At 40.5% G+C, this 71453-nt stretch overlaps 2 protein-coding genes across 25 annotated transcripts in view; both read left to right on the top strand.

The window, feature by feature from the left end:
- EIF4G3 (eukaryotic translation initiation factor 4 gamma 3) overlaps positions 1-15479 on the top strand; it is a 343178-nt gene extending 327699 nt beyond the window's left edge. For all 21 annotated transcript variants that reach the window (XM_066375310.1, XM_066375307.1, XM_066375323.1 and 18 more), the window contains 5 exons: positions 1197-1295; positions 5003-5149; positions 9497-9581; positions 11397-11543; positions 14941-15479. In XM_066375310.1, coding sequence (XP_066231407.1) covers positions 1197-1295; positions 5003-5149; positions 9497-9581; positions 11397-11543; positions 14941-15122 — 660 coding nt within the window. In that variant the 3' untranslated portion in view covers positions 15123-15479. The remainder of the gene's footprint in view (positions 1-1196; positions 1296-5002; positions 5150-9496; positions 9582-11396; positions 11544-14940) is intronic.
- Positions 15480-32962: 17483 nt separating this feature from the next.
- Positions 32963-69483, top strand: HP1BP3 (heterochromatin protein 1 binding protein 3). 4 transcript variants are annotated; one of them, XM_066375298.1, is made up of 14 exons: positions 32980-33111; positions 35791-35874; positions 37732-37922; positions 38524-38620; positions 41848-42001; positions 44772-44931; positions 47689-47832; positions 49986-50066; positions 51182-51336; positions 57055-57145; positions 62118-62277; positions 65558-65669; positions 67455-67571; positions 68147-69483. In XM_066375298.1, exons 4-14 carry the CDS (start codon positions 38539-38541, stop codon positions 68439-68441), a joined length of 1551 nt encoding a protein of 516 aa, XP_066231395.1. In that variant the 5' UTR covers positions 32980-33111; positions 35791-35874; positions 37732-37922; positions 38524-38538; the 3' UTR covers positions 68442-69483. The 4 variants fall into 4 exon arrangements, with proteins under 4 accessions (XP_066231392.1, XP_066231395.1, XP_066231394.1 ...); XM_066375297.1 differs by having other exon boundaries at positions 38521-38620; XM_066375295.1 differs by lacking the exon at positions 35791-35874 and having other exon boundaries at positions 32963-33111; positions 37732-37927; positions 38521-38620.
- The last annotated feature ends 1970 nt before the right edge of the window (positions 69484-71453 follow it).

Raw genomic sequence — 71453 nt, 5'->3', positions numbered from 1 at the left:
ACTCTAGTTCTATTTGATTTTTTGTTTTTTTCTTATCAAGTGAAGAGTGAGGGCAGAGAGACAGACTCCCGCATTTGTCCCTACCAGGATCCACCCGGCAAGCCCACTAGGTGGTGGTGCCCTGCCCATCTGGGTTATTGCTGCATTGCTCAGCAACCAAACTCTTATCTGAGCCATCCTCAGTGCCCGGGGCCAACTTGCTCATTTGAGCCATGGCTGTAGGAGGAGAAGAAAGAGAGAAGGAGGAGAGGGTGGGGTGGAGAAATAGATGGTCACTTCTCCTGTGTGCCCTGATCAGGAATCAAACCTGGGACTTCCACATGCCAGCCCGATGCTCTACTGCTGAGCCAGCCAGCCAGGCATCTACTTGATTTTCTATCTGTGAATAATACTCTCTGCTTGCTTTCACTAAAGTTTTTATTGAACCCTAATTTGCAGATCTACCTTAACTTTAGTCCTTACTTAACTCAAATTTTTGTTAACTTTTATTTGTAAAAACTAAAATGAAATTCTGATAGAGCATAAACTCTGCCATTGGACAGCCTGAGTTTAAATCCTGGCTCTGCCAAGTTACCAGCCATGCCTTGGGCCTGTTACTCTGTGAAATATTACTACCTGTTCTGCAGATTGCAGCTGCAGCTTCAAAGCCTGGATAGTTTTCCATTATTCAGGCAGTGGACTTGCATCTCCTCATCAGTTTTCCAGCTGACAGCAGCTCTTCTCTATTTCTTGGGTTCAACCCATGGTTTTACCCCTGAAATACTTCTCATACCTGATTCGGTAGCAACAGCTTTCTTAGCCATTCTCATATTGGGCAGCATAATTGTGATGACCTGCTATGAAGAGGAATACCAATGGGGCTTGTTGTATGGCTTTAATAGCAGGTGCATATACCACTGTCTAGGAAAAGGTACAGTGTTGAACTTATAAATTCTATGCACTGGTCTCTTTTTATGTGATTATACTCATAAATTCCAAGAACCAGCTTGCAGAGCCTCAGATTAGTAAATGAAATTATTAACCTTTAAGGTACTTCAGTCATTCACTATTATATTTACGTACATTCAGATATCTCAGTTTCAATGCTAAGAGTCCTAAGGAAAAGTTTTGAATTTTCAGTCTTAGCAGCTGTGCACTCTTATTTTTTTCTCCTGCCAATGTAAAACTACTTGGATTTCAACTTATCTCTGTTTCAGAGCCATAAGAAAGTGGGAGCTTTGTGGAGGGAGGCTGACCTCAGCTGGACGGACTTCTTACCAGAAGGGGAAGATGTACATAATTTTCTCTTGGAGCAGGTAAACAAGGATGAGACTCATGCCTCCCTGTACATGTTTTCAGTCCACAGTTGGGAGTATGTGTATGTGGAAGACCAATTTAATTCATACACAAATTTTTTTATTGCACACATGATTGGCACCCTTAACCCCATGTTGTTCAGGGCCAACCATAGTAGGTCTACTTTACAGAGGATAATTTCATTAATATTCTAGTCATTAAAATTAGACCAAAATAGGAGTCATGGTCAAGATGTCACTTTAAATCTATTTCAACTATGCATTTATGAACTATAGATAAAAAAATAAAATAAAATTTAAAAGATTTAGTCACACTTAGAAAACAAGCTATGTATCTCCATGAACCAGAAATGAAACTGATAAATAAAGCAGGGTATCAGAGCTAAAGCTGCAGGTTATCTGGGTTTGAAAGCAGATAGAGACAACTAGAAGTTATTTCTTCAGGTGACAGTTGCTAAAATGCCCTTTTACAGGGTAGAGGATGGAAGATAGACTTACAGCACAAAACCATAAATACCATAGGTAAATAAGTGCAAGCAAGTAGACAGTCTTATAGCCAGAACTACTGTTGTGGTAACTGAATCTGGAAATCCACAATAAGGCAAAAGACCCAATGGTCAATATAGTCCAGTGCTAAACAAAGAATTGTGGAGCCTGACCAGGCAGTGGCGCAGTGGGATAGAGCATCGGACTGGGACACGGAGGACCCAGGTTCAAGAGCCCAAGGTAGCAGCTTGAGCGTGGGCTCATCTGGTTTGAGCAAGGCTCACCAGCTTGAGCCCATGGTCGCCGGCTCAAGCAAGGGGTTACTTGGTCTGCTGTAGCCTCCCGGTCAAGGCACATATGAGAAAGCAATCAATGAACATCTAAGGAGCCGCAATGAAGAATTGATGTTTCTCATCTCTCTCCCTTCCTGTCTGTCTGCCCCTATCTGTCCCTCTCTCTGTCTCTCTGTCTCTGTCACAAAAAAATTTTAAAAAAATAAAATAAAAAAGAATCTACACATCCAGGAATTCAGTGAGCACCAACAAGGGTAAACTCTAAAGAGATTCACTTCAAGATACATAGTATAATGAAACAAAGTAAAAAATAAAAAATTCTTTGAAGCAGCAAGAAAGGAGACTGGTCATATTGAAAGAATCTTCAATAAGATTAACAGTTTCTCATCAGAACCTGTGGAGGTCAGAAGACACTGGGATGATATATTTAAATGCTATAATTTGAAAATTGTCAACCAAAAAAAATGCTGTATCCAGCAAATTTTCTTTAAAACAGAAAGAAATTCTCAAATTTAAATACTGAGTTTTTCACCAGTAGACCTGTCCTGCAAGAAATGCTATAGTTCTTCAGGCTTAAAAAGAGGACATTAGAGAGTAACTCAAAGCCATATAAAAAAATCAAGATCACTGGTAAAAGTAACTACAGAATAAATAGAAAAGTATTGTTATATTTTTGGTTTGTTGCTCTTTTTTTTCTTTCCTATATTATTTAAAGGGCAAAATCATAAAATAATTATAAATTTGTGTTAAAGGGCAGTCAGTATAAAGATACAATTTATGAAAATAACATGAAGTGGTTTCTCATATAATTTTTATGTGACCACTTGTAGGTATATATCCAAGAGAAATGAAAACATGGGACCCTGATTTGAAGTCAGATAAACCTCGATTCAGATTCTAGTTTTTTACCACTCAATGTCACTTTTAGAAAATTACTTGATTTCTCTAAGCTTCAGATTCCTTGCCTATAAAATGCTAATAATTCCTACATTGTAGAATTTTTATGAGGAATAATGAGATAATGTTTTGAAACACTGAGCACAGAGAAATACTCAGTAAATTAGGGATGTTGTTATTAATTAAAATGTTTAAAAGGCAGAAAAAATGAGACTCCAGAAAACTTGGCCTTCCATATCCTGACTTTTAACTTTCTTCTAGAATACTTTAATGCCCTTTTTCCTAGGAACACTAGTACATTCTGCGAAAGGTAATGGTGAACTAATTCACAAATTTGAAGCCCAGCCTTCTAGAATCAGGAAATCAGTTAACTTACACAAGAAATACAAGAAACAAATGTTTCTCTTCAGTTCAAAGAAAGAAATGTTTCTCTTCAGTGACCAATAAGAATTTTATAATTCACCACTGATTCCTTTTAAGAGTTTCAAGGCTTTCATTTGCAAGTTTTATGTCATATTTTATTAATGAGCACTATATTTCATGTTTGGTTTTATTGTTGTGAATTGCTCTCAGACCTTAAATTATTTCTTGAGGTTTGGGGTTGGTTAAGTAGGTGTTCTTTATAAGTGTTCTAATACTTCAGAGTGTTAGAATAAATTTGGAGAGTGTTTCAAGGTTATGAACAGTCTTGATCACCTCTTCTTAAAAGAACTTATATTCATCATCTTGTTCTTTTGTGTGTATATTGAAGTATCGGGGTGGGGTATTTAGTTTATCAAAATAGAATATGAGAAATTGCAGTACTTAATCATGTTTCTGAATCTTTGTAGGAAAATATTATTTAGAAATTTAAAAGTGCTACGTATTTGGCAAAGACAATTAAAATGATAGGATGAAAATAATTTTTTTCACAGATTTCAAGGTGTTTTTGTTTTTTGTGGATCCAAGGAGGGTATAGGAATATGTCAGTCTTTGAAAGTATTAGAGAAAACTTATGTTAATAATCGGTATTTTTGCCTGACCAGGCTGTGATGCAGTGGATAGAGTGTCGGACTGGGATGCAGAAGACCCAGGTTCGAAACCCCGAGGTTGCTGGCTTGAGTGTGGGTTCCCCAGCTTGAGAGCGGGGTCGCTGATGTGAGCGTGGGATCATAGACATAACCCCATGGTCGCTGACTTGAGCCCGAAGGTCGCTGGCTTGAAGCCCAAGGTTGCTGGCTTGAGCAAGGGGTCACTCACTCTGCTGTAGCCACCCGCCCCCCCATCAAGGCACATATGAGAAAGCAGTCAATGAACAACTAAGGAGACTAAGGAGCCACAACGAAGAATTGATGCTTCTCATCTCTCTCCCTTCCTGTCTGTCCCTTTCTGTCCTTCTCTCTGTCTCTGTCATACACACACAAAAATAATAATATCTGTATTTTAATCTTTATCCTTTTTGCATAGTAAAACTTCATAAAGCAAAACATGCCTATATACCTTAATGTCTTATGCCCTTGGAAATAGCCAATAATTTTGATTATTGATTTTTTTTAACTACCTATATAAGAGTTAAACAATTACATCATCAGTTCTCACTTGGATTCAGAATGGTCAGGAGGTATTTGAAGGACTTAACAGAACCAAAACCCAAGAGTTTTGACAGCTGCTGTACGTTGATACTGATATTAAGTCATATGCTGCAGTTGAGGAGTCAAATTGTGCCCTAGCTAGTAGTACCCCTGCCCTGCTTTAGAGCTGTGTCACAGCTGAGAGCAGGACTGAAGCCCAGATGATCTGGAGGTAAGCATACCCTGGAGGTAATTCTAGGGGGTTTGTTTGTTTGCGAGTAGAATCAGAAATACAGTATAAAAAGTTGGAGGAGTATTCAGGACTGTGATGTGAGATCATCTTTCAGATCTATAAATAGAAAATGGTTTCTGCTAATCATATTGATCCCCCATGTAAAGTGGAAGCTATAGCACATGACTACTCTCCTCTCAGAGTGGCAATGGTGAATTATATTACTGTGTTTAACATTTTATGTTTCAGAAGTTGGACTTTATAGAGTCTGACAGTTCCTGTTCCTCTGAAGCACTTTCAAAGAAAGAACTCTCTGCTGAAGAGCTATATAACCGACTCGAAAAACTCATTATTGAGGACAAAGCAAATGATGAACAGATCTTTGACTGGGTAGAGGTATAACGACTACGTCACTTTCCCTTATAGCTTTACAAGACAAGTTCCTTAGGAATGTCCTTAATTCACGTAGTTACTCTGTCACTTCATGGGAGTTTTTAACTTGAATGAAGTTTGTTTTCATTCTTACATGTATGTGTATTTGAAATTCTAACATTTATCTATTTTTATAAGATTCATAGGTCAAGTAAAAAATACTTGGAACATAAGCCATTTTTCTGGGTCTCTCCTTAGGATAGGATATACCCTACATTTTACCATTCAAAAATTTACATTTCTGGGTGTTCTTACATTTTAAATATATCCTCGATAAAATTAACCAGCAATATGTAGTTATTATGAAAAGTGTGGACTTAATACAGTCCCTTCTGAAACTTTTAGACCTTATTTATTTTATGTTGTGGAGTCTTTTGATCATGTGTGTTTTTAACCTGTTACTGTATTCTTTTATATAATAATTCTTGTTTATGTAGGTGTGTTTTATTGGTGCACATTTCCCATGGTTTCTTATAATAATCAAAGTCAAAGGAAAGCCATAGAGTCCTCTCCCTCTTTATAAATCTCCTTTCATAGTCCTTCTAATAGGTTTTATTACTTTAACCACTTCCAGGCATTGAGAAATAATGAAGCTTCTGATAATTTGGGGTTTTAGCTATTTTCTCCCATGTCTGTACAAGATAGATCTAGCATCTCACCTAGTTGTCTTCTGCTAGTTGTGAAGGTCTATTATTGTGGTTCTGCCTCCCTCTCTAGGTTTTTTCATTCTTTCTTGCAGTCTGTACATCCCAGCCCTCGTCTGGTTACTGCTCTCCAGACATCGCCACACTGAGCTCAGATTGCTCTTTCAGTCATGCACTCCCCGTTCTTTCATGTTCTCAGCTTAGCCACCCTCGCCCATCCTGAACTGAAGCATTTTGGTCCTGAACCCAAATGGGGTTTGTTTGTGTGTTCATTTACTTAAAGTAGACACATTTTTAACTGTCAGAACATTATATATTCTGACTTGTTCATAAAATTTGCTTGCCATCTTTTTCACTTTGTATTCTCCTTTCATTTCACTAATATGCCAACCATATCCTCACCCAGTTATGGGTAAAATATGAAGATGTAGGGCCAAGGACAAAGCAGCATACTTTCAGGGACCAGGCTGCATCCCGTGGACACTTTCAGCTCTTAACCTGTTTGCTATGTCACATCCATTCTACTGTCTAGTTCTTTTCATCTGGTCTACAAGGGGATCTCTATCATTAGATCATTGGTCAGATGCCTTGCTGAAGTCCAGAGAAGTAATACCTGTATCCATCTGAGCCACCATATAACTGATCACGTTAGAAAAGAAGAGGTTAGTTTAGCATGGCTTGTTTCTCTTGTTCTTTTGTGGTCCTCTTAGCATAACCATCTCTTTCCTCTCTAAGACTTTTAACTCACTCATGTGATAGTTTGTTGTAATATTTAGCATTGAATTACATCAAGCTTGCTGGTATGTGATATTGACATCATACACCTTCTTTCCTGTTTTAGAAATCTGGTCATTGTTTACACATTTAACATCATTCTCTTCATGTTATTTCTTAGACATCCATCATGAGCAATTTGGCCTTTTATTTTCACATGTATTGCAAAATGATGTTACTTTTACCTCTTAATCCATGTTGGACTTGATTTTTTAATATAAATATATGTATCATTATTCTGCTTGTTATTATTCTTAAAGAGAAGACAAAGGGTAAATTTTACTGAATGTAAATTATACCTACTAGAGATGCTTTAAAAAAGAGAGCAAGAAAACAAGAACAGGCCCTGGCCGGTTGGCTCAGCGGTAGAGCGTCGCCTGGCGTGCAGGAGTCCCAGGTTCGATTCCCGGCCAGGGCACACAGGAGAAGCGCCCATCTGCTTCTCCACCCCTCCCCCACTCCTTCTTCTCTCTCTCTTCCCCTCCTGCAGCCGAGGCTCCATTGGAGCAAAGATGGCCCGGGCGCTGGGGATGGCTCTGTGGCCTCTGCCTCAGGTGCTAGAGTGGCTCTGGATGCAACAGAGCGACGCCCCAGAGGGGCAGAACATCGCCCCCTGGTGGGCATGCCGGGTGGATCCCGGTCGGGTGCATGCGGGAGTCTGTCTGACTGCCTCCCCGTTTCCAGCTTCGGAAAAATGAAAAAAAAAAAAGAAAACAAGAACAATAGTAGCTGAGTTCACAGAAAATAGAGATATCCATTGCTGTCTGAGCCAGTGTGTGTAAGTCTGATTTTGCTCCCATCTCAATTAGCAGGCCCATCTTCCTTCTTGTTCTTGCCCATTTTTGTTAATACCTTTGCTTAGTCTGTAATGTTCTTGACATTTTTCTTCAGGTCTTTTCTGCTCTTGAATATTAGAATTACAATATTCAGCTTTATTTGGTAGAAGAATTCTGTAGTTCGTTTCTTTAAACTAGAAGAAATAGTCAAATGATTTGGAACTGGGATTTATTATCTAATTACATTTAGCTAATTTGTTTCTTTTTCTCAGACTCTGCTTGAAATCTAACCCTAACGGGGATTTCAAATGATAATTCAGTGCTTGAAATAGCTCTAGCCTCCTATTTGTAAAGTATTTTAAGCCAGAAAGGAATGATGTGTTTTTATTCTCTCATTTATTCTTCAAAAATAATTGTTCAGACTTTAAAGAAGTAATTTCTGAGACTAGACCAGCTTTGCTTCAGCCTAAATAAAATATTTCTTAAAGAGATATAGGCCCTGACTGGTTTGCTCAGCAGTAGAGTGTCAGCCTGGTGTATGGATGTCCTGGGTTCAATTCCCGGTCAGGGCACACAGAAGAAGCGACCATCTGCTTCTGCACCCCTCCCCCTTCTTTCTCTCTTTCTCTCTCTCTTTCTCTCTCTCCCCCTCCTCCTCCTGCAGCCATGGCTCAATTGGAGCGAGTTGGCCCCGGGTGCTGAGGATGGCTCCATGGCCTCAGTCACTAAGAAGAGCTCAGTTACTGAGCAATTGAGCAACACCCTAGATGGGCAGCACATTGCCTGATAGTGGGCTTGCCAGGTGGATCCCAGTCCAGGTGCATGTGAGAGTCAGTCTCTCTGCCTCCCCTCCTCTCACTGAATAAAAAAATAAAGAGATATAAACCAGCAAATGATTGTAACCCAGAAATCATCTTGAAATCTTTTATGTGTGGCTCTTGCCCCCTCTATCCTCAACCTTAGCTGTCAGCAGTGGCACCACATGTTTCTGTTCTGTGGGGACAGAGCAGCAATGAAACCAGAACTGTAGCACGGCCCTCCGTGGTCAGCTCTGTCAGTGACTCGCATAACTGGCCATCTCACTTGTTCACACTCTTCATTCTGCTCTCAGGAAACTGCCAGTTCCTCCTAAGTGATGTTTGAGGTTAGCTAGTCAACAAAGAGAAAGCTGCTAGTTAATCTATGTCAGTTCTAAAATTCATAAACATTACATTGATCATCTCTAAAAATCTTTGACATTCTTAACTTTCTAACACAAAAGTTTATAATGACATCTTTTTTTTTTCCTGGCCAATCATTTTAAGACCCTCTTGGGAAAATACTGTGCTGTGCTATTTCTTAAAAGAGCTGAAATAAGCATTACTTCTGTTCACAAGCATAAGAAACAAATTTTTGGAAAGGATTTGACATGCCTGCCTCGAGAATGTTTTCTTTTGTTCGTCATTTCCTTTTGCTACTCATGTGGTTTAGGACAGTGTTTTAGAGTAAGAAGATAATAAGAGAATATCTTAAGAGAAATAAACTAAAGTATAAATTCAGGGCTCATTTACTTAATATATTTATATATATATATATATATATATATATTGCCATATTTGAAAAGAGTAACACTTTTGTCACCACCTAAAGGTTTTGTTTGAGGCAATGCTTGAGATGTCTTTAATTCAACATTAATATTAAGATGAAGAGCAGTGTTAGCACACCTAAAAAGAGTTGCATAAGACTGAGAAAAGTTGTCTTTACAATACAATGTTGTTGTGGTATAGTTCTTTCAATGGTATAGATTTGGGTAAATATCTTAATATGGGTTATTTATTGAGGGAAAAATGTTTTTAAGTCATTGCACTTCCAAATGCATATGGTACACAGCACTGTAATAGAATGAGCAAGGACAGGCAGTGACACCACCCCTGAAAACTAAATACTGCTACTTAGAACGTTTTCATACAGAACTGGCAATAGCCTAAATGTTTTCCAGTGAATCAGAAGATAAATTTTTGCAAGAAGGTCGAATATGTCCCCATCTGCCCTTAGTGCCAGATGAGACCTAGTTAAGAGAAATAATTTCTCCAGTGTACTAGGGTACCTTTAACTGTTCCATTTACTTTTGATATCAGGCTAATCTAGATGAAAGCCAGATGAGTTCACCTACATTCCTTAGAGCTTTAATGACAGCCGTTTGTAAAGCAGCTATTATAATAGGTAAGTAACATTTCCAAAGGCAAAGCTTAACCTCTGAAATCCCCACTGTGTCAAATACTGATGTTGGGGCTGAGTTTATATTGTCTGTAAAACTTGCCCTGCATAGCTCAGTTTCTGTGCAAATGGTTGCCATTTCTGTCTGCAATGCCTTCGTGTCTCGGGGACGACTAGCTGCTCTGCCTGAATGGAGCCCAGATCTGAGCAGCTCCAGCATGCCTTTGGTTGTTTCATACTGCGGTGCATGTAACTTTTCTACTTCACATTAAAATTTATGAATTTACTTTTCACCTCCAACATTCAAAACCTCCTTCTTCCACTCAAGAGTTATAATGAACGGGTTGATTATTTTTAACCTAATAATATCAGTCAAAGACTAACCTCAACAGGAAAGCCATTTTATATAAATCCATAAATGAGGAAAAATAGTAATTGCTTCTTCTGCTTTATGCTGACTTTTATGTAAGACAGTTTCATTGAATGTTGATAAATTTCATAGATGGATAGGATTAGGGTTGGTAGAAACCCTAGGATTAGGGTTGGTAGAAACCCTAATTAATCTAAGCTGCCTATAATATTTAACAATGTTTATCAAGATCATCTAGTTAGCCTCAGATAAAAATCTACATTTCTGCCCTGGCAGGTTGGCTCAATGGTAGAGCGTCTGCCTGGTGTGCAGGAGTCCTGGGTTTGATTCCCAGCCAGGGCACACAGGAGAAGCGCCCATCTGCTTCTCCCTCTCCTTCCTCTCTGTCTCTCTCTTCCCCTCCCGCAGCCAGGTCTCCATTGGAGCAAGGTTGGCCCAGGCGCTGAGGATGGCTCCATGGCCTCTGCCTCAGGCGCTAGAATGGCTCTGGTTGCAACAGAGCAACGCCCCAGATGGGCAGAGCATTGCCCCCTGATGGGCATGCCGGGTGGATCCCGGTTGGGCACATGCGGGAGTCTGTCTGACTGCCTCCTTGTTTCCAACTTCAGAAAAATACAAAAAAAAAAAGAAAATCTACATTTCTGTCACTGAAAGAGATAAATAAAATTCATCAGCTTAAAAGTGCTTCAGAATTGGCAGCCTTTCTTTATCATTTTAGAAGATAGCAAGATTTTCTGTCAGGTGAATGTTTTTTCAATGTTAATTCTTTATGAAATGAATAAGTGAAGGAGAAAGTCTTTATTGAAAATTTTAAAATCATTTCCACTATCTGTGGAAACATAAGACTTTGGTACTGTAAAATCACAGTTGGAAAATATAAAAGCTGCTTTTAAAAACAAGATGGTGTCCTCGTGCTAAGTTGCAGAGAAAATAAAACCTCATGCTTCTTGGCAGAGGATGCTTTTCCCCAGCCCCATCCCACCGTGGAGGCCTTCTCCCCAGAAGGCCTTGAGCAGATACACTGTCACTACTGTCACATTAGTGCTCATCTCCCTGTAATAAATAATAAAATAGTTCTAATTCTTAATCCTTTCGAAAAGATTTGCATGAGCTATCATTGTAATTTCCTTTTTAATGTTTCATTCCTAGTTTGGGATGTCATAAAACCACTCACTGTAGCTATTTCATTATGATTAAAGTTAAAGAATTGGGTACTTGACTCCCGAGGGAACCGGCATTCAGAATACATCCCCCTCCATGTTTTTTTATTATTTCAGGAAGACTGTCCCATTAAGACTTTCAGAACATTTTAAATTTCAAAATCTTTGCATTGGACCCTCTTGCTTCTTCTGTTCTTATAGAATCATATGTGTCTTAATGAATCAGAAACTAAAAACAGCTCTGTGTGTTAATTCCTTAAATGTAATGCTTGGTTCTTCTATCATGCCTAGCTGACTGTTCCACCTTCCGCGTGGACACTGCTGTTATCAAGCAGAGAGTGCCGATCTTACTCAAGTACCTAGACTCGGATACAGAGAAGGAACTGCAAGCACTTTATGCACTACAAGCATCAATAGTAAAACTTGATCAACCTGCCAGTAAGTTTACATTTTGGTACAGTTAACCCAAATAATGGTGAGATTTATCCAGCCAGGACTTAAGTGATGGTTTGATGGCTTTGAACAGTGGATAATAGAAGAATTGGCCCTGGCCAGTTGGCTCAGTGGATAGAACATCAGTCTGGTGCATGGACATCCTGGGTTTGATTCCCGGTCAGGGCACACATGAGAAGCAGTCTTCTGCTTCTCTCCCCCTTTCTTCCTCCTCCCCTTCCACAGTCAGTGGCTTGATTGGTTCAAGCGTCAGCCACACGGGCTGAGGATAGCTTGCTTAATTCGAGCATGGGCCCCAAACCGGGATTGTTGCTGGGTGGATCCCGGTCCAGGCGCAAGCAGTGGTCTATCTCACTATCTCCCCTCCTCTCACTTAAAAAAGATGATGATGAAGAAGAATTACTGGTAACAAAATTCAAATAACCAACAACTTTAATAAACCTAAATTTTTTATGTACGTGACCTTTTTTAGAAAATGATAAGAAAACTAGTTTAAATTAGATATTTAATCCTTGCTCTAAGGAAGGCTGGCTAATAAAACTTTCTGCAATGATGGAAATATATCTGTACCATGCATTGTGGCAGCCATGAGCCACATGTATGTATTCTTTGAGCACTTGAATGTGGCTGTTGTAACTAAAAGAACTAAATTTTAAATTTTATTTAAATGTAAATAGCCAATGTGTAACTAACTGGTGGTGGCGCAGTGGATCGTCAACCTAGGATGCTGAGAGGTCCCAGGTTCAAAACCCCGATGTCACCAGCTTGAGTATGGGCTCATCCGGCTTGAGCCACCCCCCAACCCCCATTAAGTCGCATATGAGAAACAATGAGTAAACAACTAAAGTGATATAACTACGAATTGATGCTTATCTCTCTCTTTCTCACACTAAAAAAATTTAAATTAAAAAAATGTAAATAGCCATTGTGGTTAGTGGCTATCCTATTGGACAATGCAGGTCTAGGGCATCATGGTAGTATATAATTTTTCACTTTTTTTTTGACACAGGTCTTAATAATGAAAGAGAATGATACTCTTCAGAACCCTCAGGCACCCAACAAAGAAATTAAGGCATTTTTAGGCTAGTTTTCAGTTAAGGGTTATGATTAATTCTAACTAATCAGACAAATAAGGTAACTTGACACCTAAGTCTTGGTGATACTGGTAAATTAACCTAATTGTATTAAATCTTGAAAATTCAGTTGAAACTTATGAAATAGATACTACATGGCTATTTTAGAGACAGCACTGAAATATTCTTTGGTACTTCCTTAGGTTTTAACTTTTGAAAATTTTCCTTCTCTGCTAGTACTAATGAATCCCTGTATGACAGCAATTTTCAGCTGGTACACCGCAAGAATTTTTAAAACATGCAATATCTATCTAGTCAGGGACAATGATTTCTTTTTCCTTAGATTGTCAAATAAAAAAAATATAACAAGAGCCATTTAGTGTGAATCAAAGTTATACTTTTTTCTTTTATCAGATTGCAAAAAATACAGTTTTTTTGTTTGTTTGTTTGTTTTTTTGGTGTGCCACAGAATTTTAGAAATCAGTTTATGTGTGCCATGAAGTTGAAAGTTTGAAAGTCACTGCTTTAGGAGATAAATATTGAAGACTTATTCTAAGTCTGAATAAAAATTAATCTGTTTTCTCTCTCTCCAGGCCTTTGAAAGGTTGTTTAACATTATGGCTTCCTTTTTCTGTTCTTACAGGATACGAGCACTAACTTTCAAGAGATGGTTAAGTAGTTGGATGAAATTGATGCCGTGTGTTCAATCAGTCAAATCTTACATAATTAACAACTTCAGTAATCCCTGGAGAGTTGTTTAATTTTAGACTTACCACCAAAATTCACGGCCACTTGCTTCCATTTTCCCATAGATGAACTGGGGTTTAGAGAGTGAAGTGACTTCAGTATTAGGTTGAAAACTAAAGAAATTTTTTTTTAGAGAGAGGGATAGATCGAGTCAGACAGACAGAAAAGGAGATGAGACGCATCAGTTCTTCACTGAGGCACCTTAGTTTGTTCATTGATTGCTTTCTCATATGTGCCTTGACCGGGAAGCTCCAGCCAAGCCAGTTACTGGTTGCTCAAGCCAGCGACCTTGGGCTTCAAGCCAGTGACCATGGGGTCATGTCTGTGATCTCATACTCAAGCCATATGAGCCCGCGCTCAAGCCGACAGCCTCGGGGTTTCGAACCTGGGTCCTCTGCATCTCAGGCTGACTCTCTATCCACTGTGCCACTGCCTGGTGAGGCTAAAGAAAAATTTTAATAAAACTCATTCTAAACCTAATATTTATTAGCAATTATTGTTTATTCCACTACCTCCCTCCATTAATATGACCAACAAGCTGACTTTACATGAATTTTAAGAACCCATAATGAAGGAATTCTTTTTTAAGAGAGAGACAGGAAGGTGGGGATGGGAAGGGAGAAACACAAGAAGCATTGACTCATAGTTGCTTCACTTCATTTGTTCATTGATTGCTTCTCATATGTGCCTTGATTGGGGAGCTGAAGCCAAACCACTGACCCCTTGCTTAATCCAGTGACCTTGGGCTCAAGCCAACAACCTTTGGGCTTGAGCTGGCAGCATTGGGACATGTAGATGATCCTGTGCTTACGCTGATAAGCCTCTGCTCAAGCCGGCGACCTTGGGGTTTCAAACCAGAGCCCTCAGTGTCCCAGGTCTATATCCACTGTGCCACCACTGGTCAGGCCATAATGAAGGATTTTTTTTTTAAAGAATATATAAAATCCTCCATGGGGTTTTATATCCTAACCAACTTTTTTCTTTTTAGCAATAATATAAACTAAGTGTTCATTGTGAGAGCAGAAGAATTAAAATTGCCCAGATCATCTGAGCATTGAAACAACAATTGACTCATTTCACTAGATAAAATCCAGATAAGGTATTTTTTTTACCCGTTTTCCATATAAATTACTGCTTTTTATTGTGAAAATATTATTAGAAAAGGAGAAAGTACACCCTGCCTTTTCCTCCCAAAATTTGTAAAAATAATAATTTCATTGTAAAATTTCAAACAATAGAGAAATGTATAAAATAAAAAATATATGTTATATATTTTTGAAGTGTTTAGGTTGACAACTAAAATATTAAACTTGGCAATATCAGAAAATATTTCAATTTGATAATAACAAGAATAAGAAATCATTTCAGCTGCTTAAATCTTCTTTTCCTGTTCTTTAGACAAGTTGTTTGGCTATTATACTATCAAGAGGGAGTATAATGAATTGTCATGGATGCTCTTCTCCGGTGAATTAATTTGCATTCATTCACTGCTTAGAAATACCACCTTTCCTTCACAACCACAGTGCCCCCAAAACTGAACGTTTATTTGCACTTTCTTCCAGATTTGCTACGGATGTTTTTTGACTGCCTGTATGACGAAGAGGTCATCTCCGAGGATGCCTTCTACAAATGGGAAAGCAGCAAGGACCCAGCTGAGCAGAACGGGAAGGGCGTGGCCCTGAAATCTGTCACGGCATTTTTCACGTGGCTTCGGGAAGCAGAAGAGGAGTCTGAGGATAACTGAAACTTCAAATACACAAAAAAGAAACAAAGGAAACAATTTAAGTATTTTTTTAAAAAGTTTCACGTCTTCGCCAATCACAGTGCAGCAAGGCCAATTCTCGCAGAAACCCCCACGTGTGCACGAGTGGGAGAGGGGAAAGAGAAAAAAGGTGATCATGGAGGAAAAAGGTACTGGAAAAAAGTAAACTTCAACTTGAGGGCGGGAGCACTAAAACCAAAATACATGTATTATTTATAGAAAATATTTTCTGTTATAATCTTTTCTTTTTAAACGAGGACTCATACTTTAAAAAACACATCTGTTTAGCAAAAAAAAAAGTTGAGAACTTTTAATTTATTTTAAGGACTGCAAAAGCCAGTGTAATTTTTTAATTTGCAGTTTCTGTAAACAACTTGTATAATAGAAAAGCAGAGAAATAAATTTCCCTCCCCTTCAGATGCACCTCACGTTTGTTTTAACATAGTAGTTAGTCCAGATTTAAGAAGGTTTGGGGTGAATAAGGTAAGAAAGATTTTTTTTTTTTTGGCATCAAATCTTTCTGCCTGCCTCTCAGCTTGCTTCAGAAAATTAAAAAAAATCACACTAGTAATCAAAACATACATAACCTTGGAACAGAAGGAAATGCTGTGGACCAGAGAACTCCAAGAATTGTTGAAAAAAAAAAAAGTGCTACCCTTGGAAAAGTACTCTTAATACTTTTGAAATCTTTAGAGCAACTATAAGGCTTGTAAATACATAGAACAAATATTTAAAAAACAAAAAGAAATTGACTCAATACTATTTCTTTTCACTTTCAAAATATAAAGAACAAAATAAAGACAAACATTGCAAGTTTAAAAGAAAGTGACTCTCCTTTTGACAGCTGCTGCATTGTGTGCCCATTTCTGAGAGGTTCTGTTTATCGTCTAATCCAAATCACTCCTGGGAGCAGGGAGGGTGTGGAGAGAGAGTGAGAGAGAGTGTGTGTGTGTGTCTACAGTTGGGAAATGCAAGCTACCTTTGGGTAAGGACAGCACTTGACCTTGGGTGAGAGAGCCCCTCTGCAAGTCTAGGGAAGCTTCTTTCCAATGCCAACTAGAAATACCTTCAGTGTGGGAGAAAACCGAAGGGCAATTTTTTAAATAACTAATTGTTCCACTGTATGTATTATGACTAGGGACACTAACTCACTTTGAGACTACCACTGCTGATTTTTAAGTCATCAGTTGCCTCCAAAGATGTCTTCTAAAGAATGAAAGAAACCAAAGCTAAATTACACTTTTTAAAAAGTGGGCGTGGGGATTAAAACCAAACCAATACCATGTGTGAAAAGCACATTGTTCCCCAACTTCATCTTCACTCAAACCATTCTGGTGAGTATAAAACCAACTCTGGTTTGGGCCTTTCCTTCTCCTGCAGATACTAGAGTGCTGTGCTTTCTGTTTATTTTCTTCTTTTATGAAGCTATAGTCTCTAAAGATGGTTTTCCATTTCAGTTGGTGGGTCATCGCTCTATAAAATGTATCTATTAAGAAAGGCTACTCCCAAATACACAGTCTTTGTATTTTGTATCTGGATAACCAGAGTTGTTCTGGCTTCCATCGCTGAAGAAATATTTACATTAAGAGACTTGGCAAGATTTGTGAAGCAAAGGAACAGAATTTTCCATAGCAATAACAAGTTTTCTTCAGAATGTAGTTGAACGCAACACAGGGTTCCCACTACCTGAGCCCACAGAGCCCATTCCACAGTCACAGGAAGCTGTTCTCAAAGAACCAAGCTCTGAGTGTCCTATGACAGGCCTGTGACAGCATCTGTCATAAAAAATGGGACCTGAAACATTCGTTGTCTGGGAGTCTGGCTGTGGACTCTTCCTGGGATTCCTCAGCTGGAATAAGCAACCTGACTCTCTGACAGACTGAGTTTCAACAGTTGCCAGATTCCAAGTGCAAAGGGTTCTAATCCAGGAATCCCGCCGAGTGATGTAGGTTTCTAAGCGGCAGCATTACCCACAGGAGGTGTAATGGAGGGAGTTTAGGAAAGCAGGTTGTAACTGCCTTTTGGAAATCAGTGGCTGTGTTTTAAGCGGTCTGGCCAGGAAGGAGTATCAGGCAGTAGTGATTGCCTATTCATCAGTATTTTATTTTATTTTTATTTTTTAATATTTGTTGATTTTTGAGAGAGGGAGAAAAGAGGGGAAGCAGGAAGCAGCAAACAGCAGTTGCTTCACACATGTGCATTGACCAGGCAAGCCCAGCGTTTTTTCCACTGTGCCACCACAGGTAAGGTATCTGTCAGTATTTTAGATGTAGACAAGTGTAAGGAATGGAGGAAAGAAAATAGTATTTTTGGACAAAAGTCCAGGGCTGAGAAAAGCTTCAGATATAAATAGCTACAGTATAAAAACAAATAATGTTTAAAATCTTAGCTATAACATAAAGTATGATGAGACTACAAAGTTACTTTTGGCCATCTTGTTGCTTTATACACAGAATGTTGGAATTAGAAGGGTTACCTAATGATAAAATACTATATGAGCAAAGTGGGATAATTAATCCCTAATACTGTTAACTTAGTAACAACTGAACTGCAAGACACTGTCATGATTCTTACCCTCTTCACAGTCTTCTTATTGGAAAACAGGGTTTGGGTGGTTTTGGTTTAAAATAATTGGTGACATGGCCAGCATTGACATGCCTCCACTCCTTCAAGTTGTCATAAAAGCTCTTAATGGACAGGTTCATTAATGAAAATGTCTAGTTGTTTAATTAAGATGCTTTGCTATATGCCTGTATTCAAACCAGTTAACTTACAGCTATTCAGTAAATAAAATGAATTTTTCATTTTCCAGCAAAAGAACATGAAGCCAGTTTGCAGCTGCATCATGAACTCGGTTTATTCACCAGATATTTACTGAGCACCTACTCCATGCTAAGTGCCGGGAATATAACAGTGAACGAACAATCTCTGCTTTCAGGGGCTCACATTCCTGAAGACAGCAAGCTAGAGATTCCCACTAAGCAGCATGTGCCGCTCATAACCCCGACAGACCTTTTATTCATTTTCTGTCTTATTTTTATGTATCAAGATGCATTCTAGATTATTGGCTGCAATTAAATCCAAAGACAGGTTTATCTATTCTAGAACCACTCTCCAGAAAAATTTTGATTCTGGGGCTTTTGACATACCTTTTTGTTTCAAATGGCTCCACTCAAATCCAAAGGATTCTAAGCTAGGAAAAAAAAAATAGTCCAGCTTTTGGATCTCATTCTGTGTTTTTATTACTCAAGTTTTGCTCTTTAAAAAAAAAAAAAAAAGGTGTAGATACCAGCTCTTCAATTTTAACTATGCCATTGGTGCTTATACCCTCCTGCAGTCTCCCTTTTGTAGAGAGACATTTGACACTACTTTCTTTTTGTTTGCGTTGCTTTTTTCTTATTGAGATATAATTCACATCACAGATTTCATCCTTTTAGTGTGTACAAGTCAGTGATTTTTAGTGTAGTCACAGTTGTGCAACTATTACCACAATCCAATTTCAGAACATTTTTATCATACCAAAAAGAAAACCCCATACCCTTTTGGTTTCTCCTTATTCTCCATTCCCTTAGTCCCTGGGAACCATTAACCTACTTTTTGTTTCCACAGATTTGTCTATTCTGGACACTCACATAAATAAAATCAAATGTTGCATTGCGGCCCTGGCCGGTTGGCTCAGTGGTAGAGCGTCGGCCTGGCGTGCAGAAGTCCCGGGTTCGATTCCCGGCCGGGGCACACAGGAGAAGCACCCATCTGCCTCTCCACCCCTCCCCCTCTCCTTCCTCTCTGTCTCTCTCTTCCCCTCCTGCAGCCGAGGCTCCATTGGAGCAAAGATGGCCCGGGCGCTGAGGATGGCTCCATGGCCTCTGCCTCAGGCGCTAGAGTGGCTCTGGCCGCAACTGAGCAATGCCCCGGGTGGGCAGAGCATCGCCCCCTGGTGGGCATGCCGGGTGGATCCCAGTTGGGCACATGCAGGAGTCTGTCTGACTGCCTCCCCGTTTCCAGCTTCAGAAAAGAAAAAAAAAATGTTGCATTGCTTTTTGTTTTGACCTCCAATCCAGCACTTAGCAAATGATCAAACCTCACTTGTTTGCAGGTCAGGGACCTAGCGCTGGGATGGACCCTGATTTTCTCTGTCTTTAATTTTTGTTCTTTAAGCATAATTTCTTTTGATAGAATGACAATTCTGTCAAAAGCTAATTCTCAACAAATCCTGAGAATTCTTTTTTGTGTCACCTCATGGACTTGATGTATCTGACCTGGGATCCCTGACATCCTGGCACTGGTAACTAGGGCCTGGTCATTTTGACTTCTCATTCTTCTTATTTATTGCTAGTTGAGTAGTTTTCCTTGGCATCAAAATTCCCATGTAGCCCTGGCCGGTTGGCTCAGCGGTAGAGTGTCGGCCTGGCGTGCGGGGGACCTGGGTTTGATTCCAGGGCACATAGGAGAAGCGCCCATTTGCTTCTCCACTCCCCCCCTTCCTCTCTGTCTCTCTCTTCCTCTCCTGCAGCCAAGGCTCCATTGGAGCAAAGATGGCCGGGGCGCTGGGGATGGCTCCTTAGCCTCTGCCCCAGGCGCTAGAGTGGCTCTGGTTGCGGCAGAGCGACGCCCCGGAGGGGCAGAGCATCGCCCCCTGGTGGGCAGAGCGTCACCCCTGGTGGGCGTGCCGGGTGGATCCCGGTTGGGCACATGTGGGAGTCTGTCTGACTGTCTCTCCCTGTTTCCAGCTTCAGAAAAATACCAAAAAAAAAAAAAAATTCCCATGTAAATTAAAGGCCACTACAGTGTACTCTAGAAAGGTAAGAAGTAGTTTGGCTTGGAGTCCAAGATTTTACTTGTCCTTTTCATTGAGATATATTTGTACTATTTATTGAGTAGCTTAAGGCTGCCTACTTGTCATGAGAATAAAATTGGTCAGTAAAGAATAAAAATGCCGACCCTGGCCAGTTGGCTCAGTGGTAGAGTGTCGGCCTGGCATGTGGAAGTCCTAGTCAGGGCACACAGGAGAAGTGCCCATCTGCTTTTCCACCCCTCCCCCTCTCCTTCCTCTCTCTCTTTCCCTCCTGCAGCCAAGGCTCCATTGGAGCAAAGTTGGCCCGGGTGCTGAGAACGGCTCCATGGCTGCCTCCTCAGGCACTAGAATGGTTCTGGCAGTAACCCAGCAATGCACCAAATGGGCAGAGCATTGCCCCTAGTGGGCATGCTGTGTGGATCCCAGTTGGGTGCATGCCGGAGTCTGACTGCCTCCCGCTTCTAACTTTGGAAAAATACAAAAAAAAATAAAAATAAGAATGCCACCTGACCAGTGGTGCCACAGTGGATAGAGAGAGAGTGCTGACCTGGGACGCTGAGGTCCCAGGTATGAACCTCCAAGGTTACAGGGTTGCCAGCTTGCATGCGGGATCATGAACATGATCCCAAGGTCACTGGCTTGAGCAAGGGGTCACTGGCTCAGCTTGAGCCCCTTGGTCAAGGCACATATGAGAAGTAATCAATTAACAACTAAAGTAATGTAAGTGTGAGCTGATGCTTCTCATCTGTCTCCCTTCCTGTCTCTCTCCCTTCCCCTCTCTCTCAAAAAAAAAAAAAAAAAAAAAAAAAGATAAAAATTGCAATAAAAAAATGTTTTAAAGAATAAAAATGCCTTCAAACAGAACCTCTACCACGAGTTTGTCCTAGTTCATTAGTCTTACAGAGAAGATCGCCTTTCCTATTCAATAAGCTTGAACTATAGGTCTCTATACCCTTCAGTAGTTTAGGAAGAGATACCCTATGTACTAGCTTCAAACATTACATATGTTCCCCAAAGGGAAAAATGATAATCCATCAGTGTTGGTACTACCGAGAAAGAGAGAGAGAGAGAAAGAGACATTGTATTACCAAATTATGAAATGATTTATATATCAAAGAAATAAGCTACAGAATCATGTGCCAAATGTTTTTAAACGTTTCATTTTGAAATAATTTAGACTTAAAAGTTTCAGAGAAAGTTACATAGTTCCATGTACCCCCTCTCCTAGTTCCCCCTATTATTAACATCTTATATTAGGACATTTGTCAAAACTAAGAACCCAGCATTGGCACATGGCTATTATCTCCAGACTTTATTTTGGATTCATCAACGACCTCTTTCTAGTCCAGGATGCAATCCAGGATACCACAAGGCATTTAGTCATGACTCCTTAGTGTCATTTGGCCTTTGGTAGTTTTTTTAATCTTTCCTTGTTTGTCATGACCTTGACAGTTTTGAGGAGTACTGGTTAAGTATTTTGTATTTTGTAATAATGTCTCAATTTTGGTTTGTCTGGTGTTTTCTCATGGTTAGACTGTGGTTATGGGGTAGAAATACCATATAAGTGGAGTGCCCATCTCATCTCATTATATCAGGGGGTACATAATACCCATGTGACATCATTGGTGATGTTTAATTTTGACTATATGGTTAAGCTGGTCTTCACTCTAAAGTTTTTTCTTTTTCCCCCTTTTCTTACTCAAATATGTTTGGAAACTAGTCAATAAGTCCAGCCCCCATGGGGGAGGAAGGTAGGTATGGGAGAGAATTAAACTCTACTCTCTTCATGTAGTTGGGAGAAACCCCCTCATTTATCTGTGTGGGTTATGTTCCAAGATCCCCAGTGGATGCCCAAAACCGAGGGTAGTACTGACTCTAAAAATACAATTTTTTTCCTACACTTAGATTTCTAGGATAAAGTTTAATTTATTTATAAATTAGGCACAGTAAGAGATTAACATCAGTAATAACAAAATAGAATAGTTGCAACAATATGCTGTAATAAGTTGTATGAATGTGGTCCCTTGTTTCAGAAGATCCCTTGCCCAAGTCTTTCAGGCCTAATGCTTTCTGGCACAACACATTGCTGTTAGTCAGAACAGCTTTTCTGTCCTGTCTTCCACCCACAAGTATAATGCCTTTGACATCTTAACTAAGCACTTACCATGCATTGTGGGCGTAACTTTTTTTTTTTTTTTTTTTTCCATTTTTCTGAAGCTGGAAACAGGGAGAGACAGTCAGACTCCCGCATGCGCCTGACCGGGATCCACCCGGCACGCCCACCAGGGGCTACGCTCTGCCCACCAGGGGACGATGCTCTGCCCATCCTGGGCGTCGCCATGTTGCGACCACAGTGGGCGTAACTTTTGCAGTTTGATGTACAACAGCAAAACTAGCATGAATTCCTTCTTCACAATTTCACAGATTTGTTCTTACTGTAGATCTTAGCAATTTCAGCATACAATTTATTTTTCTTTGTTGAGACCTTTCACCTTTTGACTTAAATAAAGCTCTTTACAAAGGTTCTCCTTGGTATATGTGAATTGCCAGCATCATTAAAGTTGTGCTGTGGGGTCATTAGTAAGTAAAATAAGCACTGTGATACCACCACAGTTGATCTGATAACAGACCGCTACTAAATGACTGAGTGGGTAGCATGTACAGCATGGAGATGCTGGACGAAGGGGTGATACCCATGCTGGCGGCATGGAGTGGGACAGGGAGAGATTGATCATGCTACTCAAAACATCATGCAGTTTAAAATACGATTTATTTTTGGAATTTTCCATTTAATATCTTTTGACCACAGTTGACTGTAAGTAATTGAAACCACAGATAAGGGGGGTGGTCTCAGTGCTTACATTACTTGGAATTCTCCTGCAAGGAAGATATGTCTCTTCTATTTGTTTCTTTATTCAGTCATATATGAGTGTGTGACTTGCACATTTATTTATACCTTAAGTTATAACCACATGATTTTGTTGCTCAGATTGCTTCAGCTTTGGCCTTGGGCACTCTTCCAAGTAGGATCAAGTGTCCCTTTGTCCCTCATCCTTTTTCTATCACTTTGTAATATTACAAGATGCCACAAGCATATCTTATATTTTCCCTGCCCTAGACCTAGAGTAAGCCATTTTTTTTCAAGGAGATATTGTTGTGTTGTTGTTGTTTTTTATTTCTTTAGGGAAATGGTGTTTAGAAACTAAGATCTGAGCATTGGGTGAACTCATTACTACTGGTGTCTCTACTTCTAGGTCTACCAGCATTTTAAACTCTAATTTTTAACTGAAGGTGAAATCTTGCCAGGTGAGTATTCCAGTTTCATAGGAACACTATGACTTTTAGAAAACATGCTTTTTTTTCTTTCCTTTTTTTTTTTAATGTGCCCTAGACACAAAACAGCTCTGGCCACCAACACAGACATCAAGCTAAGATGAACTAAGGATTGTACATCTGCTTTGCCCCTGACCGATATTAGAGCAACCCACCAATCAGGATTCTCCTTGCCAGGTGTTTGTGCTTCATTTGTTATAACTCTGGTATCCAAAATACTCAATCCTAAAAATGTGCCAATCATGCTTTTGCTCATCCTATTAACAAGAAAAAAAATTAGAACTGTTCTCTCTTACTATGATTTAACTTCCCTGTAGCTAACAATATTCAGAGTCTACAAAGGTACCACACAGTGCAGTGTCTAAATGTTAACTGAGTGACTCAGTTAAATAAGTCTAATGGAGCCTGACCAGGTGGTGGCGCAATGGATAGAACATTGACCTGGGATGCTGAGGACCCATATTCAAAATCCCAAGGTCATCAGCTTGAGCACTGAGTTGCCAGCTTAAGTGTGGGATCGTAGACATGACTCCATTGTCACTGGCCTGAGCCCAAAGGTCATTCACTGGCTTGACGCCCAAGGTTGCTGGCTTGAGCAAAGGGTCACTAGCTTGGCTGTAGCCCCCCAGTCAAGGCGCACATGAAAAAGCAATTAACAACTAAAGTGCCACAACTACAAGTTGATGCTTTTCGTCTCTCTCCCTTCGTGTTTCCCCTCCCTCTCCCACTTCTCTCTTTCTTTCTCTCTTTCTTTCCCTCTTGCAGCCAGTGGCTCGATTGGTTCGTGTGTCAGCCCTGGGCACTGAGGATAGCTTGCCAATCATACGCATCAGCCTCAAGTGCTGAGGATAGCTCAGTTGACTTGAGCATCGGTTCCAGATGAAGGTTGTCGGGTGAATCCCAGTTGGGGTGCATGCAGGAGTCTATCTGTATCTCCCCTCCTCTCACTTAAAAAAAAAATAAGAGAAAAGAAATACAAATTCAGCCCTGGCTGGGTAGCTTGGTTGATTAGAGCGTCATTCTGAAACACAAGAGGTTACGTGTTTGATGCCCGGTTCAGGGCACATACAGGAACAGATTAATGTTTCTGCCTTCCTTCCTCTCTCTCTGAAGTAAGAAAAAGAATACAAATTCACAGACCCCAACCAATAAATCAGAATCTGAAGAAGCCCAAGAAACATTTTACTTAACAAGCTCTTCGGTGATCCTTAGGCACACTGAAGTTAGAGAACCACTGCCTAGGAGTACCACCATTTACAAAGTTCATCAAAACAAGTACTGTTTTCAAAATATTTAGGGTTTTGTTTTATCATCTGTAGTGCAAAGCAATAAGCTCTTCCTACATCACAGTATCAGTGAGATAATAAATGTTAAAACATTTTGTAAGCTTTAATTTGCTGCATGTTGCAGGATGTCATCTAATTCAGCCTTCTTCCCAGCCCTGTGATATGTAAATATAAGGTAGTGCTGCTTCCTTTCAACAGGTGGGAACCGTGAGCCACAGAAGTTATGTACCTAGCAAATGTCAGAGGTGAGACTTGCACTTGCTTTTCTGGAAGGCCGTGATTTCCAAACAATATTCTCTTGAACCATAGTGATATATACTGCTCACAAAAATTAGGGGATGTTTTATCGCTTCATATTCAGTTTTAAATATCCCCTAATTTTTGTGAGCAGCATATTGTGGGGCATTGGAATTGGAAAAATAGGGGCTTTATTATATCAATAGCCCTGCTTGGGCTGTTTACACCTCAATTTCCTCATCTATAAAATAAGGATAATACCATCAACCTCATAGGGTTGTGAGAATTAATTAAAGGAGATCAGATAAAGTACCCAGCCTAAAAGCTGGAATAATTGGGACTCAGCCTGCCTATGCCCAATGTTGTTTTTGTACCACATTCTACGACCTTAGTCATATTCAACCATATACAATTCAACTACACTATCTTCAGAACTATAGGAAATTGTGGTATGCCTATCCACATTTCTTTAATATTTGTAGAGCTAAGATTTCTTTTTTCCATCTTGGCACATACTGAAGTTTCAGACTTATCCTTTGGTAACAGACCTGAGGAATAGAAGCGTCTAGCTCCTCCCACTTTCCCTAGGATTCAATAAGGCATTACAACATCCATTTTTGCACAGGGACTAATAATGGCTAGGGTCCTTTGCAAGTTAAAAAGTGCCCTATCTAGGAAGAAAGAAAAAATTGACTAGTTTGCTACAAACCATAGTGAACTCCTAAAAATACCAGGTACATATAAATGCATAAACTAGCACATCCAGTTCTCACCCTGTTCCTAATGTAGGAGATGCTAACTACTTTGTATACTGAGGCAGCTATATACCAAACAAGCTTGCTAGATGAAACTAAATTTCAGTTTTTTCTTAAGTATAGACAACCAAGTAGAATGTAAAGCAGAGGCACAAAAATTGTTACATTTGAAATATATAGGGCACTTTTAGTCATAATGTGTGATCTTTTGGGAAGAGCAGAGGCATCACTGATAAAATGTGAATTTTATAAGTTGAACTAACAATCGAGTCAATACATATAGCTCTCAAAAACTGTGCTGCTCTTTTTTTTTTTTTTTTTTTTTTTTGTATTTTTCTGAAGCTGGAAACGGGGAGAGACAGTCAGACAGACTCCCGCATGCGCCCGACCGGGATCCACCCGGCACGCCCACCAGGGGGCAATGCTCTGCCCCGCCGGGGAGTCGTTCTGTTGCAACCAGAGCCACTGTAGCGCCTGGGGCAGAGGCCAAAGAGCCATCCCCAGCACCTGGGCCATCTTTGCTCCAGTGGAGCCTCGGCTGCGGGAGGGGAAGAGAGAGACAGAGAGGAAGGAGAGGGGGAGGGGTGGAGAAGCAGATGGGTGCTTCTGTGTGCCCTGGCTGGGAATCGAACCCGGGACTTCTGCACGCCAGGCCGATGCTCTACCACTGAGCCAACCGGCCAGGGCCTTCTGTGCTACTCTTTCCAAACTTTGGGTTGAAACTTTTACAGCCTTGTGGCAAGTAGTTTAAGAACACTCAAGCCATCGTTCCTTGTTTGAAAAGTTTCCTCACCACCATGCAGTTTCACTTTGTTTTGTGAAGGAAAGGATCCTTTCCATCATTTTGGAACTTCATTATCTTTTTCTTTTTTAACAAATAGGTCCAATTTAATAATTTTGATTTTTAAAATTCTGTCTTGTTTCCACTCACAGATTTGAATCATGTTTTCTTTTAAATGACTGGGTTTTACTGTGTGTGAGGGGTTGTGTGTGAATATTTTCCTTTAAAGAAATTTTCTCAAACCTCCCCATAACCACAAAGAAAAGATGTCTTACAGTGATCAACTCATTTTACTAGGACTTTCCTGGTTTAAAAGTTAAAAATCCTGCCTGACCTGTGGTGGTGCAGTGGGTAAAGCATTGCCCTGGAATGCTGAGGTCGCTGGTTCAAAACCCTGGGTTTGCCTGGTCAAGACACATAATACAAGAGAGTTGATGCTTCTTGCTCCTCTCCCACCTGTCCCACCCCTTTCTCCCTCTCTCTCTAAGAAAAATCAATAAGTAAAATCTTTTTAAAAAGAAAAAAATTGAAAATCCTACCTCCCACCAACTTGTAACCTCCCTGTATTCAGTAAAAGGATAGTTGGTCACCCTTGGTGTCATTGATCTGACGCTCACTCATCTCTGGCCACCATCACAGGCCTGGTACCCCAGCAGGCATTTTCCTGCAAATAAGATTTGCCCTTAAATCTACAAAGTAGGAGTGGACGGGGAAGATGAGTGCTGTTGGCAAAATTTTTTTTATATTGCTGTCAAAACTGGATGTTTTGCTTTATAGTAATCTGGCAAAGAGAGTCTAGTCTGTTTAAAATACATTGTCTTAGGCCCTGGCCGGTTGGCTCAGTGGTAGAGTGTTGGCCTGGCGTGCAGAAGTCCCTGGTTCTATTATTGGCCAGGGCATACAGGAGAAGCGCCCATTTGCTTCTCCACCCCTCCCCCTCTCCTTCCTCTCTGTCTCTCTCTTCCCCTCCAACAGCGAGGCTCCATTGGAGCAAAGATGGCCCGGGCGCTGGGGATGGCTCCTTGGCCTCTGCCCCAGGCGCTAGAGTGGCTCTGGTTGCAGCAGAGCGACGCCCCCTGGTGGGCGTGCCGGGTGGATCCCGGTTGGGCGCATGCAGGAGACTGTCTGACTGTCTCTCCCCATTTCCAGCTTCAGAAAAATACAAAAAAAAAAAAACAAAAAAAAACCATTGTCTTTAAGTCTACTCTATCCTTGTGAGTGCTGTTAAAATAGTTCCTTAGGTTTTCTTGATCATAATTCAGGGTGCATAACCTTTTGTACAGCTTATTGAACATGTAGATTCCTAGACCCCAGCCCCTGAAGTTTTACTTCGTAGTAGTAGGTCTGGGTTGAGACCAAAAATATGCAGAATAAACTGCCCAGTTAAAAAAAAAACAAACGTAAAATGAAATTGTCTTGCTTCTGGTGTTTAAAAAGGGGGAAAAAGGGTTTGACACCTACAATTCCCAGAAATTGACATGAAAACAGGCTTGACGGCAAATCCTCTTGTTTTCGCTAGAGATGGCAGGATGACCATCTGGTTCTAGATGCTGTTCCCTACTGAAAGACCTGTAATAACATTCCCAAATATTTTTGTTCTCTTGAGGGGCTGAATTGTAACTCCAATATATCAGATGCTTCAGACTAAAGGATAGCTGTTGTCCTTTACTAGCCTCAAAATTATAGTAAACTCTTGGCACTAACATTTTTCAAACCCCTTCAAGTAGCTAGAAATGTTGGCTCCAGTGGAACACCAGAGGGCTAAAGACATCAAGGAGAGAGGTTCTCAAATTGTGACTGGTAAATTTGATGGATTGCAACCAGCATTTTTAAAAAATAACAATAATAACTAGAATAGAACATATGAGAGTAAATGTTATTTTATAAAACCTATTTAGCTTTTATATACTGGTCCATGATCCTTTATCCAAAACTACTGGGACCAGACATGTTTCAGATTCAGAATTTCTCAGAATTTCGGGAAAAGTTTTATAGTTCAATAACTGCTGAGCTGACGAGTAAAATTATTACCACCATGGAAGAACTGGAAAAGCAGATAGAGAATTCAATACCTCACATTCATTACCATTAAACATGCAGACACCACAAGGAGTACTGGTAGTGTAAATTGTTCGTTCTCTAGCCATCCCTTTCCAAGCTGCAGCTACGTTGAGAGCCATTTCCCACCTTTCTAGTTGGAAATCAGAAAAATCAAGTGACCCCCCCCCCCAACCCTGCCAGGACCATACATTATTAAGGGATCCAAGCACTGGCCTGGCTTTTGGTTCCTTCTGCATGATTCCACAGCATAGATTTGTGACAAGAAGAAAGATCAGCCTTGCTAGCAACAGAAACCTTGCCAGCCAATTAAGAACTAATTATGGGCCCTGGCCGGTTGGCTCAGCGGTAGAGCGTCGGCCTGGCGTGCGGGGGACCCGGGTTCGATTCCCAGCCAGGGCACATAGAAGAAGCGCCCATTTGCTTCTCCACCCCCCCCCTCCTTCCTCTCTGTCTCTCTCTTCCCCTCCCGCAGCCAAGGCTCCATTGCAGCAAAGATGGCCCGGGCGCTGGGGATGGCTCTGGTCCCGGCAGAGCGACGCCCCAGAGGGGTAGAGCATCATCCCCTGGTGGGCGTGCCGGGTGGATCCCGGTCGGGGGCATGCGGGAGTCTGTCTGACTGTCTCTCCCCGTTTCCAGCTTCAGAAAAATACAAAAAAAAAAAAAAAAAAGGAATTAATTATGGCCCTGGCCAGTTGGCTCAGTGGTAGAGCATCAGCACTGCGTGTAGAAATCCCAGGTTCGATTACCAGTCAGGGCACACAGAAGCAACCATCTGCATCTTCACCTCTTCCCCCTTCTCTCTCCCGCAGCCATGGCTAGAATGGTTCTAGTTGGCCCTAGGCGCTGAGAGGATGGCTCCATGGCCTCATCTCTGGTGCTAAAATAGCTCGGTTGCCAAGCAACAGTGGTCCCAGGTGGGCAGAGCATTGCCCAGTAGGGGACTTGCCAGGTGGAGGCCGGGTACATGCGGGAGCCTGTCTCTCTGCCTCCTCTCAATAATTAATTATTCTTCAAACCTCTCCTTTTTAACACAGGGTGGAATATAAGTAGATAAACCTTTCAGTGTTCAACCCTGTGACTGCAGTGACTTTGCTTTGGTCCAGAACACTCTTGGAATCTGCAATTGCTTCAACTTCCTATGCCCTTAAGCCTAAAATTCCAAAGTCACAAATTTTGCTTTTCAACTTTTTACCTAACAGACTTAACTCTTTGAGTAGTGAGTTTTTTTCATGCTCTTTGACCTCCGTGAGTGAGTTTTCAAAAAATGAAATTAGTTCCAGTTATAGTTTTATTAACAAAATCATGTTTGATAACCAATTTATGAAAACAAGAAGAACATACATTTGCCTTCTCTTAATGTTGCCTTACACATTTTTAAAATAAAAATTTTTGTACAATCATACTCTGGATGGTCAGGAGACACAAGGACATACACGAACATTCGTACTGCTCAAAGGGTTATCAGCTTTACATTTGAGGAATACCCAAAAATCTATTAGATTGACAATAGATCATGAAGTCTGCAAAGCTTGCTGTATACTAAAGTTTCAACGCTATTGGCTTCTGAAAAGGATGTTTTTTGTTAAAAACTAAAGATGCAGTTGCTTTATGGGGACTTCATAACAGTTGCTTTTCTAGCTCACAAACCCTACATTTCCTCATGATTCTGGGACTCGCCAAGTCATTCTTGTAAACTGGGTGGTCCTGGGAAGAACTGTGAAGTCATATACCCCTTTTCTCTCTCCTGGAGTTTCTAGTTAGATACTCAGAATTTTTATTCTTCTGATCCATGACTATAGACTAGAAAGCTTTAGATTTTTTTTTTTCTTTTTTTGAGCGAGAGGGACTGGAAGAAGAGAGATGAGAAGCATCAATTCTTCATTGTAGCACCTTAATTGTTCATTGATTGCTTTCTCATATTTGCCTTGACCAGGGGGCTACAGCTAAGCCAGTGACCCCTTGCTCAAGCCAGGGACCTCAGGGTTTTGAATCTGGGTCCCAGTCTGACACTCGATCCATTGCAGCACCGCCAGATCAGGCAAGCTTTTTTTTTTTTTTCTTTTTTTTCCTGAAGCTGGAAACGGGGAGAGACAGTCAGACAGACTCCCGCATGCGCCCCACTGGGATCCACCCGGCACGCCCACCAGGGGCGACGCTCTGCCCACCAGGGGGCGATGCTCTGCCCCTCCAGGGCGTCGCTCTGCCGCGACCAGAGCCACTCTAGCGCCTGGGGTAGAGGCCAAGGAGCCATCCCCAGCGCCCGGGCCATCTTTGCTGCAATGGAGCCTTGGCTGCGGGAGGGGAAGAGAGAGACAGAGAGGAAGGAGGGGGTGGGGTGGAGAAGCAAATGGGCGCTTCTCCTATGTGCCCTGGCCAGGAATCGAACCCGGGTCCCCCGCACGCCAGGCCGACGCTCTACCGCTGAGCCAACCGGCCAGGGCAGATCAGGCAAGCTTTAGATTCTTAAGTCTGGAGGTTAAAACAATGCATTCTCAACGATGGGTTTGAGGCTTGTATGTTAGCTCTCCTTGGTATTAGCTCTTTAAAACTCCAATAGAAGAGAATGGAGTTTAAACCAAAGGAATGAATCTCTGATTGGTGGACTTTCAGGAACTTTGGTGTTAGTTTGAAAGGTCTCTGAGCAAGAGGGTCTTACTGGTGCTCTAATGGTAACCTCTATACACTGAATAAGAACTGACCAGATCCTAAACTTGTCAAGATGCATGTCCTTTCCAGTACTGAAAGTCAAACAGCTGAACAGTTTAAGTAAAGGATACAAATATCATTAGAGCATCGCCCTGAAGTGTAGAGATTGCCAGCTTGATCCTCTGTCAGGGCACACACAGGAACAGATGTTCCTACCTCTCTACTGTTCTCTCTCTTCCTCCCTAAAATAAATAAAAGGAACATTCAGGGGAAAAAAATATCATGTAATTGTTTAACAAACATAATCGAATGTTTTTACTAGTATAGCTCAAAGAAAGCCAAGTGAGATAAACTGTAAAACCATACCCTCATGGAGTCTGAACTCAGATGCAGCTGAATATGAAAAACAAAACTGGCCAGTTGTACTTAGCAGAGGTAAAGTGTCTCAACCAATATATATATATATGTACATTAATAGTTTCAAAGCCCTTTAAAAACAGAAACAACTTCAGACTTCAAGTGGTAAACTTAGTGCATGGTTGTGTATACATACATCACACACTCGAGAAATAATTTTGTTTCAGGGTTTTCCCTTGAGTGTACATGTTGTGAACAACAGAATAAATTGTGCATTTGTGTGTTTGTGTGTGTGTCTTTGTTTAAGCAGAAACTGCAGAAAAGGAGGCATCTAGTTGGGTGGTTTCTTGAATTAGATGGTGCTAAAACCATTTTAGGGAAAAAGAAAGGTTGGATGTTTTCAGTATATGAATACATAAAATTGAAAAAGGGTCTTTATAAAGGGAGATAAAGGATAGAAATGTTGATAAAGTTCAAGGGAGTAAACAGGATGACGAAATGGCCAAATTGACCAAAACTCCATGTGAACAGGTTGAATATTACATAGAAGTGGCAGGGAATAGGTAATGCCATCAGGACATTCATGATAATGCTCATCTCATAAGGCATTTTTGGAGGTGGTGGTGAAATTTATACATCTAAGTATGGGACTGATGGAGTGGAGAGCTGTGGCTGGGAAAGCTGGTGATGTGCAAATAAATATTAATGGCAGAGATAGAACTGAGCTAGCAAGTGCTTAAACGATCTCATAATAAATCTTTATAATGATCTGCACACTCAGTGGAGTATTGGTCACACTGCTGTAAGCCTTGGGGCAATTCCAGTGTTTATTATTTCCCTGTAGTCATTACTGGAACCCCCTCTTACTCTCTGCCCTCCCAAAACACCTGCTACTTCAAATTCAGTGAATTTTTACAAACTGGCTTTGAAAAGTTGACATTTTCAACAGAATGTACTTTGCCGAAGTACGCAGATACCAACATAATATGATAATTCCATGTAAGTTCCTGCTAATTAGGGAGTCAAGAAAGACCGCTTCGTAGATTAGAAAAGCAACTTTTCCAGTTCTTTTCCTGAGTCACTACTCTGCCCTGTACTATCTGCATACTTAAATGGTAACGAATGTGAAGTACTGAATTCTCCGCTATCTGCTTTTCCAATTCTTTCACGGCCTTCAAAGTTGGGTTCTGCTGTTTGTTCTTGTGCTGTGGCTAAAATGAGAAGCGGGAAATGCCTACTACAAACCCCCCTAAAGGCCGATCGCCAAAGCGGAACCCCGGTTAAGACCAGGGACTGAGCTAGAGAGTAGGGAACGGGTAAGTAGTGGAGAGTGCCCTTCCGAGGAAAACGACACTGCACCGTCCAAGCCAACTGGCACCACCAAAGCAGTACCAGCTAAAATGTGCGCTGACGCACAGCCCGCGTACGCGCAGCCTCTGGTCCCGGATCTACCTCTCGCGCCCCCGCGCGCCGACCCGGGGAAGCACGTCTCCAAAGTCCCTCCCCTCCCGCGAGCTCCGGGCGCGGCCGCCGGCGCGGGGTGGGGGGGCGGGGCCGGCGTGGGAGCGCGCGCGGGGCCGCGGACAGGGGGGCGGGGCGGCAGAGCTCGGCGGCTGGGCCTGCAGGACAGAGGCGGCGGCGGCGGCGGCAGCGACTGGCAGCGAGAGTGGCGCCGAGAGGCGGTGCGGGACGCGGGCGCCAGGAAGGGGGAAGCGCAAAGGTAACGGAGAATGGAACAAGCGGGCGGAGAGTGGGCGCGGGTGCGCTAGACCTCGAAGGCGAGTGGCAGAGGCCGCTCGCTCGGGGAGCCGACGCCGCTTCCTGAGAAAAGGGGGCGGGGCGCTCGGGTCCCCGGAGGTGGTGCCTTTTGTCTGCCTTCCCAGGCCACTCTGCCCCTCCTTCCCCACCCTGCTGCGTTCTAGCCCCCTGCCCTTCTCGTTGACGCTTCCTCCGGGGCCCTCTGGCGCGCGCTCCCGCCCTTGTTTTGTTTGGGAGGTTGGGATGGAGGAAGGAGGGAAGAGCGCTTCCCTGGTCTAGGGCCTTGCGTCCCAGCGCGCGTGCGCCAGTGTCCGCCCATTTGCACTCCTATTGGCTGAGGGTTTGCGCATGCTTCGTGGCCCGCGTCGGGCCTCGCGGACCTGCCCCGCCCTCCCCCTCACCCCCCACTGCCTCAGCGGTTTTCGTAGCGGGTCCGAAAGATGCCGGCGGCAGTGACTGGCTGCGGCGGGCCCGCCTCCCGGGTTCTTCGCCTCGGCCGCCGCCATTACGGAGCTCCCTGTGGTGAGTGCGCGGAGCGCTGGTGCTCGCGGTCCGCGGCTTTTAGCGTCGCAGAGGCAGGCGCTGCCGGGTCGTGGCGTCGGCCTCGGCCGTGTGCATCTCCGAGCGTGAGCCCCGAGCTGCAGCCTTTCATGAGTCCCTCGGTGTCCGCCGCTGCTGAGCCCTCCTGCCACTTGCCTCGCTGCCTTCATCTTGGCTCCTCTCTGCCCCCCCCAACCCCCGCTTCCTGCTCGCGCACTGTCCCCGCCGCTCGCTGCCTCTGTCTCTGCTCCTTCCCTCGTGTCCGCGATCGCTATGCGGGCCTAGGCTTTCTTTTTCCCGTGTGCTATTCCTAGAGCTTGCTCCTCGCCGCACCGTAGACGTTGTGGCTTTAACTACATAATAAAGCCTAGCTTGTAAATACGAGCGTTCGTAAAGATATGGAGGCAGCAGTGGTGACGTGAGAGCCCCAGATCCGAGTTTTGAGACCTAATTGACCCCTGTCTGTGACGGCGGGCGAGTCACTTTAACGTTTTCAGGGAGTGTTCCCTCTGGCACAGTAGACTGGTCTGGACGAAGTGAACCTGGCTGCCCCTTCCGCGTAGAAATGCCCTCTTATTTTTGTGCTTCCTGATTGCCCATTACGTTGAAAAGTGATAATCCAATTAGAAATACATGTAGGAATTGACCTGGGAGCTTATGGTCAAGCTGTCATGTCTTAGAGTGAAGGGAGACCACTAATTAGTGTTGTTTTGGAAGATACTTAAATTTTGTTTAATCTGGAGTAGGGATAAAATTGTGAGCTTCTAAAATTTTATTGCTCCTTTAGAAAGTTCAGTGCAGTTTGTTTCAAAGTAGAAGTAATATTTTAAAGGGTCTTTTGGCTTTGTTTTTAAGATTATTTAGGAGACTGAGGGTGGGAGGTTTGTGAAGGAAGTGTCTAGAACTCCTCAAACAGAGATGACAATAATCTAACCATTCAGCCAGTTAGACTATGATTATCCTGTGTGAAAGGGCCATGAAGTGACCATAGTGTCTGTCCCCAAGATAGACACTAATTCAGTACCTACTGATTTATGGAAATGTGGACGGTAAAAAAAAGTTGCCAACTATCAAATTACAGTCATGTTTCATGTGACATTACCTGCTGATGACATTATAATGTATTGCATACTTTTTGTGGTAAAATATGAAATAATAGTCCTTTCTCTAAAATGCATATTTTCAAGGATATCAACTGAAATAATTGTTAAGCTCCTACTTATTTGTCTATTGCATTCTCTTAAAGTAGAGCAACTAAAACTGAAATTCTGGACTTTTATTTTACTTTTACAATTTTTTTCTAGATTTCCTGCATTGAAGTAAGTTGCCTTTTCCTTAACAAAAGCAAATCTTTGTGTTGTTCGTCTAACATTAAATTAAAGAAAAAACAAAAACAGATTGATGACCACAGGGGGACCACATAAACCACAGGTTAACTCATTGTTTTTGGCACATACAGGAACCCAGGTGAAAACTTTAAAGCATTGTCTATTCTTTCAATTAACAAATACTGTTGAACACACTCTATGCATGGTATATTCTTAGGCAGCAAGTATGCAGCAGTAAACCAGTTAGATAAGATCTCTGACAGGGAACAAGTGTGGCAGCCTAAAAGTCTGATCATTTAGAAGCACAGCAACCAAAGTTAAATTAATAGGTACATGGTGATGTTATGGCAGAGTGAATTACCTATTTGTATAGTTTTGTTAGGTCTGTAATCAACAGTGAACTTAATAAATAACTCATTAACCATCCTATGATGAAGAAAGCCCTATAGACTGCAGCTTTAAATTCCATCACTTTTACAAAGGCGAGTCAGAGCTGAGGCATACATTTCTTCATATATATGTCTAATAACTTAGGGTTTTATATTTTAAGTGTTGTTCGCGTATGTTGAGTATAATAAGTGCTGTAATAGTAAGTACTATCAGATGTCATTGTTCATTCAACTTTTTTTCCCCAGTATTTATCCAGCACCCATGTTTGGGCACATCTAGGTGCTGGGAATACAATGGTGAATTTAAGTTCTAGCCCTTTTAGCGCTTACATTCCATTGGGAGAGACGCATACTAAACAAGTAAAGACGTATATTGAATTTTAGGTGGTGTTACATGCTGTAAAGAAACCTGAAGAAGACCTGACCTGTGGTGGCGCAGTGGATAAAGCGTCAACCTGGAACGCTGAGGTCGCCAGTTCTAAACCCTGCGCTTGCGTGGTCAAGGCACATATGAGAGTTGATGCTTCCTGCTCCTTCTCTCTCTCTCTCTCTCTCTCTCTCTCTCTCTCTCTTTTTCTTTTTCTCTCTCTCACTCTCTCCTCTCTAAAATGAATAAATTTTAAAAAGTGGTTTGTTTTTTTTAAAGAAACTTGAAGAAGAATAACAGGATGGGAGGCCTTTCTGATGGGGGGGACGCGGTAATTGAGTAGTAACTTGATTGAAGCTTCTAGGAAAAGAGTGTTACAGCTTAAGAAAACAGCAAGTGCAAACACTGATACAGGGATGAGCAGAGAACAGTCTATGAGCCAAAAGAAGGTCTGTGTTTTCAGGGTCAGCAGAGCAGAGCAATTGGTAGAGCAGTAGGAAATGAGATGAGTGAAATAAAGGGGTGATAATTGGGAGGTTTTAACTAGAAGAATGTCAGGGAGAAGAGGGCAAACCAACTTATTTCTCATCCTGTGCTTATTTTTGAGGCTGTTTCAATGTGGGCATACTTTTTTTTTTAAAAAAAAGAGAGAGATAGTGACAGACAGGAAGGGAGAGAGATGAGAAGCATCAGTTCTTTGTTGCAGCTCCTTAGTTGTTCATTTATTCCTTTCTCATATGTGCCCAGGGCTTTAAACCAGTGACCTTATGGCAACCTCAGTGTTCCTGGTCAATGCTATATCCACTGCGCCACCACAGGCCAGGCGAGAAAACAGCTATCTTTATGTCTGTGGTTTATAGCTAGTTGTTTGAAGTGAATTGCTGTATGAGTATTTTAAGTAGTTTTTATAACAGTTGATAGTTTTAAATATTCATAATATTCCTAATTTACTCTTAATAGCAAGTTTTAGTGCATTACACTATCTTGAATTCTTTTAGCTCCACTCCTTGCAGCTGATTGACAGTTCACAAGTCTGGTATTACTCTTGATGTTCTCATAGAAAGATCTTCCCTATAAATATAGAAGCATTCTCTATGTTTGGAAGTTTTGGGTTTGTCCCAGTTGTTATAGTTTAGGACTATTGCCTGACAAATTGAACAGACAGGGTTAGAACTTAAATAAATAGACTAGTCTACCAACTCCATAGTAAGATTCATTAACAGAGATCTAAACACTAATAGATCATTTTCTTATATTGTGGAGGGATATAAAGTGCTGTTGAGTCCCAGATGAGATTTTAGTGGGGGCAGAGGATGTTAATGATCAGGTAAATTTTAGTGACATGGGTTTTATCTTTGAATATTTACTTATGTTCTGTGCTAGTTTGCTTACATTAAAGATATGACAAATAAAAGTCTTAGAAGCATACTGCTGTTTTCTTAGGTGGTGGGCTAAATTTGCTTCTCTGGGTCTGGAAACTTAGTATGTTATGTTCTTCAGTAGTGTTTTTGCCCCTTGTTTTCTTTAATGAAGATGGAGTTAAGTTTACAGGTAGTTTTCCTGACCCTTTTGAGAACAGTACCAACAGAAGTTTTACCTTTTTACCCTTTAGTTAACTGATTTTTTGAGTGAAATTTGACTAAAACGTTCCTTAATCTCACTCTGTCCTTTCTAAGTTCCTGATGGTAGCAGGATGAGGTGGCGCTTGGTTCCTTATGAGCTTTCTTGTCCTTGTTGCCGTTGTTCGTGTGGAAGGTGCAACAGCTGCTCTGGCTTGTGCATTTGTTGGTCGCTGCTTTACATAGTCTGTATTTTGAGAGATTTTATCTTTCTCAGTGATAACTGACCAAGTCATCTGTCACTTAACTAAGTATTAATTTTTATTCCTTTTGCATGTATATTAAATTTAGATATTTTGTTTATGTTAATCTTCACACCAGGTTTTTTCTGTGCTTTAGGTTGACTTTTCACCACACTGCAACCATTAGGAAAAATCCTTGTGGTTAACAGCAGAGGCTTCAGAGTGTAACCTGTACTCGGGCCTAGAAATTATTTTAAATGGCAACTGATATGTCTCAAGGTGAACTCGTCCATCCTAAGGCACTCCCACTTATAGTAGGAGCTCAGCTGATCCACGCGGACAAGTTAGGTGAGGTAGGGGCTGAAATATTCTTGAAGCTCACTCTCGGATCAGTCCCTGACTTCAGACTCTCCTGGGTCCTTCTTGGTACATGTTCCTTCCTCTACTTTGGGGAGCCTGGATTGTGAATCTGAAAAAATAAAATACATAGTTCTTTTCATTTCCTCTTTCCCCTCAAATTTCTGAGAAAACCTCCAACCTTCTATATTTATTCTAAATCTAGTATATTTGTTTCAATTTGAAATTCTTGCTAAACAGAAGCATTTGAAAAATCTTTTAAGAAAAAATTTTTGCATTGATTTTAGAGAGAAACAGAAACATCAATTTGTTGTTTCACTTATTTATGCATTCATTGGTTGATTCTTGTATTTGTACTGACTGGGGATCAAACCTGCAACCTTGGTGTATCGGGACAATGCTCTAACCAACTGAGCTACCCAGCCAGGGCAGAAAAGTACTTAAAAATCATATTTCATTTCAAAAAAACATGTTAAAAGTAATTTGCATCAAATCCTGGACTTCACCATCTTCTCACACCCAGTTAGGCCCCTTGGGAAAGAGGAGAACTTTTTAATGTATGTGTCATTATGGCTCTCTCTTTTCTTAGAAGGTAGAAGATAGCACCATGCCGATTCGTCGAACTGTGAAATCTACCCGGGAAACTCCTCCCAAAAGCAAGCCTGCTGAAGGGAAGGAAGGAAAGCCAGGTAAAGTAAAGCAGTAAACAACTTAAAAAGGTGAAAGTTTTTATTTCAATTTGAAATGTCCCATAAATTCCCTTGAACTTAATTGTTTTTCATAGCTAAGTGGGGGAACATTTATTTATTTTTTTAAAAATATTTAGAAAATTAAATTTAACGGGCTGACATTGATGAGCTAGAGCACATAGGTTCCAGGCAAACATCTCTACAGCACATGAACTGTTGATTATGTTGTATTCTCATCACCCAGAGTGAAATCATTTCTAGTCACCATATTTTTGTCCCTCTTTATTCCCTCCCCCTTGGGGGAACATTTAAAGAGAGAAGTGATACCTGTTAGTATGTCATTTCTAGACCATGTGGGCAAAATAAGGGTTTCCTCTTGTCTCTAAAAATTTTTGGAAGAGAGAGAAGAAGAATGAAGGATAGGCTGGAAGGGATAGAGATGAGAAGCATCAACTCATAGTTGTGGCACCTTAGTTGTTCATTGATTGCTTTCTCATATGTGCCTTGACAGGGGACTCCAGCCAAGCCAGTGACCATGGGGTCATGTCTGATCCCACGCTCAAGCTGGTGAGCCCGTGCTCAAGCCGGCAAGCTTGGGGTTTCAATCCTAGTTCCTCCGAGTCCCAGTCCGACATTCTTTCCACTGCGCCACTGCCTGGTCAGGCAGCAGTTATTCTTGAGAAAAGAATGTGAAATTAAATTAATAGCTCTATAAAGCACTGTATAAATAATAATAAATAAAGATATGACTGCCTGACCGGTGATGATGCAGTGGATAGAGCAGGGGTCCCCAAACTTTTTACTCAGTGGGCCAGTTCACTGTCCCTCAGACCGTTGGAGGGCCAGACTATAAAAAAAACTATGAACAAATCCCTATGCACACTGCACATATCTTATTTTAAAGTAAAAAAACAAAACAGGAACAAATACAATATTTAAAAATAAAGAACAAGTAAGTTTAAATCAACAAACTGACCAGTATTTCAATGGAAACTATGGGCCTGCTTTTGGCTGAGATGGTCAATGTGCTCCTCTTACCACCAATGAAAGAGGTGCCCCCTCCGGAGGTGTGGCGGGGGCCGGATAAATGGTCTCAGGGGGCCGCAGTCCGTAGTTTGGGGACCCCTGGGATAGAGCATCAGCCTGGAACACTGAGGTCACAGGTTTGAAGCCCCAGGGTTGCCAACTTGAGCACAGGCTTACCAGCTTGAGCGAGGGATCGTTAATATGATCCCATGGTTGCTGGCTTGAAGCCTGAGGTCGCTCTCTTGAGCCCCCTGGTCAGAACATGTATGAGAAGCAATCACTGAACAACTATAAAGTGACACAACTATGAATTTTTTCTTCTCATCTCTTTCCAGTCTGTCTCAAATAAAGAAACAAACCCAACAAACATATGACTAAGTTCTTATCCATGCAGCCAGCTTAGGTCAAATCATTGGTGTGAGGGGCAATAAAAGATAATCATGACCCAAAATAATATATCTTGTGGTTATCTGTATTGTCAGATATCATTGTTATAATGAAGTTCTAGCCTTAAAACTTTTTGAAGCACTTCTAGAAACAACAGGGGAGGCCAGAGGACAATGGGACTGGCCCATGTAGTACAGGTGCTAGCTTGTAGGCTTTCCCTTAAATGTTTTATATAATCCTCACAATAACTGTGAGGTAAGGTTACTGAGACTTGAAGATGTCAAAGAACTTGCCCTAAGATTTCAAGTTGGAAATTTATAAAGGCTGAATTTGAATTAAAATGTTTCTGACTCAGAAACCTCAATTTTGTCTAAACATGTATGGGAGGGTTTTTATTTACATGCATATCTGGTTGAGCATAATTCAGGATGAGATTTACAAATGATAGTTGACAGTCCTGAAATTTATGGTTTAAAATTTAATATGTTGAGTAACTAGAAATTCTTTTTTTTTTTTTCATGATATTATATTGATTTTACAGAGGTGGGGGAGTACGAAGTAGTTGCTTCACTAGCTGTTCATTGATTGCTTGTATGTGCCTTGACCAGGCAAGCCCAGGGTTTCAAATGGTGACCTCAGCATTCCTGGCGGATGCTGTATTCTTTGAGCCACCACAGGCCAGCCTAGAAATTCTTGTAAAACTGTATATATGTGACTTGGTTATAAGAAAGAAGTGGCATTTTTAAATTCTCTTATTTATGTTAAAGGCCCCAAAGAAGGCTTCATCATTAGGCTAGTAATTCAAATAATTTAAGTGACCAAATTTTTCAAATATATTTTTATTTTTTGCCCCTGGAGTCCTAAAGTCCCTGCTCAGCCACTTCCTGGGTTTCTGTATTTTATGGTAGTTGCTCAGAGAGACATGGTAAGAAAAGACGCAGATAAGCAACTATGGACCTTCATATTCCCTCTCAGATTTCTACTCTTGCCTCAGTTATTTCGCCCATTAATTTTTGCTTGTTGCCTGACCTGTGGTGGCGCAGTGGATAAAGCATTGACCTGGAAATGCTGAGGTCGCCAGTTCAAAACCCTGGGCTTGCCTGGTCAAGGCACATATGGGAGTTGATGCTTCCAGCTCCTCCCCCCTTCTCTCTTTCTGTCTCTCCTCTCTCTCTTTCCCTCTGTCCCTCCCTCTCCTCTCTAAAATGAATAAATAAAAAAAAAAAAATTTTTTTTGCTTGCTTTTTCCCTTACTAAGATCTGTCTGTTAGATTATTAAATGGCTAATTTCTTCATTATGCATCTCATTAATATTGCAGAGTAGACTGATCGAGATACTTGATTTGGGGCAGGTGTCCCCAAACTACGGCCCGCAGGCCGCATGCAACCCCCTAAGGCCATTTATCCGGGCCCCCCGCTGCACTTCCGGAAGGGGCACCTCTTTCATTGGTGGTCAGTGAGAAGAGCACTGTATGTGGCGGCCCTCCAGCGGTCTGAGGGACAGTGAACTGGCCCCCTGTGTAAAAAGTTTGGGGACCCCTGATTTGGGGTAAAATGAGTTTCCCTTTCTCTATAACTTCCTGGTCTGTCTCCTTTTCTACCATAATTGTCTAGGTAAACACCTCCTTGCATAGGCAGCTTAAGTGACATAAACAAGGAAAGAAGACAGCACTCATAATCATTTGATCATTTTAGAAGCCATCTGGAAATTGGAACATTTGGCTTATCTGTTTAATAAGATAAACTTTTACCCTTTTATTGATTTAGGCTCTAATATATCTACTTGCTGCAATTTTGTTCACCTGATTTTTTAGAACCAGACATAAGCTCAGAGGAGTCTGTCTCCACCGTAGAAGAACAAGAGAATGAAACTCCACCTGCTACATCGAGTGAGACAGAGCAGCCAAAGGGGGAACCTGAGAATGAAGAGAAGGAAGAAAACAAGTCCTCTGAGGAAACCAAAAAGGAGTAAGGAGTTATGCCTTCTTGCTTTATGTAGGTAAAGACTACATAAAAGGCCTGTAGACAAAGTTGTTTTGAAGTGTTATAACATTGGTTTATGCTAAATATTTGCTATTTCATTTTGCTTTTTAGAATTACCATCTGAAATAGGTTTATGATGTTGTATGGCCTATTAGAATGTGTAGTAGTTACCAGGACAAGGGTTTGAATAATTTAAAATTTACTCCCTTTGGCTTTGGAGTGTGTTTTTGTGCTTAGAATTTCATTGTGGAAGTGTCTGTTTTAAACATTGACATAATTTCAATAAGAAATAAAACATGACTATAAAAATCTTACCTGGGCCTGACCTGGGGTGGTACAGTGTATAGAGTATTGATCTGGAATGCTACGGTCACCTATTCAGAGCTCTGGACTTGTCTGGAAAAGGCACATACAAAAGCAAGCAATGAACAACAAAAATGAAGCAACTATTAGCTGATACTTCTCATTCCGTGCCCTCTCTTTTCTCTGTTAAATTAATAAATAAAATCTTTTTAAAATGTTTGACCTGAGAAACCTCACCATTTTATTCCACCCTCTGTGCCAGGAGGGAGTTATATATGCTTATATTAGAAAGCATTAATCTATATCAAGCCATTACTAGAATGATCTAAAACACTGTATATGTTTGATGAATTATTTAATTGGAAGGTGACTGAGATTCTAAAAACAAAGTTTGGTATCAAAGTTTGATAATCTATACAGTATACTGATGGTTTTTTTAATTGATTGATTTTAGATAGGAAGGGGGAGAGAGATACTGATTTTGTTGTTCTACTAATTTATGCATTCACTGGTTGATTATTGTATGTGCCCTGACTGGGAATCGAACTTGCAATCTTGGCTTATTAGGATGATGTTCCAACCAACTGAGCTACCAATTCAGAGCTGCATTTTTTTTTTCTGTGTTTTTCCAAAGTGAGAAGTGGGGAGGCAGACAGACTCTGCATGCGCCTGACCGGGATCCACCTGGCATGCCCACTAGGGTGCAATGCTCTGCCCATCTGGGGCGTTGCTCTGTTGCAACCAGAGCCATTCCAGCACCTGAGGTGGAAGCCATGGAGCCATCCTAGTGCCCGGGCCAACTTTTGCTCCAGTGGAGCCTTGGCTGCAGGAGGGGAAGAGAGAGGTAGAGAGAAAGGAGAGGGGGAAGGGTGGAGAAACAGATGGGCGCTTCTCCTGTGTGCCCTGGCCAGGAATCGAACCCAGGACTTTCACACGCCAGGCCGACGCTGTACCACTGAGTTAACCGGCCAGGGACCCCAATTCTTTTTTAATTAAAAAAAAAGTTTTTACCCTGGCCGGTTGGCTCAGCGGTAGAGTGTCGGCCTGGCGTGCGGGGGACCCAGGTGGCGCCCATTTGCTTCTCCATCCCCACCCCCTCCTTCCTCTCTGTCTCTCTCTTCCCCTCCCACAGCCAAGGCTCCATTGGAGCAAAGATGGCCTGGGCGCTGGGGATGTCTCCTTGACCTCTGCCCCAGGCGCTAGAGTGGCTCTGGTCACGGCAGAGCAAAGCCCCGGAGGGGCAGAGCATCGCCCCCTGGTGGGCAGAGCGTCGCCCCTGGTGGGCGTGCCGGGTGGATACCGGTCGGGCGCATGCGGGAGTCTGTCTGACTGTCTCTCCCCGTTTCCAGCTTCAGAAAAATACAAAAAAAAGAAAAAAAAAAAAGTTTTTATAGGATAGCTGGTAGCATTCATTTTATTCTTTTCATAATTGGTCAGAACAGTTAGGAATTACTTTTTAAACAAAATAACTTAGTAATAAATATACCTTCTAGCTGTAGTGCACAGTGAATCCTTAATCCAGTTTCATAGGTATACATAAAATCTGGGATTTTTAACAGCTTCCTTGTATTTTACGTGCATGTAGTGCTGTTATTACATAGAATAAAATTTGTGTAGTGCTTTATGGCTCACAAAATTGTTTTATGATCATAATCGCATAATTCTTATAACAACCTTATAAAGTATTTGGTATTATATTACAATTTTACAGCTAAGGAGATAAACTCAGGTCACTTGCTATAGCTAGTAAGTGTTGGGGCTAAAATTCAGACCCAAGTTCTCTGACTTCAGAGTGTGACTTGTTTTCACTATACTAAATTGCCTCTGTTGTAGTTAGAATACATTTAAAAATTCTGATTTCTTATATGAATTAGCCCTTTAAACCAGTTCTAATTTATAGGACTCCTCTTCTGCACCTAAGAGAAAACACCTTTTTAGTTCCTTTGTAGTAGCTGTGTGTGTGTGTGTGTGTCAGTCACACAGAGAGAGAAGGACAGATAGGTATAGACAGGAAGGGAGAGAGATGAGAAGCCTCAATTCGTTGAGGCGCCTTAGTTGTTCATTGATTGCTTTCTCATATGTGCCTTGATTGGGGGGGGGGGGGCTACAGCAGACCAAGTGACCCCTTGCTCGAGCCAGCAACCTTGGGCTCAAGCTGGTGAGTCTTGCTCAAACCAGATGAGCCCGTGCTCAAGCTGGTGACCCAGGTTCAGGGTTTCGAACCTGGGTCCTCTGTGTCCCAGTTCGGCACTCTATCCACTGCATCATCACCTGGTCAGCCTATAGTGGCTTATTTTTTTAATGTTTTATTTAGTAAAATTTTGCTTATATTATGTGTTTCCTTAGTATGGAAGTAAGTTAAAGCATTGTTATCCCTCCATGGTCTTCCTCTTTCTAACTTTATGCCTTTTTCTGGAGAGTTTACTTTGTGCAATAATTCTTTGTTTTAAAGTGAGAAAGAGCAGTCTAAAGAAAAGGAGAAGAAAGTGAAAAAAACAATACCTTCCTGGGCTACCCTTTCTGCCAGCCAGCTAGCGAGGGCCCAGAAACAAACACCGATGGCTTCCTCCCCTCGTCCCAAGATGGATGCAATTCTGACTGAGGCCATTAAGGCAAGTTTTTATTTCAAGCATTTCATCTTAGACTTTTTCTTTTGACATCCTTTGCTTCTTTCAAAGTGTCATACTCCTGTCTAGACATCGGAAATTTTGCTCTGCTTCCTAAAAGAGATTTAAATGTAAGAAAACCATTGTGAATTTTATGTTTTTATAATCATATTTGATGAGCACTGTTAATATTTTTTTATTCAGATTTACTGTAGCAAGGTTTTTTACTAATCTTTAGGATTTTTTTTACACAGTTTATTAGTTTATAGTTTTTATTATAAGGCTTAACATGTTAATTGAACAAATATTTAAAGGCTTACTTCTCTCTGTCAGGCAAGTCTACCAGTGATATTGCGTAGAATAAGACAAACAGGGCCCTTGTTCTTACAAAATCTAATTGTGGCTCAGGATAACTGAATAGCATTGAGGATATTTATTTTTAAAAAATAGAGTGTCTATCCTTAGATTTGTTTTGAAAGCTGAGTGTTTAATGTTGTTAGTGGTTATGTTTCAAACCAGTTATAAGAAATCCTCTTACTAGTTTGCTTTATCTCCAAGCCATTCCAAAATACCTGCAAAATTATCTTTCTTGCATAGCTTTATAACTTGGCTATAATCCATTGACTTTCATTAGCTTATGTAGTCATCAGGTATGGTTTTCTTTTTTCTTTCTTTTTTTTTTTAATTATTTTATTTTATTTTTAAATAATTTTATATTTTTTAATGGGGTGACATCAATAAATCAGGATACATATATTCAAAGATAACATGTCCAGGTTATCTTGTCATTCAATTATGTTGCATACCCATCACCCAAAGTCAGATTGTCCTCTGTCACCTTCTATCTAGTTTTCTTTGTGCCCCTCCCCCTCCCCCTTTCCCTCTCCCTCTCCCCCCTCCCCCCGTAACCACCACACTCTTATCAAATGTCTCTTAGTCTCACTTTTATGTCCCACCTACATATGGAATAATGCAGTTCCTGGTTTTTTTCTGAGTTACTTATTTCACTTCGTATAATGTTATCAAGATCCCACCATTTTGCTGTAAATGATCCAATATCATCATTTCTTATGGCTGAGTAGTATTCCATAGTGTATATGTGCCACATCTTCTTTAAGGTGTGGTTTTCTTATTTTAATTTTTAAGATCATCTTCTAATCTGACCTTGCCATTTTCTGCTTAATTTTGCCTTGGTTGTTTCACATGGTCAAATGATAAGAGGAGTTAAAATAGAAGCCATAGATTCCTTCATTTCAGGGACCCTTTTGTTAGATATGAGGTAGAATTGGGGAGAGATACAGATCAGTTTAACCAAAGGTGGGGTATATGGGAAGGAGCAGCCTGGTGGTCATTCTCAGAATTAGAGAAGATAACTCTGACACAAACTGGAGAAGGGTTTGCCTTCACACCTCTCCCTGCACTCTTTTAAGAGTGTACTCTCAACTCACTAAGAAGACATTCTTAGTCTAGGTAGCTGGACCATAGTGAGCTCTTTTCTTTGTGTTGTCTTCAAGGATTTTACTTCATGACCATTCAGCCTAGATTTGGAGAAGTACAGTTCAGTGAGGATAGAGAAAGGACTGAAATTTTGAGATAGTAAAACAAACAAAACAAACAGTATAATTAGTCCTGAAGAATAGTTTAAATATGATTGTGCATTTATGTACACATATCATGTGTATTCCACACAGTGTAACAAATCATGATTTCAGACCACTGGCACCATTTTCTGAATCAGATAATAGTCTTGATGTCTGCTTCCATCTCATTGTCAGTTTGGTGGAGTAAAGGATTGTTTTAGCATTAGAGAGTTCTTTTTTGCCTTATTTTTTTAATAAGATCAAGAGTAAACAATAGATTGTAATAGGTCAAAAAATTTACTTGAGATAAGTGGACCCATTTCAACACAACTTGTTTTGTGTTGTGCAGTTTTTTCTAGTCCATCAGTGAGTTCTTTATTGTCAAAATGTATAACATTCAACCAAGACTTTATTCAGTAAGAATGTGTATGTGCTACATTTAGTTTATAGCAGTGGCAACACAAAATTGGTAGACTAGTCCATGAGATAAATATAACAGAAGCTACTTAAGTGTGCTTCAAAATGTAAAACATTTGAAAAAATTTATTGCCTTTGTGACATAATGACCCACTTAAGGTCTTCCCATAGGCATGAGTCAGATGGAACATAACTAGAATGGAAATGGAAGAGGGCACTTTAAATTGCAATTTAATGCCGTTATCCAAAACTACCTTTAAGACTTTGCCACCTATAAATCCAGTTTTACGCCATTTATTCAGAGTCCCTTTGTTTACGTTCTCTGATGACAAACACTGCAGAGAAGTACTGATCCTGCTGTGCTAAAACTCATTCCTTAAAATGGGCTCTGTCTGTGACCCGTTTGGGTTTCCTCATTTCCATGCTGGAGATCTGTCTTCTAAATATAGAGTAGAATTAAAATGGAAAGAGGTTCTACATTAATACGTAGAATGTTGTTCACATGTTGTATCTTCTCATTAGTGTTTTGGACAATTTTAAATTACAGTATTGTTTCAGAAATATTTTAATTCTTCCTTTCTCTGTAGCCATGATGAACTGAACTTACCTGAAATATAAATACTATTGATTTTTTTCTGTCATTTTTTTCACCCATTATTAAGTTTACTCCCAAAATAATTTATTTTGAAAACATGTGTCAGCTTCTCTGTGTAATCAAAAACAGCTCAGTTAAAGTAATGTGTATGGTTTGGTAAATCTTTTCTAGGCATGCTTCCAGAAAAGTGGTGCTTCAGTTGTTGCAATTCGAAAATATATCATCCATAAGTATCCTTCCCTGGAGCTGGAGCGAAGGGGCTACCTCCTAAAACAAGCACTGAAAAGAGAATTAAATAGAGGTGTCATCAAACAGGTATTAAAAAGTTGTTGTAGTAAGATCATGCCAACATGTAAGTCCTTATTTTCTAACATTTAGGATTTTTGTTTCTGTTTTGTTAAAAATAAGTTAACATCATGAAATGTTTGAGCTTAACCTAATTTTATTTTCTGAGACTAGGTGTCAAAATCCCTTCTGGTTACCCTTTTTTTTTTTTTTTTTAACCTAGAGAGCAGAAACAATAGCATAGTATAATTATTTTCTAACTGCTTGCACTTTTTTTTTTAAGCTTTTACTTATTGATTTTAGAGAGAGGACAGATAGAAGGTCAGGAAGCATCAAGCTCGTAGTACTTTTCCTATGTGCCTTGACCAGGCCGGCTTAGGGTTTCAAACTGGCAACCTCAGTGTTCCAGATTGACACTTGATCCACCGTGCCATCACTGGCCAGGCTAGCTGCTTCTACTTTTGATTGGATTTTCTTTGGGGGCTGCTTATGCTTGAAGTCATGTAGTGCTGAAGATGAGAAGATGGGTTAAGGAATCCTATCATTGCAGCAGCAAAAATGATAATTGCTTTTGTCTTATATTTGTTCATTTTAAAGCCTGGCTTATGTGACTAGATTTGTTGCCCTTATAAATTAGCTTTGTAAATAGATTCACCTTTTTTTAATAGTATTGTATCTGAAACAATTAGAGCTGGTTAGTACTATTAGAGAAGCCTGAGAAAATTGAGACTAGTACTTAAACCAATATTGATTTTAAGCATAAATCTGTTAATTTGCATAGTACATCAAAACATTGCTTAGAATCATGAAAATCTAAAGCTGGAATGGACTTGATCTTATCTAAACCTTCTTCAGAGGTTCAGAGGGATGGAAGTAACTACCAAGGTCCCACAGGAGTGGCACAGATGGTTCTGGGGACTCATTTCACTGTATTCCCAAAGTGCTGTTGCTTTTCTTCTATGCCTTTCTGCATAGTTTGATTAATGCAAAATTGTGTTCTACTCAGGCGCTTAAACTCTGTTTAGAAACTTTCACCACGTACTTAATTTTGCCATATATACTAAGTGTCTTCTGTGTGCCGGGTGCTAAGAGATCTATCAGTGAGAAAAACAGGCTTCCTGCTATGTGGAGCTTAAATTCCAATTTTTTCAGTGTTGTAAATATGATATTTAAGTAGTCTTTAAAATAATCGTTGGTTAAAAGATGTTATCTAATGAATATAATTAGAACCAAAGACCTGTCCTGTATCATAGTATATGTCAGCACAATTTATGAGCTGGCTTTGTGTTTTTCTTTATGAAAATTTGGTTTGTGACCTATTTTTGCCTGATAGCCTGACTTTCAGTTTGATGTTTAAACAACAGTTTATAGACTGGAAGCATTCCAGCTGGATTGCTATATTTGTAGCAGGGTATGTAGTAAGATGTGGAGAACTCGGGCTAATGTAAATCAACTTTAAAGTTCTATGAATGTGCTTTGTAAACTATGAAAAAGGAAATATGTGATATGACTGATAAAACCTTTTCCATACACAGGAATAATCTGTAATGGGCAAACTGTGGGAAGCATTATGGCCTGGGATCAACTAGGTTGTAAACTTTTGCCAAGTAATTAACATCTTTTGAAGATAGAGGTTTTTTTCAGTTTATTTTCCCCAAGAGATTGTGTTCCTTCCTTCAATGGCACTTCTTTTTTTTTTTAATTGATTTTAGAGAGAGGGAGACAGAAACATTGATCTGTTCCTGTATGTGCCCTGACCTGGGATCGAATCAGCAATTTTTGCTTATTAGGACGATGCTCTAATCAATCGAGCCATCTGGCCAGGGTCAATGGGACTTTTTTTTCCTTTTTTTTTTTTTTTTTAAGTTGGTAGTAGACTGCTTAATCTGATATCACAATAGTATTCTTCCCCAATTTTGTAGATGAGGAAACAAAACCTCAGAGGGGTTTACAGGGTTGTCCAATATTGAATAACTAGATAGTACCATAAATAGGATTCAATACCAAGTCTTGAGTAATTCATTGTTTCTTTTTTCTTTGACGAGATGAACAGCATTTTACATTAGTTCTTTTATTACTGTATCCTGTAATTTGCTTAATCTGGTATAAATTTATAAATGAGAACACCAGAATAATCTAAAATAAAAATATTGGTTATTACAACTGAAATTAATTTACTTTAGGTGAAAGGGAAAGGTGCTTCTGGGAGTTTTGTTGTGGTCCAGAAATCAAGAAAAACTCTTCAGAAATCCAGAAACAGAAAGGTAAGAAGTCTATATATAGTTTGTACACTGTGATACTGTTACTACTCAAAATAGCAACTTTGTGCAAGGCACTGTGCCAGGTTGGCCTTTCTGCTGAGGCCTACAGTGGTTACAAGTAGTGTGTTCATTATTGCCCAGCTAGTGAATGCAATAGACCATGTAAATTCAAGCTTCTGACCCCAGAGTCTGTGGACTTGGCTGCCCTGTTAAGTTATGGGGAGTTGTATGAAATCATCCTGCTTTTTGTGAAATATCGTTTTTAAACTAGAAGAGGCAAACAAGCACATTTTTTTCAAGATTATACCCCAAAACTATACCCAGAGCCAGTTTTTCTCTTTTTTTGTAAATGTTCTCTCCCTCCCCAAGATACATAATTTTATTTATAGAAAGTATGCAGTGATAAAGTAAAACAAATATCTAGTATTTCCTGTATTGTCAGTAATTGAAGTCATGAATATTATTCTACATTTTTTGTTTGTAGAACTCTGAAGGTTTTGTGCTTTTTTCATAATACTGGCAAGTACTTTGAGAATTAATTTCTGTGCATTGTTTTTTGTGCTCCATGATCCTCTTCACTGTTATTGAAGGCTAAAAACCTTTGAAGTCTACCATTCTTATTTGTTTTTCTTTTGAGAGAGACAAGAAGGGAGAGAGATAAGAAGCATCAACTTGTAATTGCGTTACTTTAGTTGTTGTTCATCTATTGCTTCTCTTACATGCCTTGGGGGCTCAAGCTGAGCCAGTGACCTTGGGATCATGTTGATGATCCCGCTCTCTAGCCCAGTGAGCCCACACTCAAGCTGGTGACCTCGGGGTTTTGAACCTGGGACCTCAGCATTCTAGGGTGACATTCTTTCCACTGCACTACCTCTGGTCGGGCATCCTTTTTATATGTGTTTTTAACTCTCTCAATTTAATATTTTATTCTTGAACTGCCAAAGAAGTAGCATTGCACCACTGCGATATGATTTGAGTGTGAAAAGTGATAGTTTTATATTGATTAGTTGATTTTGCAACCAACTTAGAAAAGCCTCTGAGTTGAATATACCATAGAAGCATTTGAACAGAAAGCTCTGTATTCTCTAATGATGGTAATTTTTGGTACTACATTTCAGAACAGGAGCTCTGCAGTGGATCCAGAACCACAAGTAAAATTGGAGGATATCCTCCCACTGGCCTTTACTCGCCTTTGTGAACCTAAAGAAGCTTCCTACAGTCTCATCAGAAAATATGTGTCTCAGTATTACCCTAAACTTAGAGTGGACATCAGGTATGACCTTTTGGCCTGGATTTAAACACAGATGTCTGTTATTCCCTTATTCCTTTTCATGAGAAAGGAGGAAGACTATTTAACAAGGATTACTTTTAGATGAGCTAGGAATAAAACCTTTTTTGTGGGTTTAATTTTTTTATCCCAGTATGTGTTCTTTTCTATATCTCTCTATATAGTTTCTTTTTTAAACCCAGACTAAATATTAACTTTTATAAAACCCTGATAGAGTAACTCTTTTCGTTACGTCAGCTCCTAGAATATTCAGCATTAAACGCTGTGTCCTCTCATCTATTCATTATTTTTTCTAATTACTATATTTATGTGGTAAAATACTCAAAATTTATTATCTTAACCGTTTTTAAATGTATAGGGTTTAATGGTATTAAATGTATTCATAATGTGCTATCATCACCACCATTAATCTCTGGAACTCGCTTCATCTTGTAAAACTGCATTTTGCTACCTATTTAAACAAGAACTTCTCATTTTCTCTTTTCCTCCAGCCTCTGATAACCACCGTTCTACTTTCTGTCTCTCTAAGTACCTCATATAAGTGGAATCATACAGTAGTTGTCTTTGTGACTAAGTATAATATCACTAAGCATAATATCCTCAGGGTTTATTCATGTTTTCGCATGTGTCAAAATTTCCTTTTTAAGGTTCAATAATATTGCCTTGTATGCATATACTACATTTAGATTATCAATTCATCTGTCAGTGAACATTGAATTGCTTCACATTTTAGCTATTGCAAAAAAATGCTGCTTTGAACATTGGTGTTCATGTCTCTTTTTGAGACCGTGCTTTCAATTTTGGGGGGTGTATGTGTAGAAGTGGAATTGCTGGACCATTGCAATTGTATTTTTAATTATTTAAGGAACCGCCATACTGTTTTCCACAGTAGCTGCACCATTTTACATTCCCATCAACAATGCATAAGGGTTCTAATTTCTCTGTATCCTTACCAACACATGTTACTTTCTGTTTGTGATAGCAGCCTTTCTAATAGGTATGAGGTATTTGTTACATTTTATTTATTTAGAGCTATAACTGAGAACATAAAGAGGTATGGTTTCTCTAACGCTGTGCATAGAAATAGCTTATTTTCCTTGTTTACACATATGTAAAATTTTGATAGTAATATTTCATTTGTAAAATTTGCCACTTTAAAAACATCTAGACTGATCATTTAGATTGTCACATGCTTTTTTATGGATTCATGCGGACATACTAACTTGTAACACACCTCTTGCTTCTTGCATTGTTAAGGGTTGTCTTATATTGGAAAGGGCAGGCCTGATCTGTGGTGGTGCAGTGGCTCAGGCATCAACCTAGAAATGCTGAGATCGCCAGTTCAAAACCCTGGGCTTGCCTGGTCAAGGCACATATGGCACTTGATGCTTCCTGCTCCCCGCCTTCTCTTTCTCTCTCTCTCTTTCCTCTGAAATGAATAAAATCTTTAAAAAATTTTTTAAATAATAATAAATATTTCTTTAAAAAATGACAAGGAGCCTAACCAGGCGGTAGCGCAGTGGATAGAGTGTCGGACTGGGATGCAGAGGACCCAGGTTCGAGACCCCAAGGTTGCTGGCTTGAGCGCGGGCTCATCTGGTTTGAGCAAAAGCCCACCAGCTTGAATCCAAGATCGCTGGCTCCAGCAAGTGGTTACTCAGTCTGCTGAAGGCCCATGGTCAAGGCGCATATGAGAAAGCAATCAATGAACAACTAAGGTGTTGCAACACGCAATGAAAAACTAATGATTGATGCTTCTCGTCTCTCTCCATTCCTGTCTGTCTGTCGCTGTCTATCCCTCTCTCTGACTCACTCTCTGTCTCTGTAAAAAATAAATAAATTAAAAAAAAAATGACAAGGGCAGGCATTGCGTATGAATAAGAATGAGGAATCTGGAGTCAGACTACCCAACTTTGTAACCTAGTTCTTCCATTGCCTACTGTGTGGCCTTGGAGAAATAACTTTTTTTTTTTTTTTTGTATTTTTCTGAAGCTAGAAACGGGGAGAGACAGACAGACTCCCGCATGCCCCCAACCGGGATCCACCCGGCACGCCCACCAGGGGCGACGCTCTGCCCACCAGGGGGCGATGTTCTGCCCCTCTGGGGCGAAGTTCTGCAGCGACCAGAGCTACTCTAGCTCCTGGGGCAGAGGCCAAGGAGCCATCCCCAGCGCCAGGGCTATCTTTGCTCCAATGGAGCCTCGGCTGCGGGAGGGGAAGAGAGAGACAGAGAGGAAGGAGAAGGGGAGGGGTGGAGAAGCAGATGGGCGCTTCTCCTGTGTGCCCTGGCCGGGAATCAAACCCGTGACTTCTGCACGCCAGGCCGACGTTCTACCACTGAGCCAACCGGCCAGGGCCGACTTAACTTTTTTGTGTCACTTCTCTCCTTCAGTAAAGTATGGACAATAATAGTCCCTATTTCTTGGGATTATATTATCTTTATTTTCCATGCATGTAAAGCATACAGAACAGCACTTGGCACTGCTCTATGTACATGATGTGGTACAGACTAGAGAATTTTTCAGGAAAGAGCTGTGCCTGGGACTTAACAATAAATTAAAGAGATGAGCCTTAATTAAATCTAGAAGAACGTGTAGAATTTAGAAGGGATAGAGAGGCAGGGGGAAGAAGCTTTGTGAGAAGAGGGCGAGAAAGGACCTTCAATGTAAAATATCAGCCCTGGCCAGATAATTTGTCTGGTTAGAGCATTGTCCCCAAGTGCCGAGGTTGCCAGTTCGATGCCCAGTCAGGTCACATACAGGAACAGATTGATATTCCCGTCTTTCTCTTCTCTTGCTAAAGTTAATAAAATAAAAATTTAACGGAAAAGAAAATCTCAGAAGCAGGAGTTGGCATTCTTTTTTGGGAAATGAAAGAAGCCTGGGTCTGACTAGATCTAGACCATGGAAAATACATGGGAAAAGCCATGGGAAAATACATATTAGGCGACCCCTGTGTTTTGGTCATCCGACCCCCGCCAGGATCGCAACCCACAGGTTGAGAACCGCTGATCTAGACTAATAAGTCAGACCATGTCATGGAAGGCTTTGAAGCTGGATAGGGGCGTTTAGACCTGACACCTGTTCTGTTGAGTAACATAATAAAGGGGGTCTTTGTAGGTTTATTGACCTCATAGTGGAGTGCTCTATGAAAACAGTAGCACAGTGGCCCTGGCCGGTTGGCTCAGCGGTAGAGCGTCGGCCTGGCGTGCGGGGGACCCGGGTTCGATTCCCGGCCAGGGCACACAGGAGAGGCGCCCATTTGCTTCTCCACCCCCACCCCCTCCTTCCTCTCTGTCTCTCTCTTCCCCTCCCGCAGCCAAGGCTCCATTGGAGCAAAGATGGCCTGGGCGCTGGGGATGGCTCCTTGGCCTCTGCCCCAGGCACTAGAGTGGCTCTGGTCGCGGCAGAGCGATGCCCCGGAGGGGCTGAGCATCACTCCCTGGTGGGCGTGCCGGGTGGATCCCGGCGGTCGGGCGCATGCGGGAGTCTGTCTGACTGTCTCTCCCTGTTTCCAGCTTCAGGAAAAAAAAAAAGAAAGAAAACAGCAGCACAGTGCCCAAAAGGAAAAGGGAGGGCGTGGAAGCTTATTTTAAAGTATGGCGATGAGCCTGACCTGTGGTGGCGCAGTGGATAAAGCGTCAACCTGGAAATGCTGAGGTCACCGGTTCGAAACCCTGGGCTTGCCTGGTCAAGGCACATATGGGTGTTGATGCTTCCAGCTCCTCCCTCCTTCTCTCTCTCTGTTTCTCTCTCTCTCCCTCTCTCTCTCCTCTCTAAAAATGAATAAATAAATAAAAAATTAAAAAAATAAAGTATGGCGATGATTATGGAGGGCCAATATGAGAAACTTTGAAGCAATTGCTAAATACGGTTTTACCTGAAGATAAGAATGAGTGGTAGAACTCTGAGTAAAAAGTGGTGGAACTCTTGCCTGGGACAAGGTATATGCTAATATAATCAATTGTTGGTATTGCTGAGAAAACAGAAATGTTAAGGGAACTGATTTAACTTACACTCATTCTTAGAGCATTTGAATCTTGGTTAGGAAGATTTTTTTCAGACCCATTTAATTTGATAAAAGAGTCAGGGTTTCATTGTTTTATTTCAGCTGTGTTGTTGATGACCCCCATTAGAAACCAGCCTTTAAGCAATCTAACTTTTATAGTAAGAAATATAAAAATTGTTTTAACAGTTAAATTACTCCCTCATTTATGTTCCCAAAGCTCTCGGCACATACTTCATCCCTGACCCATATCACTCTACCATAATTACTGTGTATTCATCATTTTCTAAATTACTTGAGCTTAGTAACCAGATCTATGTCTTTATTCCTGCATAATCATTATAAATACTTAGTAAATGTTTGTGGGATGAATGATTTAAAAGAGTATGCATGTGTATGTTTTGGGAAATGCATAAATCATATTTGTCCTGAATGGAACAGCACTGGCTTAGGAATATTTTCATTGAGAGTTGTTTTTATTGGGAGGTTAATTTGGCATGTCCATGTGTACAAGATTTAATAGCATAAATATAGTTTCTACTCTATAACATTCTGTTAGAACAAGGGGGTTCCCTCCTACTTTTCTTCCCCAAGGATACGAATGATGTAATTAGTAACTGATATCAACTCAGCCTGTAATGCTTAGTGGTTATAAAAGATTCAGAATTCTTCTCCAAAGAAAACTATCAAAGCTCAGTGAAGTGCCTCAAATGACAATAGTTTGGCTCTCATTATTCTGCCCCTAAGCAGGCTTGCCATGCTGAGGAAAGCCTAACCAGTAGCGAAACAGTTTCAAATGAAGTTGCATGATGTTCTGCTAATTGAGTGCTATTCTGGTCATTCTTGAGAGGTGTGGCAAAGCACATCCCCAAACATTTGGACTATGATAAAGGCTCTCTTCAGATGTCCTGTTGTTGGCCTGGATGTTTACCTTTCCATTTGACTGTCTTGATCCATACCAGACCCTTTAAGCCCTAAATCAACTTGTTTTCTCCCTGCACCTGAGGTTCCCCAGCCACCATTCAGACCACTGCCCCTTGACAGACAGCTCTTGCTTCAACACTTTGTTCCTATTTGTTTTTTTAATTTGTTCTTATGTGTTTAATGATAACTCCGTTTCATTTTGCCTACTACTTAGTGTTGATGACTTTGCCTTTTTGTTTGTTTTAAATGATAAGCTTCTTTAAACATACTGTGTTAAAAACAACCTATTTTCATTCTCAGGAAATTTTACTTTATTAGGCTTACTTTTAGATACTGGTTTATAAAAAGTGACTCAGTTTTTTGTTAATGTGTATATATATGTATACATTTTAAAAACCATCTACGAGTTTTGCCTCAGAGAATTCTAGTGTTGGACGGAACTTTACCCATTCTTTGCTTGGTTACACAGTTTGGTTGCTGCTGTGGTCTGATGATGATAAATGATAGGTTTTAGAGTGCCCTGACATTTTGGAAACTGGTCTGTATGTTTGTATGTACAGATATGTACAGATAATGTCTTTGCTTGGAAAAAAAAAGAATGCTACTTGTTAAGGATACCAGTAATTTATTACTTTAAAGTCCATTTTAACAAACTACTAGAATATAAATGTAATAAAAATCAAAACTTTTATTTTAGGGAATAACCCTTGGATCTATTTCTTCAAATCTTTTCTATATTGACGTATGTATCACTATTTTTTGTTTCCTCTGCAGGCCTCAGCTGTTGAAGAATGCTCTGCAGAGAGCAGTAGAGAGAGGCCAGTTAGAACAAATAACTGGTAAAGGTGCTTCTGGAACATTCCAGGTTAGAGGCCAAAAAGACTTGGTTGTAGTGAAAGGGATCTCAAAAATTTTGGTTTCAGGACCTCTTTATACTCTAAAAATTTATTGAGGACCCCTAGATCTTTTGTTTATGTGCATTATACCTATTAATATTAATCATGTTTGAAACTTAAGCTGAATATTTTAAACACTTGAAATTTTTTTTAAATAAACCATTACATGTTAACATTTTCATGAAAAAGAACTATATATTTTTCTAAATCATATTAAAAGAGGGGCGCTGTTGATTACATTTTTGCAAAAGTCCTCAACATCTAGCATAATAGAAGATAGCTGGTATTTGTTTTCAGTATATTTTGGGTTACATCTATGAAGAATATTCAACTCACAGAAACATAGTTTTAAAAGGAGGGAGTACTGTATTTTCAGATAATTTTCAAATAGTTGTGGATATTATTATTTGATACTATACCCAAACTAAACAAATGATAGTATTTTCTTTTTAATTTTTATTTTAATTTAATGTGTTTACATGATTCAAGTGTCCCACTGAATATAACACCCTCACTCCCCACCCTCGTGTCCCTATTTATACCCCCTTTGCCCCCAAATGATAGTTTTTTTAATAGCTTTATGAGGTATGATGTACACACAATAAGACGTACTCACTTTAAGTTTAGAAGTTAATCGCCTGACCAGTGGTGGCTCAGTGGATAAAGCATCGACCTGGAACACTGAGGTCTCTGGTTAGGACCCCTAGGCTGCCTGGTCAAGGCATATATGGGAGTTGATGCTTCCTGTTCCTCCTCATCTCTCTCTCTCTCCCCCCCCTTCTCTCCCTCTCTCCCTTTCTCTTTCTTCCTTTCTCCTTCTCATCCTCCTCTCCCCCTCCCCCTCTCCCTCTCTCCCTCCTTCCTTCCCTCTCTCTCTCTCTCTTTCCTTTCTAAAATTGAATAAAATCTAAAAATAAAAGTTTATAAGTTAATCATTCTTAGTAAATTCATACAGTTTTACAACCACTCCTTTTAGAACGTTTGCACTCCTTTTAGAACGTTTGCATCACCCTTGTGTCCATTCCCATCCTCAGTTAACCTACTAATGTACTTTATAGATTTGCCTTTTCTACACATTTCATATAGTTATAATCACACAATATGTGGTCTTTTGTGACTGGCTTTTTTCACTTGGCATACAATTTTTTAGTTTTATCCATGTTGCAGCATGAATCAGTACTTTTACTCCTCTTTATTGCCAAATAGTATTCCATCATATGGCTCTAACGTATTTTTTTATTCACTCACGAGTTGAACTTTTGGGTTACTTCTACTTTTTAGCTATTATGATTAATATTAACTATTTATATTAATGTAGCATCCAAATATTTGTGTGGCTACATGTTTTTATTTTACTTGGGTATGTAACTAGGATTGTGGACTTGCTGGACCAAAATTTAGTAAATTTATGTTTTAAGAAACCGCCAGTGTGACTGCATCATTTTATAGTCTCAGCAGCTGTGTTTAAGGAGCTTCCCCATTATCTTGACCAACACTGGTTATTATTGTCTCTTAAAATAGCCATACTAGTGGTTACAACATGGTATCTTGTGGTTTTGGTTGTCATTTTCCTGGTGACTACTAATGTTGACCATGTTTTGTGTGCTTAATGTCTATTCATATCCTTGGCCTATTTTTTTTTTTTTGTATTTTTTCTGAAGCTGGAAACGGAGAGACAGTCAGACAGACTCCCACATGCGCCCGACCGGGATCCACCCGGCACGCCCACCAGGGGCGATGCTCTGCCCCTCCAGGGTGTCGCTCTGTCGCGACCAGAGCCACTCTAGCGCCTGGGGCAGAGGCCAAGGAGCCATCCCCAGCGCCTGGGCCATCTTTGCTCCAATGGAGCCTCGGCTGCGGGAGGGGAAGAGAGAGACAGAGAGGAAGGGGGGGTGGAGAAGCAAATGGGCGCTTCTCCTATGTGCCCTGGCCGGGAATCGAACCCAGGTCCCCCGCACGCCAGGCCGACGCTCTACCACTGAGCCAACCGGCCAGGGCTCCTTGGCCTATTTTTAAAATTGAGTTATTTGTCTTACTGAATTAGAAGAGTTATAGAACTAGATACAAGTTCCTCACTAGAGATGATTTGCAGATATTTTCTCCTTGTCTATGGCCTGTGCTTTCACTTTCTTAATAGTACCTTTTGAAGCAGAGAAGTGTTGAATTTTTATGAAGTCCAGTTTATCATGTTTTTTAATTGTTCTGTTGGTGTTGTATCTAATGTCATTGCCTAACTTAAGGTCACAAAGATTTAATAAGAGTTTTATAGTTTCAGTGCTTACATTTAGGTTTGTGATCAGTTTTTTGTTTTATTTATTGATTTTACCAATAAAGAGAGGAGAGAGAGGTGGGTGGAACAAGAAGTATCACCTCATAGTTGCTTCACTTTAGTTCATTGATTGCTTATCATGTGTGCCTTGATCGGGCAAGCCATTGGTTTTGAACCTGCAACCTCAGTGTTCCAGGTTGACACACTATCTACTGTGCCACCACAGGCCATGCTGTCTGTAATCAGTTTTGAATTGCTTATGGTGTGAGGTAAAGGTAAAAATTCATGTTTTTGTGTGTGGATATCCAATTATTAAAAATACTATCCTTTCCTCATTGAACTGCTCGAGGAACTTTATCAAAAATCAATTGACCATAAATGTAAGGATTTGTTTCTGGACACTCATTTCTGTTCCATTGGTTTATATGTGAGTCCTTATGCCAGAATCACGTTGTCTTGGTGAATGCAGCTTTGTAGTTAAGTTTGGCAGTTAGGAAATATAAACCCTCTTTTTTTTTTCCCAAATTTTTTTTGATTAATCTGGGTCCTGTGTATTTCCATGTGACTTTTAGGATCCACTTGTCAGTTTTTACAGAAAAACCACCTGGCATTTTGGTAGAGATTGCCGTGAATCTATCAATTTGAGAAGAATCACTACAGCATTTTCCAATCCACAAACATTAACTGTCTCTTTATTTAGATTTTTAACTTCTCTCAGCAATATTTTGTAGTTTTCAGTGTACAAGTCTTATATTTCTTTTTGTTAAATTTTTTCCTATTTCTATGCTATTATGAATGGAATTTTCTTACTTTGATTTTCAAATTGTTCATTGGTAGTCTATAGAAATACAGTTGATTTACCTATTGATTTTATATCTTGCAGCCTTGCTGAACCCATTTACTACTTCTAGTAGTTTTTTTGTGGGTTCCTTAGGACCCTTGCAAGATTCCTTAGGATTTTCCTACCTATACAGGATTATTTCATCTGCAGATAAAAACCATTTTACTTCTTCCTTTCCAAACTGGATGTCTTTTTTCTTTTTCTTTCCTGATTGCACGGTATAGAAGCTCCAATACAATGATGAGAGCAGACATCTTCGTCTTATAGTCAGTCTTTCACCTTCCACCACTGGGTTAGGTGTAGGGTTTTCATATACGCCTATTACTAGGTTGAGAAGGCTCCCTTCTATTACTAGTTTATTTTGAATGGCTCTCGCATTTTTCAAATATTTTTCTATTTCTTGAGATGATCATGTGGTTTTTGTTCCTTATTCTGTTAATGTGATCTATTACATTAATTGATTTTGTGGTAATTCCTTAAAGGTTAGTTGCCATTGCCATGTAGAACTTGAAATGGTATTAGTGAAGTTCTTGTCTCCTGTTATCTAAAAATCCTTTGGTCTTGAACTTTGAGTGGATCTTTTTACCATGCATAAATTTTGTGACATGGTCATTTGGAAAATAATGGCTCACTGAATTAGGCAGATTTTTAAAACATGTTTCATCAGTAACAAAATCACATTCATTAATATCACTTACTGATCTCATCAGAACTGTATTAAGTACTAAGAAGTTATCAAGCTTGCGGTGGTCGATACAAGTTTTCCTCATTTAAATTTCCTCTTAAAGTGTTTAATCTTGTCATTGGCAACACATGCTGTTGTTTTCCTTGAAGTGACAGGTTTACTTTATTCTCAAGAAAATCTACCAGAGACCTAGGTTTGAATAACTGTTTAGTTGTTCCTTCAAGTTCAAAGGGAAGTAAACTACTGTGCAGTGTTTGTGCCTCTACCTTGATTTGTGGTGAGGTAGCAGTGTTTTACCTATTTACTATTCCATCATCTGCAAGTGTTAACCACAGTGAAAAAGGCAAATCACGTTTTAGTATTATCATGAAAATAGATTTGACCTTGCATATTCTTTGAACGGATCTCAGAAACCCCATGGGGTTCAGGGGTCTCAAACTCATGGCCTGCGGGCCGCATGCGGCCCAATTTTGTGCGGCCCGCAGACTAATCAAACTTTGTGGATTAGTCTGCAGGCCGCACAAAATTGGTGGGCAGGCCGCATGCGGCCCGCGGGCCCGAGTTTGAGACCCCTGGGTGGACCACTCTTTAAGAACACTGTTGTGAACCATACCCAAGTTTGTCCTTTTACCCCAAATTTTTCCTTATTGCTGCTCACCTTCTTTCCCTAACCTTTTGTCCTTGAACTATCCTATATAATTTTTTTATTGTATGATATTCTAAATATTAAACTTTTGCTATTTTCCTATAGGATTAAAAAGGCTATTTATTGTAATAACTACTCCATTTTTTAGATTCAGAAAACTAAAGCATTCTCAAATAAAAACATCCTAACTTATTGTGCCTAACAAGTTAACCTGCGTATTGGGGTGGAGATGTCCTTCTCTTTGGGTTAGGTTAGCCATTGCTATTTTAGGTTGGAAGGAGAGGTAGATAGAAGGAGGAAGTATTCATAGGAGGGTTGGGACTCCTCAGTTAGATTGAATACCTGATAAGTAAGATGAGAAGGTCCCTAACCTGACAATTTATTGTAAAACATATCTGTGCTAATGCAGGAACTCCGACCCACCTGGTGCAGAGGAGTCTTATCTTGACCTGCTTTGGGAGTGTTGTCTTGATGCTTTTCTCTTCCTCCTTGGAAAACAGCTGAAGAAATCAGGGGAGAAACCCCTGCTTGGTGGAAGCCCGATGGAATATGCAATCTTGTCTGCCATTGCTGCCATGAATGAGCCGAAGACCTGCTCCACCACTGCTCTGAAGAAGTACGTCCTGGAGAACCACCCAGGGACCAATTCTAACTACCAAAGTAAGACTCAAAGTGGAGCACGTTTTACCGGGGTTGGGGCACGTGTGAAAAATTATTAGATACACTACTAATGACAAAGCATTAACTACTGGTTAAAAACCACAAGGGAACAACAACTTTACAAATTTAATTTATTTACAAGAAGAAAAATATATAATCAAGGCTTATCCTTAATTTACAATGTCTGCTAAAGATCAGAATTTGATTTTATTTTGCTGTAAATATTTTTGATATTTTTAGTGTAATTTAAATCCCTTGTATACTCCTAGTATACCTCTCAAGTATACTCTCTTCTTGCTTACTTTTGAATGTTTGCCAAAACATCTAATTTCACCTTGAAACCAAACCAGTATTTTAAAATACTTAGGTTATATCTTTTCTTTTTTCTTTTTTAAGATTTTATTTATCGATTTTTTTAGATAGAGAAGAGAGAGAGAGAAAGGTGGGGTTGGGGAGAGGAGCAGGAAGCATCAACTTACAGTTGCTTCTTGTATGTGCCTTGACCAGGCAAGCCCAGGGTTTTGAACTGGCAACCTCAGAGTTTCAAGTCGACACTTGATTCACTGCGCCACCACAGGTCAGGCACTATTTAGGTTATTTCAAATTGATGCAAGCCTCATAACAAAAAAATACTTTTTTGGTAAATTATAAGGTCTACCGGAAAGTTCTGTCCGTTTTTGGAATAAAACAAAATACAAATTTTTCTTACCGTCAATAAACTTTATGAAATAATATATTTCCACACCAATCCTATCTTCTGAATATGGTCCGAAATGGTTTGCTGAGCTGAATTAAGCCTTTCTGCGATCTCCAATGTCAGAAAAGGATCTTGCTCCAACATGGTCTTAACAACATCGTCATCGATCAAAGATGGTTGCCCAGAACGTGGCTTACCAGAAAGGTCGAAATCACCTGTTTCGAATTTTTCGAACCATCTTCTGCATGTCTTATCAGAAACTGTACCTTCACCAAACACTTTCAATAAATTTCTACATGCTTCTGTAGCATTTCTTCCTTGTTGAAATTCGTATACAATACAGTGGCGTAAATGAACTTTATCAGTAGCCATGGGTACACTATCGCTTCACTCATAAGACTAACGTGAACCAATTTTGTTTTAGTTAATTTGTATCAGTATGTATACATTAAGTGATAAAAATAGAGAGGCACACATGCGCCAAATAAACGTGCTTATGTGTTGAAACTTGTGATAGAAACGGACAGAACTTTCCGGTAGACCTTATATATATGTCAGGTGGTGCTTTGACTCTAGGAGCCTTTCTTAGCAGCAGTATCACATACAGATTAGTGAGATTGTGGATTTTCTCAGTGAACTACTAGTATAGGGTATAGAATATGGAAGTTAAGCCCTGGCAGGGTAGCTCAATTGGTTAGAGCATCATCCCAATACACCGAGGTTGCAGGTTCGATGCCCAGTGAGGGCCCATAACGAGAATCAACCAGTGAATCTATGATAAGTGGAACAACAAATTAATGTCCCTCCCTCCCTCCTTTTCTCTCTCAACTCAATGAAAAGTAAAAGTATGGAAGTAACAGAAAATATAAACCAGAATATATTGTTTTAAAAAGGTAATTTTCAAGTCTTAATACCGACTTGTAACATACATGCAAAATAATGTGCATTAACATTATGAAGGATGCTTCTGATTGTTTTCTTCTTGTGAACTTTGAAAACTAGTGTTTTTTATAAACTTTCCTTCCTTGCTTAAGATGTAGACTCTATTTAATTGTGCAATTGGCCCTTATAGACTGTTGCACGATTTTCTCTTTTGGACAAATGTTAGAAGATGAAATTGGTTATTAACCTTTTCAGTTTCAGTGATGTTGCTGCTGTATTTTGAACACTGAATTGCTATAAAATATGTTTTTGATGTGTCTGTGAATTTTTAAAATTTCTCCACCAATTTGAGAGAAAGGTAGGCAGGGAGAAGCATGAACTCGCTGTTCCACCCTGTTGTTCCATTTAGTTAGGTGCTCTTTGATTGCTTCTCATATGTGCACTGACTGGGGATCAAACCTATGACTTTAGTGTGCCAGGATGACACTTGATGCACTAAACCAGGGGTCCCCAAACTTTTTACACAGGGGGCCAGTTCGCTGTTCCTCAGATCATTGGAGGGCCGGACTATAAAAAAAACTATGAACAAATCCCTGTGCACACTACACGTATCTTATTTTAAAGTAAAAAAACAAAATGGGAACAAATACAATATTTAAAATAAAGAACAAGTAAATTTAAATCAACAAACTGACCAGTATTTCAATGGTAACTATGGGCCTGCTTTCGGCTAATGAGATGGTCAATGTACTCCTCTCACTGACCACCAATGAAAGAGGTGCCCCTTCCGGAAGTGCGACGGGGGCCAGATAAATGACCTCCGGGGGCCGTAGTTTGGGGACCCCTGCACTAAACCATCCATCCAGGGCTGACGTGTCTTTGTACAAAAGGTGAGAATTAGTGAAGCCTTTAGGAGCTGTGGTATTGTTCTGGTACTCTTTGTTGATTCATGAGAAATTGGTTCTGTTTATCTTTATGGATAGTCCCCTACATGATTATTCTCCAAGGTACTCAATAGATGTTTAAATGAATGGAAGTAATAAGAGATTTAGTTTTGTGGGGGTTTTTTTTTTCTTCTTATCCAAGTGAGACAAGGGAATCTGGACAGTCTCCCTCTTGCGCCCTGACTGAGATCCACCCAGCAACCCCCGTCTGGGGCCATGCTCATAACCAAGCTACTTTTAGCACCTAAGGCAGAGGCTCCAGAGAGCCATCCTCAGCACCCAGGGCCCAGGTGCTGACACCAGTCGAGCCATGGCTGCAGGAGGGAAAGATAGAAGGGGGAGGGGAAAGGATGGAGAAGCAGATGGTCACTTTTCCTGTGTGCCCTTATCAGGATTCGAACCTGGAACATCCACATGCTGGGCCGATGCTCTACCACTGAGCAGCAGGCCAGGGCCAAGACTTAGTCTTAGGTCAACTATTTATATATGTGCAACTGTGGGTAAGTCACTAACCACTCTTTATGTGAAATGAGGAATTCGACTCAGTGGTTTCTTAAGATCTTTTGCCATTAACTCTTGCCAGATTTATAGGCCTTAAAAATTGTTTAGTGAATTAGAGTTAATCCCTTTGACCACAAATGATTCACTAGGAACATGTCAATTACTGTATATGACAGGATATTAAATTGATTGTGGTTGAGAGAATTATAAAATATGAATAACTTTCTGCACTTTCAAATTCTTTTTTTTTTTTCAGTGCATTTGCTGAAGAAAACCCTGCAGAAATGCGAAAAGAATGGGTGGATGGAACAGATCTCTGGTAAAGGGTTCAGTGGCACCTTCCAGCTCTGTTTTCCCTACTATCCCAGGTAAACAAAACTAGCCCATAATAACCAGTGTTGATCGTTATAAATTTAAAATCTGATTCTAGATTCCAGGCTTGGTGGTTTCACTCATTTGACCCTTACTACTATTACACTGAAGTGGATATACTTGAAAATAAAGACTGCATAAAGCAATGTTGTTTTATTTATTTATTTATTTTATTTATTTATTTTGTATTTTTCTGAAGCTGGAAACGGGGAGAGACAGTCAGACAGACTCCCGCATGCGCCCGACCGGGATCCACCCGGCACGCCCACCAGGGGCAACGCTCTGCCCACCAGGGGGCGATGCTCTGCCCCTCTGGGGCGTCGCTCTGTCACAACCAGAGCCACTCTAGCGCCTGGGGCAGAGGCCAAGGAGCCATCCCCAGCGCCCGGGCCATCTTTGCTCCAATGGAGCCTCGCTGCGGGAGGGGAAGAGAGAGACAGAGAGGAAGGAGAGGGGGTGGGGGTGGAGAAGCAGATGGGCGCTTCTCCTGTGTGCCCTGGCCGGGAATCGAACCCGGGTCCCCCGCACGCCAGGCCGACGCTCTACCGCTGAGCCAACCGGCCAGGGCGCAATGTTGTTTTAGAGCAGGGGTCTCAAACTCGCAGCCCACCAATTTTGTGCGGCCCGCAGACTAATCCACGAAGTTTGTTTTAGAGCAAAAGGTTTTCATTAAGAACAGAGGAATTTTGGCTATCCTGCTGGAGCTCATTGTTAGCCAGATGTTCCTGAAATCAAGTATTGAATTCTTTAGGTCCTTGGCCAGTCATTTTGATGTTTATTTCATATTTAATATGTAACTGATAATGACAGGAAGATTATTAAAGGGACATAATAGAAAACTTATCTTCTACGAATACCTTACTTATTCATTGAACCAAAAAATGTATTGAGCACCTCTTAGGAACCAAGCATTGTTCTATGTGCCCATGCTATATCCTTCTTATACTTCCATTTCTAGTAAGGTGTCATGACAAGTACCACTGAAGCCCTTCTTATCAGGAGTAGTGTAGCTTTCTTGTTCTTTGTATATAGGCATAAGTGTTACTGGTTGAATGCATATTATTTGAAATTTATAAAAATTAAACTTTTAATTCTTAAAGTCATACACATAAAATGTTATAGCCCTGGTCAGTTGGCTCAGTGGTAGAGCGTCGGCCTGGCGTGCAGAAGTCCCGGGTTCGATTCCCGGCCAGGGCACACAGGAGAAGCGCCCATCTGCTTCTCCACCCCTCCCCCTCTCCTTCCTCTCTGTCTCTCTCTTCCCCTCCCGCAGCCGAGGCTCCATTGGAGCAAAGATGGCCCGGGCGCTGGGGATGGCTCCTTGGCCTCTGCCCCAGGCGCTAGAGTGGCTCTGGTTGTGACAGAGCAACGCCCCGGAGGGGCAGAGCGTCGCCCCCTGGTGGGCAGAGCGTCGCCCCCTGGTAGGCGTGCCGGGTGGATCCCGGTCGGGTGCATGCGGGAGTCTGTCTGTCTCCCTGTTTCCAGCTTCAGAAAAAATAAAAAAATAAAAAAAAAATGTTATAAATAAATTATTAAGAATCAATTTTATTAAATGGAAGGAGGAAGAGCATGAATATAGTCTGGGACTTTTATAGATTTGTCATAACTTTGTGTGTTCAAAATAGGTTAAATTGTAACCTGATATTTGTAAACCTGACTTGACATGTCTTGGCAAGCTTAGAGGAAATGAGGAATATTCAGAGAAGATGCATCTAGGTTTGCATTATGTTCCTTGTCTTATATGAGACATCTCTTTTACCTAATCTTTTTTTTTTTCATAGCCCAGGAGTTCTGTTTCCAAAGAAAGAGCCAGATGATTCTCAAGATGAGGATGAGGATGAGGATGAAGATGACTCATCAGAAGAAGACTCTGAGGATGAAGAGCCTCCACCTAAGAGGTGTGGACATAGGAAAACCCTACTAAGTCAGGCCCGACCGGTGGTGGCACAGTGGATAGGGTGTTGACCTGGGATGCTGAGGTCCCGGGTTTGAAACCCCGAAGTTACCGGCTTGAGTAGGCTCATCTAGCTTGAGGATAGGTGCACCAGCTTGAGTGCTGGCTTCAGCCCAAGGTCACTGGCTTGAATAAGGGGTTACTGGCTCTGCTAGTGCCCGCAGTCAAGGCACTTACGAGAAGTAATCAGTGAACAACTAAGTGATCCAACTATGAGTTGATGCTTCTCATCTCCCTTCCTGTCTTCCTCCCTCTCTACCTCCCTCCCTCTCTCTCTCCCCCTCTTTCTTACAAAAAAATAAATAAAACAAGTTCCTGTTTTACTTAGGAAAAACAAAAAATTGGTTGATTTTATACCATTTTAGTAAAGATTTTAGTTAAAAGAATAGTAAAATACATTTCTGTTCTTAATATAAGTAACTTCTATGTAGTCTAGTTCTTTCTCAGTGAAGTATGTGGTCACCCTGACAAAGTGAATCTCAGGTGCTAGATGATGGCTTTTGCTCTTTTGGTTCACAGGTTGCAGAAGAAAACCCCAGCTAAGTCATCAGGGAAGGCTGCACCCATGAAGCAGAGAGGGTCCAGGCCTGTACCTAAAGTCCCAGCTGCTCAGCGAGGGAAAGCGAGGCCTCTCCCCAAGAAAGCCTCTCCTAAGGCCAAAACTCCTGCCAAGAAAGCCAGACCGTCACCCTCAGTCATCAAGAAACCGAGTGGTGGCTCTGCAAAGAAGCCTGCAGCCAGTGTGAGGAAGGAGGGGAAGGTGCCTGCCAAGGGCAAATCTTCCATGAAGAAATCTTTCAGAGCAAAAAAGTAAATTTTATAGGGAAGAGAGGGTATCGTGATAAAATTTAAACTCTTATTTTCTAAGGTCAGTGTGCATTTGGTTTAGTTTTGATGCTTTTAAAATTATATTTTTCCCCTCTCCTCTGAACTTGTGAGGAGGGAATATAAATAAACCAATTTAGGTATTTGTTAGCTTTCGGCGCTGTCTGTGGTCCCGCCCCTTCCCTCAATCATTTTAATTCCTCCAACAGTTCTGGGCTTTCTGAGCTGTATAATCTATGCTTGTCCTTCTTCCTCCCTCCACCCAACCATCTTTTTTTTCTTTTTCTTTTTTTTTAAATGATCAGCCTTGACTTCTTTTAAGTCCCTTCCAGTTTTACCTAAATAGTGGCAAAGATTTTTATATTTGTAGAAAGCATTGAGAACAGAATCCTGGTCAGGTGCTGGAAGTAAAGAGGAGGCAGCATAGCACTGATGGAATTGTAACGCCTTCTGCCTGGAGACTCCAGCGACAGCCGTAATAATTCATCTTATTTATGAAACCACTCCACTAATCCTTGTTCTCTAACTGTAACGTCTTAGCTTAGGGAATAAGCCAAAAGCATTATGCTCTCCTTCGGCTGTGAGGATGCACGACTCCTTTGGGCCACTTTCACATTGATCGCCTCCACGTGTCTCACTGGCCCAGGGCACTGTATCCCTTAACAGCAAGCGCAAGTTCTCTCCACCACTTGGGTTTTGACTGAAGTGGAATATAAGAACATATTGAATTTGTGATTTCTGATGTCACCTGTGTTAGCAAAAATCAAAACATTTAAAATCTTGGTCAGATGTTTAAATGTATTTTATAATATTTGGAGCATGAATTCTCACTTCTGGTTTGCCTTTTAATAAGGAAATGTTGGAGAGTTACATCGTTGCTAATGTAGAAATGTTAAGTGGAAAACATAACAATTTGCAAAAATAAACTAGATTCCAGATTTTTATTGGTGGGTTCTATTCCCCTCCTTTCCACAAGCCTTTCAAGACCAAGCAAGTGACTTCCTTTTTGAGATATTTAAAAAAAAAAGAAATGAAGCCCCAACTACCTAACCTCTGATTTGTATCTGTTTTGGTATCGTGACGTTGTGTTAAATAGTACTGCTTTCTACTTGAGGAACATTGATTTCTGGTTATCATTTATCCTCCCTGTGGCACTTGACATTTTAATTGTCTTAAACTTTTTGGTGTACATCTTCTGGCCCTCTTGAGTGCCGCCAGAAGCAAAAAATGTTTGTTTCATTCATTCCACTTGCATTGTCTCCTGGGATCTCATCTGCAGCCTAAAGTGTGGCTGGGAAATGGACTGAGAAGACTGGCTTGAATTAAATTCATAATTATGTGTAATCCCATCATGAATTTATTGGAATTTGTGTTGCATGTAAGGCAATCTTTCCTGTTGTAAATCTTCCTTTTTTTATGTACATATATTTTGAAAAATATGAATAAACATGAAATTTTAAAAGCTGCTGAACTGTAGCTTATATTTTAAGGCTTATAGCATATTCTCAGAAGGAGCTGTGTTACCCTCACTTTGAATCTTTTCTACTCTAGTAGCCGCCATCCACTTCCTTTTTAAATACAAGCACTAGTTTAAGTGCTTTTTAATTCTTAAATGGATGGTAAATGATTTTCTAGAATTATTGAACTTGATTATTTAATGAATAGGCAGCTTAAAAAATTATTTTTTTAACAAGCCAACTTGACTTGAAGGAAGCACTGAGGTAAAGCCAGCCCAAAAATCTTTTTTTTTTTTTTTTTAATTTATTGATTGATTTTGGGGGAAGGGAGAGAGAGACAGAAACATTGATCTGTTCCTGTATGTGTCCTAACTGGGGATCGAACCAGCAACCTTTGAGTAGCAGAACAATCCTCTAACCAACCGAGCTGTCTGGCCAGGCTGAAACATCATTTTATATTTTGTTAAGGTTCTTGTTTTCAAGATCATAGATTCCAGTGTTTCATGCTGAATGTTCAGATATGTCCGTGGACTAGAAAAAAAAAATACATCATGAGACCTAATTCCAGAAAGTAATTTTAACTTCTGTTATGCTATTTGAAGGTAATAATTTCAGTAGTATGAATATTAAGTACCTGTGCTAAGAATTCTCTTCTTGAACCAACAGTAGGATTTTGGTTGGTTTTCTCTGCTTTATGATGTTGCTTTTAAAAAAGATGTCTTAAACAGTCGTATATTAGGTGCTCCAGCATAGGGTGAGAAGTTTAGATTATCTAAGGTCCCTTCCAAATCCAACATTCCCTCCTGGCTTTCAGCATCATGTAAAGGGAGGGGACAAAATGGCCTTGCGCTCTTCCAGTAAAAAAGCCGATTGTCAAAGATGTTCGCCTAACTTATACCAAGATAAGAAATGTTTGGCTTTTTCCCTTCCAGGCATTCTAAAGGAGCAGAACACATCATTTTTACTTTCCTGTTACAGAAAGGAAGACAGCAAACCCAAGATATCCCAGCAATTCCTAGCGTGGATCAGTGGCTTCAGTACTTTTCCGTAGTGGCCTAGTAAGCTCAGTTACAGTGTTTCATAATCTCTTAAACCACCTACAAACTACCTTTCACAAATGCATCTCCAAAAGTGCTGGAAGAGAACTTCTGATGGTAATGTGGCAAAAGCATTCCACACAGACCTGATTCTAACCAACCACATGCACTTAACTGAAGGAAGGCTGGTCCAGTGTAGGTCTTAGAAAGTCAGATGTGTGTTTCAGTTCCATCTCTTGGGTATAATTAACAGGAAGAGTAATGAAAACAAGCTAAGTAATATGTTAAGACATTTGAAAACTTTTCCATTGTTTCTCTTTCACAAGATTTTGTCAGCCCTCATCTAGGTTTGCCATCCTCTTATGTAGAGAACTGATGAAATTATTGCCTGGTGGCAGGTGTTCTTGCCATCCTAATATATCAGAAGCGGTGAAGCCAGACGTATTCATGAACTGCTGTATTTAGCCAGCTAAGAGAAATTTTTAAAACTGAGGGATATAGTTAAAG

The sequence above is a fragment of the Saccopteryx leptura genome, chromosome 3, assembly GCF_036850995.1.
Source record: "Saccopteryx leptura isolate mSacLep1 chromosome 3, mSacLep1_pri_phased_curated, whole genome shotgun sequence".
Lineage (NCBI taxonomy): Eukaryota > Metazoa > Chordata > Mammalia > Chiroptera > Emballonuridae > Saccopteryx > Saccopteryx leptura.
Note: the sequence above shows the minus strand (reverse complement) of the source record. Positions and strands in the feature narration are given on the sequence as shown.

Coding starts and splice junctions, on each gene's coding strand:
- HP1BP3 (XM_066375295.1), top strand. CDS start 37,832: ATGGCAACTGATATGTCTCAAGGTGAACTCGTCCATCCTAAGGCACTC. Junction 51,337..57,054: donor AAACTTAGAGTGGACATCAG/GTATGACCTTTT, acceptor TTTCCTCTGCAG/GCCTCAGCTGTTGAAGAATG. Junction 62,278..65,557: donor GACCAATTCTAACTACCAAA/GTAAGACTCAAA, acceptor TTTTTTTTTCAG/TGCATTTGCTGAAGAAAACC.